Below are 72,089 nucleotides of genomic sequence, written 5' to 3'. Positions count from 1 at the left end.
CTCAGATTTCTATGAAAAGATTTGATACTTAAAATACTTAATAGCTTGCCTCATTACTTCCTAACTAAATCATATCTGAAGAAGGAAGTAGTCAAAGAAGTTTATCTATCATGACTCTGTATAATTACATATAATCCTTAATAATATGATTTATCTAAAGGTTTGAAAAAATAATAAATTAGTCATGTCAGGAGAAGGAATTTGATAAAGAGGCGTACAATCTTTCATGACGTTGTATCCAAACAAAACAAGTGGGAAATATCACAGTAAATTTATTGTTTAATTCCTCCAAGTCACAAGATAATATTTGCCTCAGTATATTTTGTTTTATACCTTACGGGGTTGTTAAGTTTCAAACATTTTGATTTAGAGTAAAATGCATTAGCAGTCCTTAAACATGTAGGGTTATATCATATAGGCCCCTAAACTCTCGAAATGCATATCCAGGTCCCAGAACTTGTCAAAGTTTATTATCTAGGTCCCAAATTGACACATCCCCTCTAGGATACTACGTGACGCTGATGTGGCAATGCCACATGGACGTGACGTATCCTTTTCTTTTTTTTCTTTTCTTTTTCTTTTTTGTTTTCTTCTCATTCTTCTGTTTTTTCCTTTTTTCTGCACGGATGATAGATGAAGGAGAAGAAAGGGGAAAAGAGAAGAAAAAAAGAAAAAGGGAAAATTTTAAATGGGTCCCATTTGTCAGTCAAAATAATGCCATGTCATGTACATGTGGCATGCCACGTCAACGCTGCGTAGGATCCTGAAGGGGTTGTAGCGATTTGTGACCTATATTACACACTATGACAAGTTCTGGTACTTGGATATGCATTTTGAGAGTTTAGCGACCTATATGACATACCCCTACAAGTTTAAGGACCGCCCGTACAATTTACTCTTTTGAATTATATAGTTGACCAATTGTTCGTAACAAAAATATATGAATCCATTCCTTCTAATCCTACCCAAAACAAATTTCCCCACATATAGTCAACTTAAAAATTTTAAAACAAATTTAAATTCTTTTCACTCATGGAGTCTTTCAACTACGACAAGAAATGCAAAACAAACATTGGAAGCAAAAAGATAAAGTAGTGCTGAAGATTAGTTCATCACCAATATCCTTTTTTGTCCATATATCATAAAAATAAGGAAAAAAGTTTGAAGAATTCTGGCAGTGGATTCATGCCAGTGGGGATTTTGGTAGTACCTTCTATGGTTAATCTGGATTAACCTTTTGCGATTTTCAATCAGGGCAGCAAAAGAGCTTCTATCAGGCTTGAAGGTTGAGCTTTGCTGGAAAATATGCGCGGTCAGTAAAAATGAGTCCTTAATAAGAGAAGTTGTTGAATATATATGTTCATATTGGGGAAAAGGATACCATTTACTGTGTAGCATGCAAACATAGCAGTGAAAATCTAAAATTAATGTACTTCTTAATTGGTCATAGTTATCTAAAAAGATTTGATATAAATAATTAATAGCTTGCCAGCTAATGCCCATGTGATTCATATCTCAAGAAGGAAGTACTTATCGTGAGGCTATATCCAGCCAAAACAGGAGGAAATAAATCTACAATAAATGTATTGTTTAATTACCCAGATTTCTATAAAAATATTTGATACAAATGAATTAGTAACATGCCATCTAAAGACAAACGTACAACTAATGTACTGCTTAAATACTTAGATTGCTATGAAAAGATTTGATACTTAAAATACTTAATAGCTTGCCTCGTTACATGCTAACTAAATCATATCTGAAGAAAGAAGTAATCAAAGAAGTTTATCTATCATGACTCTGTATAATTACTTATAATCCTTAGTTATATGATTTATCTAAAGGTTTGAAAAAATAATAAATTAGTCATATCAGGAGAAGGAATTTGATAAAGAGGCGTACAATCTTTCATGATGTTGTATCCAAACAAAACAAGTAGGAAATATCACAGTAATTTGTTTGATTCCTCCAAGTCACAAGAAAATATTTGCCACAATATATTTTTTTTATACCTTACGGGGTTGTAAAGTTTCAAACATTTTGATTTATATAGTTGACCAATTGTTTGTAACAAAAATATATGAATTCATTCCATCTGATCCTACCCAAAACAAATTCCCCCCCCCCCATTATAGTCAACTTACAAATTTTAAAACTCAAATTTAATTTTTTTTTTCACTCATGGAGTCAGTTAACGGCCAGAAGAAATGCGAAACAAACTTTGGAAGCAAAAAAGAGTAGTAGTGAATATTAGTTCATCACCTCCATCCTTTTTTGTCCATATATCATAAAAATAAGAACAAAAGTTTGATGAATTCTGGCAATGGATTCAAGCCGGAGGGGATTTGGTAGTACTTTCTGAGGTTAATCTGAGCGACCTTTTGCGATTTTCAATCAGGGCACCAGAAAAGCTTCTATCAGGATTGAAGGTTGAGCTTTGGTGCAAAATATGCGCGGTCAGTAAAAATGAGTCCTTAGTAAGAGGAGTTGTTGAATATATATGTTCATATCGGGGGAAAAGGATACCATTTACGATGTAGCATGCAAACATAGCAGTGAAAATCTAGAATTAATGTATTTCTTAATTGGTCATAGTTATCTAAAAATATTTGATATAAATGAATTAATAGCTTGCCAGCTAATGCCCATCTGATTCATATCTCAAGAAGGAAGTACTTATCGTGAGGCTATATCCAGCCAAAACAGGAGGAAATAAATCTATAATAAATGTACTGCTTAATTACCTAGATTTCTATGAATATATTTGTTACAAATGAATTAATAAAATGCCATCTAAAGAAAAAATATACTACTAATGTACTGCTTAAATTTTCAGATTGCTATGAAAAGATTTGATTCTTAAAATACATAATAGCTTGCCTTGTTACGTGCTAACTAAATCATATCTGAAGAAAGAAGTGGTTAAATAATTTTATCTACAATGACTCTGTATAATTACTTATAATACTTAATTATATGATTTGTCTAAAGATTTGGAAAAGTAATAAATTAGTCATGTCCAAAGAAAACAGGCGACAAATATCACTGTAAATTTGTTGTTTAATTCCTCCAAGTCACAAGAAAATATTTGCCTCAGCAGATTTTGTTTTATACCTTACGGGGTTGTCAAGTTTCAAACATTTTGATTTATATAGTTGACCAATTGTTTGTAATATATGAATTCATTCCCTCTGATCTTACCCGAAACAAATTTGCCCACATATAGTCTACTTGCAAATTTTAAAACTCAAATTTAAATTATTTTCACTCATGGAGTCTGTCAACTACGAGAAGAAATGCAAAACAAACATTGGAAGCAAAAAGAAAAAGTAGTGGTGAAGATTAGTTCATCACTTATATCCATTTTTGTCCATATATCATAAAAATAAGAACAAAAGTTTGATCAATTCTGGCAGTGGATTCATGCTAGAGGGGATTTTGGTAGTACCTTATGTGGTTAATCTAGAGCAACCTTTTGCGATTTTCAATCAGAGCAGCAGAAGAGCTTCCGTCAAGCTTGAAGGTTGCAAGCTTTGGTGGAAAATATGTGACCAGCAAAAAAAAGTCCTCAGCAAGAGAAGTTGTTGAATATATATGTTCGTATGCGGAAAAGGATACCATAATTATGTAGCATCCAAGTATTGCAGTGAAAATCTAGAATTAATGTACTTATTAATTGGTCAGATTTATGTAAAAAGATTAGATATGAATGAATTAATAACATGCCTGCTGATGGCCAAGTGATTCATGTCCCAAGATGGAAGTACTTAATGTTGTTTATTTATCATAAGGTTGTATCCAGCCAAAACAGAAGAAGAAAATATGTAATTGATTTACTTCCTAATTACTCGTATTTCTATGAAATATTTTATATAATGAATTGATAACATGCCAGCTAAAAACAATTATATAACTAACGTACTACATAATTACTCAGATTTCTAAGAAAAGATTTGATATTAAAAGATTTAATATCTAAAGAACAAAGTAGTTAAAGAGGTTTATCTGTCATGAGGCTTTATCCATCCAAAAAAGGAAAATCATTTTATAGTTAATGTAATTCTTAATTACTTAAATTTCTATCGAAAGAATTACAAAAAAAAATTATCGTAACAGGAGAAGGAATTTGATAAAGAGCAGCATAATTTTTCATGACATTTGTATCCAAAGAAAACAAGTGGGGAAATACCTTAATTAATTTATTGTTTAATTTCTCAAGTCGTTTGAAAATATTTGCCAGAGTGGATTTTGTTTTACCTTATGGGGTTGTCTACTTTTGAAATTTTTTATTTTCAAGAGTTGTTCATTTGTTTGTAACATAAACATATCAATTCATTCCATCCAATCCTACCCAAAACAATTCCCACATATTTTCCATCCGATACAAAGTTTAAAATTCAAATTTAAATTCATTTCACTCCCCTTTCCCCTCCAGAATTTTCCCAAATTCAAATGATTCAGCTAGAAAAAAATAAACCTGAACCCCCTTTGTTTTTCTCTCCTCAAACTCCTCCAAAAAATCTGGAAACTCAGACCTTGGCAAATATACATTTTTACAGCAATATTTGACACTATGAGCAACATGGTCATACCAATCGGAACATCTGACATTTGAAATGAAACATCGTGTGTTAAAAATACTCCCTCCGTCTCAAAATAAGCGCAGCCATGAGTTTCCGTGTCCAACTTTAATCGTCCGTCTTATTTGAATTTTCTTTGAAAAAACTTAAGTCTCGCATAAAGTATTATTCATGTTTATAATCTAATAAAAATAAAAATACTAATCATAAAAAATTTCAAATAAGACGAACGGTCGAAGTTGGACACGGAAACTCATGGCTGCGCTTATTTTGAGACGGAGGTAGTACTAGATTGGACCTTCTAGGTCATATGTTTTTGTTTGAAACGGAGAGTTCAAGACAAAAATCGAAATGTCTGATGTTCAATCGGAAACCAAAACTCGGGGCTAATTTATCTGTGGCAAACTGAGGACTCGACTTGTGGGAAAAATCAAAACTTCTGACAGACCGCACAAACCACACAAAAGACTCCCCATAAATTTAATTTTTCATTTTCAATTTCTCACCTGCCACTAATTTTTTAGTGATTTATCACTGCTAGCTCAGTTTCTCATGTTGTGTAGGTGTCCAACGTGAAGAAGTGGAGTTACCCCATGCCATCTTATCAAGGGTGAGTTCCTCCTTTTGTCTTACGCCTTCCGTGCATGGGACATAGGTTGCAGCAAACCTCGACGCAAAATAGAACAACGCGGTCCAAAACATCTACAACCAGTGTGATCCTTGGTTTGAAGGAGGTAGGTGTCCTTGTCGAGGTGATATGGGATAACTTGTTTCACTATGCTGAAAGCCCACGCAGCACGAGGAATTGAGTGAATGGCAATAACAGCAGGGGCAAAGCCAGGATAAATGATCGCCGGGGTCTACTAACTAATGATACTAACAATAGACTATAGCTTGTAATAATCTAAGGTCCCGCTCTTTTCTCCAAGAAAAGTTGGATGAAGATTAAGATTTTCGTGGCACACTTTTCAAACTGCTGAACGGTGTGTTTCGTGTGAAAACTTTCTGTATGAAAGTTGCTCTAAAATACCATACTAATCTATTTTTCAAGTTTGTAATAATTAAAACTCAATCAATCATATGTTAATACCACCTTGTTTTGCGTAAAAAACTTAATCTTCGTCTCATCTTCAGGAGAAAAGAACACAAGACTATACATAAGATGGTACAAAATCAACTATGGCACATTTTTTGTTAAAAAAAAAAGTCTTGGTTCGGTAGCGGTTACTTACAAAATCTTGTCTACGCCTCCAAATTCATCACAATGGAGGAATACTGGAATATGACATCAACGCAGGGGAATTTGTGGAGACGGCTGCCAGCCTTGTGGGCTCACATCCAAACGTTGTCTCATTATGTGGGCTGGGCTGGCATATAATGCATACGAGCTAGCTTAGCTATTTTCTGTTTTGTTGTGTCATTCTTTGTTGTTAATCACAATTGCCTTTAACTAATCAATCTATCGGGGTCTAATGGTATTCTATACCGGGGTTATGGCTGGTAAGATAAACGGGGTATACGATGGTTGTGGAAAATCGTCGGGGTCTACTGACCCCGACGCTTTGCTGTAGCTTCACCCCTGGATATCAGTGACTCATATTCTGCGAGATGGAAGGGACACAGATTTTTTGAGAGGAAATTGGCTTCCAAAAGGAGGTAGTGTTGCTACTACCAAGCCGCTTCCACTGGTGGAGAAACCATCTTTCGTCGGTCGGCCGATTTCCACAATAGTCCCGGATGCAATAAAAACCGGGGCTAAAGATGATCTTTAGTCCCGGTTCAAAAGGGTAACGGGCATATTTGATCTTTAGTCCCGGTTTGTGTTACCAACCGGGACTAAAGATCATCTTTAGTCCCGGTTCGAATGCTGTCAGGGCCTGTCAGGCCCCCCCGGGATCTTTAGTCCCGGTTGATAACACCAACCGGGACTAAAGATCGTAACCAACCGGGACTAAAGATCCCGGTGATCTTTAGCCCCAGTTGGTGCTACCAACCGGGACTAAAGTCCCACCCCTATATATATGTCTTCTTCCTCCTCCAGCTGCCCGAGCAAGCTTCAAAATTTCTTCCAAAAAGATGGGAGGTCATGCCAAAATTTCTATTGAATTTATTTTGGTGATTACATACAAATCGGAGGTGCCTAAAAGGTTTGCAACTTCATCCTCCAATGTTTTTTTTTGTCATACTACATTTGCACCTATGTTTTGCACACTTTTTTTGTCTCCAAAATTTAGTTGTAAGTTGATGAGAGAGAAAATGTGTGTGGGGAAGAAAGAATATATAGAAATTTAGTTCATTTGCTAAACAAGGTTTTATAAAATAGTTGAGAAGGAAAACTCTAGTGAAAGTTAATCTTAAATAATAGAAAACAAACTAAAATGAAAATTAAAAGAAGTAAAACACATTAAAATTAGTTTAAAACTTTACAAATAGTTTTTAAGAATTATTTGGTGTAATATTTTATGATTTTTGTATGAATAAAGATATCTTATAATTATTGTATGACTGTCATTATTGTAAGAATAATTATTTGTGTACGGTTTTTTTGACTCATGTAGATGGATCGGCAATGGATGTACGCTGACCGGCGGTCCAAAGAGTTTATTGACGGCGTGCACTATTTTTTGAGAGTGGCCGAAGCTAACAGGCAAAGGGGTTTTATTTGTTGTCCATGCAATAAGTGTAAGAATCAGAAGGAGTATTCTGCATCCAGGACTATTCATTTCCACTTGTTTGAGTCGGGGTTCATGCCAAGCTATAATTGTTGGACATCCCACGGAGAGCAAGGTGTTGAAATGGAAGAAGATGAAGTGGAAGACGACAATATTCCGGACTTTGCTCAGTATGTTGGATTTGAAGGAAATCAAACGGGCGAGGAGGAAATAGCTGCTGATGGTAACGACGTTGCGGATGATCTTGGTCAGATGTTGCAGGACGCCAGGGAGGACTGCGAAAGTGAAAAGGAGGCCCATAAATTGGACAAGATGTTGGAGGACCACAGAACTTCGTTGTACCCAGGTTGCGAGCAGGGGCACAAAAAGTTGGATACCACTCTGGAGTTGTTGCAATGGAAGGCAAAAAATGGGGTTAGTGACAAGGCATTTGGCGATTTATTGAAACTCGTCAAGAACATTCTTCCGGGGGGAAACAAATTGCCCGAGACAACGTACGAGGCTAAGAAGATAGTCTGCCCGTTAGGACTGGAAGTTCATAAGATTCACGCATGTCCGAACGATTGTATCCTATATCGCGGTGAGGAGTATGAGAACCTAGAAGCATGCCCTGTTTGCAAAGCACTACGATACAAGATTAGACGGGACGATCCAGGAGAAGTTGACGGGCAGCTAACAAAGAAGAGAATTCCTGCTAAGGTGATGTGGTATTTCCCTATAATACCACGGCTAAGGCGTTTGTTCAGGAACAAGGGGAATGCTAGAATGTTGCGATGGCACGCTGAAGAGCGTCAACAGGACGGGATGCTGAGACACCCCGCCGATGGTTCGCAATGGCGAAACATCGACAGAAAATTTAAAGAATTTGGAAAGGACGCACGAAACATACGGTTTGGTTTGAGTACGGATGGCATGAATCCTTTTGGAGAGATGAGCAGCGGCCATAGCACTTGGCCCGTTACGATGTGTATCTACAACCTCCCCCCTGGCTATGCATGAAGAGGAAGTACATAATGATGCCGATTATTATTCAAGGCCCCAAGCAACCTGGTAACGACATCGACGTGTACCTAAGACCACTGGTAGAAGATCTTAAACAGTTGTGGAAGAAGGAAGGTGTCCCCGTGTGGGACGAGGACAAACAGGAGGAGTTTAACCTACGAGCGCTGCTATTCGTAACCATCAACGATTGGCCTGCACTTAGCAACCTATCCGGACAGTCCAACAAGGGGTACAAGGCTTGCACTCACTGTATGGATGAAACAGAAAGTACGTATCTTAAGCACTGTAGGAAGGTTGTATACATGGGTCATCGTCGATTCCTTGCAGCAAACCACCTGGTACGGAAGAAAGGCAAGCACTTCGAACATAAGGCCGACCACCGTACGAAGCCTAAACATCGCAGCGGGAAAACAGTGTTTGCTATGGTTAAAGATCTTAAAGTAGTGTTCGGAAAGGGGCCTGGAAGCCAGCATATAGAGAGCGAAGATGGTCACGCGGCGATGTGGAAAAAGAACTCTATATTTTGGGAGTTACCATATTGGGAATTCTTGGATGTACGCCACGCAATCGACGTGATGCACCTCACTAAGAACCTTTGCGTTAACCTTCTTGGCTTCCTAGGTGTATACGGAAAGTCGAAAGATACACTGGAAGCACGTAATGATCTGAAGCATATGGAACAACGCGGCGACCTTCACCCGGAACCAAAGGAGAAAGGAAGCCATTACTTGAGTCCAGCCAGCTACACTCTTAGCAAGGCAGAGAAGGAAAGTATGTTTGAATGCTTGGAGAGCATAAAGGTACCGTCTGGATACTCCACGAATATCAAGCGAATAATAAGCACGAAGGAGAAGAAGTTCACAAACCTAAAGTCTCATGACTGTCACGTGTTGATGACACAACTGCTACCAGTTGTAATAAGGGGTATCCTTCCAGACAATGTCCGGGCAACAATAACAAAGCTATGTGCATTCATGAACGCAATTTCGCAGAAGGTCATCGATCCGGATAGATTAGAAGCCCTTCAGAATGAAGTGGTGCAATGTCTCGTCAGTTTTGAGTTGATATTTCCACCTTCATTTTTCAATATAATGACGCATCTGCTTTGTCACCTTGTGAAAGAGATCCGTATTCTCGGGCCTATGTACCTACACAACATGTTTCCTTTCGAGAGGTACATGGGCGTTCTGAAGAAGTATGTTCGTAACCGTGCTCGTCCAGAGGCAAGCATCGCCAAGGGTTATGGAACAGAGGAGGTCATCGAATTTTGCGTAGAATTTATCGAAGACCTTCGCCCAATCGGGGTACCTGAATCACGCCATGAAGGGAGACTACGGGGAAAGGGAACTCTCGGAAGGAAAGCAATAATGACGGTAGACAACAATTTATTCCATAAAGCCCATTTCACTGTTCTGCAACACTCTTCATTGGTAGCTCCTTACATCGAGGAGCACTTGGCTCTAGTTCGCGCCAGGAACATCGGTAAGTCCGATGCATGGATTACACGACATCACATTGATACTTTCCCCGCGTGGCTACGACAACATCTCATGGGTAACGAGTCGATCAACCAACAACTTGCCTTCCTGGCGAGGGGACCGTCTGGGTCGATCACGACATTCCAGGGATATGAGATCAATGGGTACACATTCTACACGAGAGCCCAAGACATGAAGAGCATGAACCAAAACAGCGCTGTTCGTGTCGATGCCATGGGACACGATGGAACAACTGCCACGTATTACGGTGCCATCGAGGACATATAGGAACTTGACTATGGTCCTCTCAAGGTTCCTCTGTTCCGGTGCCAATGGGTTAGGTTGACTGGTGGAGGCGTAATGATTGATGACAGTGGGATGACAACTGTTGACCTTAACAAGTTTGGATACTCGGACGAACCTTTTGTCCTTGCCAATGATGTAACGCAAGTCTTTTTCGTGAAGGACATGTCTAGCAAAGGAAAGAAGGGCAGAGGGCCTGATGAGCCTAAGCGTCAAGTGGTTCTCCCAGGCAAAAGAAAAATCGTCGGAGTTGAGGACAAGACTGACGAGGATTACGATCAGTTGGATGGGCAACCCCCTTTCACGGTGACGATTGACCCTAGCATCCTCCTATCAAATGAAGACACCCCTTACTCACGCAGCGATCACAAGGAGGGAACAATAGTGAGGAGAAAGTACGTGCGGTCAACCGTCACCGCCGATGTAATGCCGTAATTATTGTGTACACGATGTAAACTATTTTGGATATATTGATTATCCATATAAATCAATTGATGTATGGCATATGTTAATTACGCACGATTATTAGAGGTTTCAACAAGTTTAAATCATGTATATGCTAGTTATATGTGATACTTACAATTTTTAAAAGTTTTAAATCACACAGGTGGCAATTTCATATGTATGTTAATTAGAGTTTTTAACATTTATTTTACTAGCATTCATATGCTAATTATAATTGACTAGAGGATTTTTAAAAGTTTTAAATCACGCACGTGGCAATTTCATATGTTAATTAGAGTTTTTAACATTTAATTTACTATCATTCATATGCAAATTATAATTGACTGGAGAATTTTTAAAAGTATTAAATTTAATATATTTTTAAAACTATCATTCATATATTAGAGTTTTTCACAATTTAATTTACTATCTTTCATATGCTACTTATATATGACTATTCGAATTTTTAAAAGGTTTAAATCATGCATGTGGCATTTACATATGTTAATTAGAGTTTTTAGCATTTAATTTAATATAATTCCTACGCTAAGTATATATGATGATTACAATTTTTATTAATTTTAAATCATGCAGTATGTACATACATATCTTAATTAGAGTTTTTACCAATATAATAATATCATTCATATATATGCTAAGTATATATATATATTGGAATTTTTATTAATTATAAGTCATATATTTGCTTATTACGATTTATCCACTTAATTTATTACAGACAAAAATAATTTTTCGAAGTAATTGTCATTAATCTTTGTACTTTAAATAATGTTAATGCATTAACTTCTATTTTATAAACACATATGTAAGCGAAAATCATATGCAGTGCTATAATCTTTAGTCCCGGTTCTTAACCCTAACCGGGTTTAAAAAGAATTTCGAAATAGCGGGAAAAGATATTTACTCCCGGTTGTTCTCAACAACCGGGAGTAAAGATCATCTTTAGTCCCGGTTGTTCTCAACAACCGGGAGTAAAGATCCGGGGGTATATATATTCCCGGTGCGCCCTCGTCTTCTTCACCAACACTTAGACGTTTTCGGCCGATCGATCTCTCTCGGCCTCTCTCCTTCGCCGCCACTGCCTAGGGCAAATCCCCGTGCCGACGCCGCCGTATCTCGCCGTCGTCTCGAGCTCGTCGTCCTCGCCGCCGCCTCCGCCTCCTCCGCTGCCGCCGCATCTCTGGGGTGAGAGCCGCCGCCGCCAGATCTCCCTTCATGCGCATCTCGATCTCTCCGATATCGATCTCTCTCCGTCGCGCCGCCTGCCACGAGACGCCGCGCCACGACGACGACGCGCCACGCCGCCGCCTTCGCCGCCGCTGCATGCCAACGCCACGCCGCCGCCGCCGTCGCCACGCCGCCGCCGCCTTCGCCGCCGCGCGCGCAATGCCGCCGCCGCCACGCCACGCCACGCCGCCGCCGCCACGCCACGCCGCCGCCGCCATGGCCCCGCAACGCCACGCCGCTGCCGCCGTCGCCACGCCGCCGCCGCGCCAACCACCGCCCCGATGCCACCACACCGCCGTTAACGAACGAGAACGAGAACGATCGAACGAACGAGAGCGAGAACGAACACGTCAACGTACGTTGCCGCGAGAACGTGAACGAGAACGAGAACGATCGAACGAACGAGAGCGAGAACGAGAACGATCGATCGAAGACAAGCGAGAACGAGGAAACGAACGTGAATGAGAACAAGCGAACGAACGTGAATGAGAACGAGCGAACGAACGAGGACGAACGTTAACGTGAAATGCAATATATATATATATATATATATATATATATATATATATATATATATATATATATATATATATATATATATATATATATATGTTACTTCGCATTTATCCTAATACATCTTTTTTATCTTGCAGAAAAGACGTGTTGTCGGAGTCGTCCGTCAAGCCTGAGTGGAAGAGCTAGCCCTAGAAGGAATTGGAGCAGGCAAGTGACGTAATAATATAAATGATTGTTATATTTGTAATGCAATTAATTAAGATTATTAGACCTGTAATTGGACTTATCATATAAGATTGTGTAGTGTTCTAATATTATTTGAGTTTTAATATAAGATTACTTTATTTATAATTAGACTTAGTATGTATAATTATTGACTACGGAATTGGTGCGACAAGTAGCAATTGACTATTGTAGTCTTAATTAGACTTAGCATATACGCACGAAACACTTAGCATATACATGACTATTTTAGTCTTAGCATGTAATATTATTTGAGTTTTAATATAAGATTACTTTATTTGTAATTAGACTTAGTATGTAATTATTGACTACGGAATTGGTGCGACAAGTAGCAATTGACTATTGTAGTCTTAATTAGACTTAGCATATACGCACGAAACACTTAGCATATACATGACTATTGTAGTCTTAGCATGTAATATTATTTGAGTTTTAATATAAGATTATTTTATTTGTAATTAGACTTAGTATATAATTATTTACTAGCTAGGGTTGTATAATATACGTCACCTAGACTTAGCTTATATCACGATTTGTAATTAGACTTAGCACGTAAGGTTGTGTAGGGTTCTAATGTACGACATTTACACTTAGCATACATGACTTAGATTGTTAAAACATAAATGTCTCGTGACTTAGCAGATGTTTCTTGTATCAACAGATGGCTGACCGCGATGAGGAACAGATATTGTACGATACAATCGCGGAGGGAAGCAGCCAGTACTGGAATGAAGAAGAGGGGAACGAGGATCCAAACCAGTACTTGAACGAGGAAGGAAACGTGGAGAGGGATGCGGAGGGGAACCAGGAGGAGGAGGCTAGTGGTAGTCAACCCTCCGTTGGACAGAAGAGGGCACGCGGGCAACGAGGTGCAGCGAAGAAGCTTGAGGGTCGGCACATCATAACGGAAGTGCAAGAAGATGGACGTCCTAGTGCCCCGGCCGAAGCCGCCAAGAACTATGTACGTCACAGCGGTTGGGTTGTGCGGGATAACGTGCCTGTCAGTACGGTGTACTGGCGAAGAACAAGGGCACGCGGAGATCATGAGAGCTTTGTCCCAGATTCGGAGAAAGAGATGCTGTGGACCACAATGCTCGAGACATTCACCCTTCCTGCGGGTACAGAGGACAAAGTGAAAAGGTGGACTCTGAAGAAAATGGCAGAACAGTTTCAGAGCTTCAAGGGAGATCTGTACCAGAAGTATATACTGAAGGGGCAGACACCGAACTTCGACACATTCCCAAAGCTAAGGGATCACTGGGACGAGTTCGTTGCATATAAGACAGGTGAACAAGGGCAGGCGATGATGGAAAGAAACAAAGAAAATGCCGCCAAGAAGAAGTACCATCACCACTTGGGGTCAGGAGGCTATAGCGTCGCGATGCCGAAGTGGGAGCAGATGGAGGCTAGCTTGATTGAGAGGGGTATCGAACCGGCAACAGCCAATTGGCCGGAACGATCGAAGTTCTGGTACTATGCTCACGGTGGAACGCTCAACCCAGCTGATGGCTCACTGGTCTTCGGCGATCAGATACGAGAGGCTGCGCGACGACTAACAGATGCAGTGGAAGCCTCCTCTCAGGGCACGTTCCGACCAGACAGAGATAGGGACGAGCTGACACTCGCCCTGCAGACTCCAGAGCATCCAGGACGAACACGAGAGAAAGGGGTGATTCCTTGGAAGATTGGTTTCAAGGAGGACATCCACACGTACAGGAGTCGGATGAGGAGCAAGAGAGATACCGAGGCGAAGATTGCAGACCTAGAGTTCCGGGTATCGAGCTACGAACTCAACATGCAAGAGGAGGTGGCAAGGAAGGTTGATGAACGCATGGCCGCACATCGGTCCCATGATCCCCAGCCGACCATTCCTCCTGCAATGGTGAGCCCGTCAGGAAACCGTAGCAGCTGCGCCTCAACGGGGCAGGTAGGATCACAGAGCATGGACGCCATGCAAACACAGGACGAATCGACCTGTCCCGTTGATGACATCACTCAGCGGACACCATGTGAGCTGCATATTCCTTTCAAGAACTTATCAATAAAGGTAAGATTTAGCCATTCCGCTAGTTGTTGCTTATATATGTTGATTACTAATAAATAATCTCTCACAACATGAAGGTGGCGTCGGGCATGGCCATCCCAACGGACCCTTCAGGTACTTACCACTGCAGGCCGATTCCAGCAGGATACTCGAAGGTCGAAGTTGAGTTGGTCGAAGGCGCGTACGAGGACCTCGAGCTGGATTACCCTGGAGGAGACGGTGAGACGCATCTACGAGACACAAGCCATGCCATTATTCTATGGCGCAGGTGGTACATCATCCTCCCTGGGCGACAAGCGGCGTCTCGTGCACCATCTCCTCCGGCTCCGCCATCTCCTCCTCAGGATCCTGCACCGTCTCCTCCTCATGCTCCGCCAGCACCGTCTCCACCTCAGGCTCCAGCATCGACTCCTCCTCAGGATCCTGCACCGACTCCTCCTCGTGCTCCTACACCTACTCCCCCGCAAGCTCCTCTTCCGGCACCTTCAAAGTCAAGGGCCCCCCCAGCTCCACCGCCTACCCACACAAGGGCAACGAAGAAGGCGAAAGTTGACGCTGCCAAGAACAAGGACCCGGGGTACGATTGCACGCAAGAGGAGCTTGACGCTTACGTTGCATCAGAAGTCAAGAGACAATTCAAGCCTCGAAGTCCAGAAAAGAAGATTCCTATAGACCCCAGTGTCAGGAACTTCTTCAGGGGTATGTCTGCATCTGTCAAGGAGGCCATCAAGCTATCGGACTATGAGCGAACGCTGAAGAAAGCATCTTCTGGAAAGTCCAAACCAGTCCCTCAGCTTGGAGAGCAACCAAACCAGGAGATCGAGCCGTTGGTGACCGGTAAAGAAATGACGATAGAACAATTTATTACTGACACCGGTCTAACTACGGATCAATTGCTAGGAGTCGCACCAATCGAAAAGGCGGAAGTGAAATACATGTACGAACTCGGTAAACCGCTTGTCAAGCCTGAGCTGCTGCAGTCCCTACCCACACAAATGTACAAGTTCCATCAGCTGTACATGGAGATGAGCGCCACCGGTAGAGAGATGATCGGAGCGAGGATCAGGGACACGGACTTCTTGCAAGGAGATGACATTCTCTGGATCAATTTCAGGGGAATCTACGAACTATACCAGCTGGACGCCCTCGACGTCTCTATTATGAGTTGCTGGATTTTGTAAGTATATCGTTCAGTTAGATTTCTTACTATACGTCTCCTTTAATTAATTAGGTCCTTGTATATAAGTAGACTATAGAAAATAATATACTCCCTTTTATCGTTGTAGAATGGAGATTCAAAGGGCCCGACGGCGGAGGGTTTTCGATACTGGATTCATCGACCCTCGAAAAGTAAACGTCGCAATGCTCGACCAATATCCACAAGAAACAGAGGACAATCTCGTCCATCTCCTGAAGGCGCAGCATTACAAGACGTTCATACTGTTGCCATACAACACAGAGTTAGTTTAATTTTACTGTCTTCCTACATACCAAATTTCATTCCCGTATGAACTTGCTAAGTGTTTCATATGTAATGCATCCCACGCACATTGCAGATTCCACTGGGTGCTTTTACTCTTCGACCTGGAGGCCTGCACCGTCAACGTATATGACTCAATGGATAAAAAAGAGTCTACGTTTGACAAGGTTTTCGAACTTATAGACAGGTACCGTCATAAGTTCCTTTGTTAATTAAGAAAATCTTGTTATGTTAATTGCTACTACGAATCATAGCTTTAAACTCCATGTAGGGCTTGGTATCGGTTCCCTCATTTGGTCCGCGGCAAATGGACAGAAAGACTTAGGCGGAAGTTCAAATTTCCTGTGAGTACACATGCTCTACATTTATATTTCTCCGATTCAAATACATACAAGTGTATATTAATTAGATCTCTCGTTGTTTGTCATTTATTTGTAGTGCGCAAAGCAAAAGCAGGGAACTAACTTGTGCGGCTATTACGTGTGCGAGTATTGCCACTGCCTTGCAGACCAAATCATCACCACAAGAGAGCTCGATGTACGTACAAATAAATTCAAAATTTCATTACGTAGCGATTTCTTGTTTAATTACTAATCAATTTCATACATTCATATAGTTTATTCGCATGAGGGATAACCTGACCACACACAAGGAATTTATCGCGGCGGTTCAAGAACAACTCATGGGATTCATCAACGAAGAAATCCTTAATCCCAAGGGTGAATTCTACTACGACGGAAACACAATTCACCGGTCCTTAGCTTCTGAGCTAGCAGCGAGTACTACTACGTCGAAATCGTAGCTAGCTAGGACATATAATGGATTGTAATTAATACATGACTACATATGTTTCTATATGCATGTGTACACATTTTCTATAATGTAAATATATTTTGGTCATATATATATCTATATACATATGCATTTGCATAACATATATATGTATAAATACATATATATTATGCATGTATATACATATAATATAATATAATATATATATATATATACATATATATATGTATGCATATATATGTATTGAAACATATATATGCATGGTTTATATATATATATATATATATATATATAAACCATGCAGCAACAGGGCCATGCAAAAAAAAAAAAAAAGGTCAGCTCGATCTTTAGTCCCGGTTGGTAACACCAACCGGGACTAAAGATGGCTCAGCCGGCCACGTGGCTGAGCCATCTTTACTCCCGGTTATTTCACCCGGGACTAAAGATAGCGATCTTTAGTCCCGGATTGGTACTCCCGGTTTGGAAACCGGGACTAAAGGGGGGTTACGAACCGGGACTACAAAGGGTTTCTCCACCAGTGTTCTCTTTAGTTATGTCGACGGAACTAGGTTGACTGTGGAACAAGGACTGATCAATCACAGATGGGTGAGGGACATTTGAGATGCACTATCTAACAGGGCGGTAGTGGAAAATTTCTCCCTTAGGGATGAGCTGCAGGGCATGCAAACTCAGTAAGGACTAAGGAGTGTGGAAGATGCAGTATTGTGGAAGCTCACAAACAGCGGCCCAGTTCTCAGTTTCGTCGGCATATAACCTCTTCTTTATGGCAACTGTGAAATGTCAGTATGGTGAGATGATCTGGAAGACCAGAGCTCCAGCTAGAATACGGTTTTTCATGTGGCTGGCTATTAAGTGTCGATGCTTAACGGTGCATAACCTGCTTAAGAGAGGATGGCCTCATGAACCGACCTGCTCGCTATATCATGCTGAATTTGAGGACTGCAACCATCTTTTTACCAAATGCTTCTACACCAATAGAGTGTGGTCCTTGCTACGGGACTGGATAAATTTGTTCTTTCATCCGCCAAACCATGATAACCTTTTGCTAGCGGAGTGGTGGCAGCATGCACGCGCCTTTTTCCGGGTGAGTTACCGGAAGGCGGTTGATACAGTCTTCTTATGGTTTGTTAGTTCATTTGGAAAGAACGGAATGGAAGAGTTTTTTTAGCACAAATTCAAAGTAGCAGAGTAGCTGGTTGGTGATGTGAAGGAAGAAATCTCCATTTGGAAGTCAGCAGGCATTTTTCAAGCGCGCGAGGAGTAGCCTCTCTCTCTTTGTTTAGTTCCTTGTATTGGTTTTTTTAGGGTGTTCAGCCACCCCAAACTCGACAATCTAATGTCGTGAATGAACCATGTAATAAACTCCCTAAATCTTAATAAAATTTGGTCGGCCAATCTTTCGGCCGACCCGGCAAAAAAAAAACTAGCGAAGATGGAAGAGAAATTGAAATTGTGGGGACCTTTTTCGCAACAGTGAGTTGAAGAGGGGAGTATAAAGGCCAGTTATTTGGATTTTCCCCAATTATCAAGGCTTACTATGCAAGTTGGTTTTTATTTCTCTGTTCCCTTTCCCACAGCCCAACTCCCCCCCCCCCCCCCCCCCCCGCCCCCCGCGCAAGATTCATAGTCCACCTCATAATCCTCTCGGGGCCACAAGCATGCTAGGTAGAGACCGATCGTTGAGTGGACCGGTTTTGCAAGTTGACATGTTATATCTAGTATTATGGTTGAGAGGCGTTATAAGACTCCATGTTAAGACGAGGGACCTAAATGAACTTATTCCTATTGGCATCGCTTTGCACTTGGGTCAGAGCGGAATCAGTTTTGGGCTGGACTGGTTACCTAAATGCAGCCCATCTAACACAAACAGATGTAAGTGCTAAGTTTAGTTTAAATTCGATGATCCATGATACAGTAACATGTAACAGCTTCTATAGTTGCATACCACCACAAATATCCGATGATAAACTTCGAACAATGCGGTGTATGTATCATAGGAAGATATATTTACATGTAAACTATAGAGGTTTTGACTTGCCATCTGGAACTTGACTGATAGCAGTGGACCTAGCTACAATGGCAAGCACTTAGAAGAATCAATAAGCCTAGCTAAAAACGCCTACAGCCAGAAGAATCAGAGCAAATATGTACAGTTGAGATTTACATCGTCCTAACGACTCAGCCCAGAGTACAGGCCATCCAACGCTGTGTACAGAAACTTGGCAGCATTTGGTCTCTGCATATCCCCCATGAGAATATCGCTGGTTGTCAGATACGGGTCGCCGTAAAACCGCAGATTTGCGTCCCTTCGGGTTGCAACGAAGTTCCCTTCCAACGAAACACCAATGAATGCACCTGCAGAGTCATCACGAATCAACCACACAAAGAATAGTTATAGCCACACATCCATGCATGGTCATTATGAAACATTAGGAACAAGAACACACAAAGATGCTGGGTTTCTGAAATGGTTCGTTGTATTTCGGAATATTTGAGAAAAAAAAAAGTGGGAAGCAAGGTTGCTTATAAAAAGTTCAGGGTTTTTTAAAATGATCATCAATAAGATGTTGGACTGGTAGAACTTTTGCTTTTATTCCTTCTCTTTAATAAGAGCCTAAGAGGGCCCACCTGCCCTTCTTCCGAAAAAAAAAGAACATCACTAAGATGTTAAGCGCTTGTTAAGATTACGAGTTAACAACACATCATCATTTACTGCATTATATATATAATCATCATTTACTGCATCAGAAAAAAGGTTTCTGCAATCAAGGGAACATAATTTCTTTTTGAAGCCATATCTTCAAAGTCCAGCATATTAATCTCTATATATACCGAAATTTCTGTTCCACCTTAAACTAAATTTCGAGGTTTTTACCTAAATGATTTCCATGGATCTAAATCAGCAAAGCTGTCATATAGAGGACTTCATATCCATGTATTTTCCTATGCATGTGACGCAACATATTTTCTTCCTACGAATTTATACACTCCAATAGAAACAGAGACTGACTTCAATGCAACTAGGGAGGCTTAAGAACTACGATCAGATGGAAAGATTACCTTTGCTGCAGCTATATGTATAACAAACACCTGAGCCTTTATCACCAGCTCTCAAGTCAGCCTCTAGCACTCTACCAACAGGCCCTGCTGCAGCACTTAAACCTGCCCCAACAGAAAAATGCATCTGGCTGCTAAAAGTCCTGACAGCTTCCAGACCACGAAGCACTATGATGAAATCCATTAGCTCAGCACCAACCTGTATGATCAAACATAAGAATACAACATACAAGAGTATAACATGTAAAAAGTAAATATTAGGAAACCTCCTGAATTATGGCTGAAATCATATTAACATATTTTTACTCATCAAGTAAACATAAAACATAATTTCGTTTGTTAATGCCAGTAATCACGTAACATTCACAACAAAAGGAAGCAGTTTCCTCCTGATGTTCATATCCAAAAAAAAACTATTTTTACCTAAAGGTAAATTGAGTGCCACAACAAGCACTTAAATATTACGAGCTCTTGTGCAGGCATGCACACTCTGTACTATTTTCCATCAGGAAATACAAAAAATGTCCATTACATTACTTTTTTACCCAAAGACAAATAATGGGCAATGCATGTGGATAATTTCTACACCACAAGGAAAGCTAGAGCAATTAAGCAAACTGTATTAAGTGTAACAACACAAAAAAAACGCATTTCATAAATTGATGGACAACAAATTGTCCATATCAAAGACAGAGATGAAATTAGCAATGTAGTTAATACCTGTGCTCCCCATCCTAACCCAACTGAAACGATTGCTGATGGTGGTGACCAAGATCCATCTGATCTTCGAGCAACTACTAGGCCAGTTCCAAGTTTGTATGTAAGAAGTGCACCAGCTTTTACAACTGTCAGGATAGCAAGCCCACTTGCTCCACTAAGGACTGCATGAGGAATAGACCTTTCGGGGTTTAGCCTTGCAATCTGCATTAAAATTTGTATGATTCATTAGTAGGGGTATATCCTAAATATTGCAATTAAACATGTATGAGAGTGGCGATTAAATATGTAAGGAGGCGATAAGAAATCAAAATCAGTAACCTCAAACCTGGCTATAGCTCCTCACAGAATTTGCGGCCTTGTAAATCTCATGTTCCATTGTTAATCCAATAGGCAAATTCAACCACCCCCTGGTACTAGTCCAATCCATAACATCATGCTTTGCAGTCTGTGTGGCATTGCTAATAGAATTAATGAATAAGTTCTGCAACGGATCAAGCCTATCATAACAAGCATCACAAACCCTTTGCGGATTCCGCTCACGGAACTTGGCTGGCAACAGACATCTGCCTTTTGAGCATGTCCTACAAAATATCCCTCCACAAAATCGACAATGATGCCTTCCACGAGTAACAACAGTAAAAGAAGCAGCGCATTGCATGCATGAGTTAGCATAACTATCAGGTAACCATTCTGGTGGTTCTGCTTCAATCACAACCCTATACACATTGTAATTCAGAGCTTCTTCGTCAAGCAATGGTGGAGCACTTGGCACATAGACTGAGGCGTGCAAGAATGTTTCTCCATCGCTACCTGACCCTAAGAATGCGACACTAGACTTAGTGTCCTTTGGCGGTTGAATTTCAGAATTTTTGCCGCCACGACTGATGATTGCAATTAAACCACCCAGCAGATTTCTAAGGTTTACCGGCTTATCTGCCTTCAAGGGTGCAGATCCCCAACCATCGTCCGCACAATCATAGCCATAAAAATTGGTTTTGCCACCAAAATCAAATTGCTTGTGCTCAGCCAATTTTGACTCAAAGGAATTGATGATGTTTCCAGCTGTTCCCAGTGCTCCTTCTACATGCTGTGGGAATGACTTTGGATCAAATGAGTTCATCACATCCCCTATCGTGCCCAAAACCTTGGATTGGATCTCATCCTTAAAACTGTTTTCCACTCCCGGTGTAGGCAAAGGGTGATACTTGAAAACCTCTCGCGAGGTCGCCATGGTCATAAATTACTACCACACAAAAGTTACTGAAAGAGTAAAACACGAAAAGAGAAAATAATCAAAATATGCTGGAATACAATTTATCTAAATAACAACCAAATGGTAATAACTACTCATATTCAGAACAAAACAATCTCAGCTGTACACAAAATTTCCACGTATTCTGCGAACAGGGTTGAACCTAACGTGGGCATGGGGATACCTCTGGTTGAACCCACAGTTTTTTTTTTATATATATATATACTTCTATATATTAAGAAAAAGAGAAAAACCTAGGTTCCAGATCTACATGTTATTACAGGCTAAGGCGAAATCGAAAGAAAGAGGATGCGCGTCGGCACGGGAGCTCACCGGAGACGTACGGCACCTACCGCTGCTCCCCTCCCCCCGAGGAAATCGGCGGAGGCGGGCGAAATTAGCGAGGAGGAGAGCGACCTCCTGGAGTTGGAGGCGGAGAAGAGATTGGAGTTGGGCGCAGGGAGGATGCGGGCGGGAGTAGCAGCAGGGACGCCTTGCGGTTGCGGGGCTCGCACCCAGCCGCCGGTGATCGGAGATCGGCGGCGCGCGCGCCGCGAAAATAGCGGCGACGTGGATGGGTGGGTCCCTCCGTCCGTCCACGGGGAGATCGATCGGCCAACGAAGGCGTGCGAAGGCTCGCTTGTTGTTTAAGCCCAACCGAGACTCCGTAACGTAACGCTAAATGATTTATTTATCAATTTAACTTAAACTGAGACAATTTTTAAGCGAACTGCGAGGAGAGGATAACCAATTTGTTAACATAGGATATCCGAATATAGTCTTTTGTTACACACGCTATCTGTGAAAATTACCCATTGCACGCTACACGCTCGTTTTTATGTAGTAATTACTAATATCTTTCCTAGCTACTGTATAATTATTATGGACTGAAATTATTAAAATTTATTACCAGTTAAATTAGAACTTCAACTCCGGACGGACCAAAGCTCTAGCACGTTAGCAGATCCAGGGTTCAAGATAGGGGTGAAAACAGAGCGGATTCGGACGGATAATAGCTATACCATATCCTAAACCATTTTTTTTAAACGGATGCGGATGACGTGCGGATACGGATGCGGAGCGGATTTTTTCGGACGTCGGATTCGGTGCGGACTCAGTTCAAAAACGGATAAAAAGTTGTCGGATGTCAAGTTTGTATTCAATCCATACAACAAGAGAGCGGCAATACAATTAGCCGCAATACGATGGCAAAACAACATATGAACATGATCTCAGTTCTCTAGAAAAAACCAACTAAAACATATCAATAATATAATTTTGCTTAATATAACACATCCATCAAAAATATAATATAAGTGTTCAGTTCAGCAGTTCACTGCATTGCTTAAAATTTAAAAATATAGTGTTCAGTGCAGTAGTTTAGTACTTCACACTCATCAGTACGACAAGCACAAGGCAATGAGGCATACCACAATGCAGGCATACAACACACAGCCACACAACACAGTAGCACACTGCATATAGTAAGCAACACACTAGTTCCATACATCACACTGCATACAGCATACAGCACACAACACATTGCCGGCGGACTGGAAGAAGGAGCGGCGGCGGCGCGGCACACCTATGGCGCCATGTAGCGGCGCGTGTGGGAGCAGGAGAAGGGGCCAAGAGAAGAGTCACGGAGAGAGAGAGAGAGAGAGAGATTTCGGGGAGGATTGGATTAGGTTACACTAGATGGGCTAGATGGGCCGCCCGATGTAAAATGTGCTAAATAGAGTTGTTGTGTGGTCTGAAAGTTGCGGATTATCCGCCAAATAGTATATCGAATAATCCGATTAAAATATCGGATAATCCGTATCCGTCGGATATCGTTGATACCATATCCGCATCCGCATCCGCATGACAAAATCCGCATCCGGTCGGATATCTAAAAATCCTTACCATATTCTCACATCGGACGGATTCGGAGCGGATCGGACCGGATAATATCCGCTCCGTTTTCACCCCTGGTTCAAGGGGAATTGCTTATTTCATCCTATTTTGAATGTTATCTACTAATTTGATCCTATATTTTTTTAGTTTGCTTATTTGATCATATTTTTCAAAATCGAAGATGAAAGCTAACTCTATTCTGTTAAGACAACTTAACAATGTTAACTAAGAGGTAAATGGTATATTTTGCCCTTGTTTATTTGACCCTGTTATATCAAGACGGCCATATGTTCAGATCTTTTGATATATTTGTAACGAACTTGACATATCTTTCACATTTGACACAAGTTTGATAGATTTAGCTTCAATCTGCTAAAATCAAATCAATTTGAAAATTTTGAAAGATTTTCGGCAAAACGAAATAAACAAAATTTGGCACCAAATTTGATATATTCGAATCAATTTGATAGAAATTTGACACAATAAAGTAAACTCTACCGGCTTCGAGCGGTGGTGCAAGATCCTACGGCTTCGCCACCGACGGCGTGAACCACGTCCGTGTTAGCTCCGAGGTGCAGCGGTAGGCGGCCATGGCGCCGCCGTCCCCTCCCTCCACATGTCAGCGTTGTCGCCACTGTCACCGCCGCAACTGCCTCACCTTCGTGCGCCTGAGCCACCGCCACCTCCCTCCCTTCGTGGCGCAACAGCAGGCGTAGGTGGCCATGCGCGCCACCGCCCCTCCTCCCTCCGCGCTGCCACATGCGCGGCTGGCACCTCCTCCCTCCGCGCCGGTGCCGTTGCTACCAGCCCCTCCTCCGCGCGTCAGTGCCGCTGCCGCTGCTGTTTCACCCTCTGCACGCCTGCGTCGCCGATCCATGCACCTGCGCCGCTGCTCGTGCTGAGCCACCGAGAGAGACGCAAGAGCGAGAGAGGGGGGAGAGAGATATAATGTCGGTTGTGAGGTAGGGAGATGGATAAGTTTAAAGGGAGGGTATTTTTGTCAGTTGAAATAATAAATAGATTTTTTCTTTTCCTAAATAAAACACTAATGGTGTATTGTAAATACGGTCAAACAGTTGGTTCAATTTTGAAAAGCAGGTTCAAATAAGCAAACTAGAAATAGCAAGATCAAATTAGTAGTTATCCTTCGAAACATGGTAAATAAGCAATTGCTCCTTAAACTTTCATGTCAGAATTTTGAAAATTTTGTCTATCGTACTCTCCGATATGAAATTATTTTGGCCAAATTTTTTTGATTTTTTTCATAACTTTTGTGAATTTGGAAATATTTATTCAAATATTTTGTTCCAAATTTCAAACTAGTTTAGACCGAAATAACTGAAATTTCAGTCATATTATACCCCCAATAAAAATGTAAAAAAAGATAATTTGGGCTTTTCTTTCAACTGACAAAGCAATAATAATTTATTTATTGCACAAAACACAAACATGCCTGCATTCACGGACGGTCTAACATACGCTGGAGGGGCGATATGGCGATACATGTTATCATCCAACGGTTGAAAATGTAAGTGCAATCACATTTTTTTTTAAACTTGGATGACATTAGGCAGACCTTTTTATATTCATCTCAAGAGAAAAAAAAAGGAGGTTTTACATTAAGATAAAAATTTCAGCCCGACCCACGTATGATGACTTTGGACCTGGAAAAGCCCATCCAGAAGACAAAAATGGCCTCAAGCCCAATGACCCAAAACCTGACAACGAGGATGATAGTTTAGAAAGACAAAAAGAAAAGCATGACTAATCATTATTTTTAACTTTTAAATTTAAATTAAAAATAAACCTTTCCAAAACTTATTTTTCAAAATTTCAACATTTTAACCCTATCATCCCGGCAAACGTGACAAAACAGTAAAACAATATTATAACATCACCCGCAGCGAGCGTGACAGTCCTGTCATGGCTTCAGGGCAGCGTAACAAAACAAAGCTTCTATACCATCCGGACCGTATAGCCAAATAACATTGTTTTATCACTTGACCTCAAAATGTTTAGCTCTTGAAAATAACTTTTTAAAATGTTTATTTTAAAATTAAAAAATCAAAAAGGTTTATAAAAAATAAAAATAAAAAAAATTCTTACGGTGGTAAAGGCCGATCAGCCCGCCGCAGGCGCAGGTGCCGCTTAAGCCGCTAATGGCGTTCCGCTTCCGCTCTCCATCCCAATTCCACCGACGGACGCGAAGCCCATCTCCTCTCCCCTCCTCTGCTCTGCTCGATCGCGGCCGTTTCGCTTCGATCGTCGTCGTCGATACCCTAGCAGGTAGCCGACCGACGATCAATCCAGTCCAGCTGCTTTTCTTCCATCCAGCGTACTGATGATCATGATCTGATCCAATATGTGCTCGTGCTGTCATTTTCTTTTCTCTTCTCTTGATCGTGGGGAGAGAGAATCTGGGCTGAGCTGGGCAGTGCGCTGCTTCTTGAATTCGAATGCCCTGAAGATCAAATTATTTTTCTGTTTCGTTCCATTTTTTCCTATTTGCTGGTTTTGATAGAATCACATATAGAGGAGATGTCGACGCAATTGTCTTTTGTTTATAAAACGGTAAAAAAGAAGGGGAAAAAACGAAGGAAGACGCATGTAGAAGATAACAAATGCGATCCATTCTCATCAATGGCCGATGGGGATTACGGGATTAGTTTGTGTAGGTTTATAAATGCACGGTTTTATCAGCATTGTGATTTGTCAGAACAATGCGAGGTACTCGATCGACAGAGCTTAGCGGCAGGATTCTAAGATTAAGGACAATGATTTCTCCGTATTATTTTTTATTTACTTGCATCCGTCATGCATCCATTTCGATTTGTGAAGCTCCATTGAGAAGGCTGGAATTTGACAATAACCTGCAGGAGCCGGAAACTGTTGATTTTCCAAACTCATTATCATTGGCCTCTCACGTTTCCATGGAAATATTTTGCTGGCTGCCATCTTAATTTATTAGTAGTCTCCTTGGATCAGGTGGAGCTTGCTTGTTTTGTTTACGTCCATCCTTGCTATACAAATTTAAGATGGGGGCACCTTGTGTATGCTTGAATTCACATGATCATAGATTTCGAAATAGTCGAATGTCCGGGCTGAACATCTGGTTCTGAGGGTTAATTACAACATTTCTTTGAGATCAGCTCAAATGGGTCGTTTCATACAACAGTATAGTAACTTCGTATATCTTTTGACCGCTTCCTGTTGTGATTATGTAATCTTGTATTCTTGTTGATGTTTTCATTTTACTGTGTATTTAATATTTTACCAATTACCATTGGTGCGCTTGTCAGTTTTGTCGTTCATATTTCACCTCTGAACATTTTCGACAGGAAATTGTTTGTGAAATCTGATATGTTAACTCTTCAATCTGTATCACAGCATGTCATCTTCGGATAGCCCAAAAGTGACCGAAAGGAAAGCTGACAAGGACCATGACGACAATAATGATGGAGAGGGGGGAGGTTTCTTCGACAAGGTAAAGGATTTCATTCAAGACATTGGTGAAAAGATTGAAGATGCAGTAAGCTTTGGAAAGCCTACTGCTGATGTTACCGGGATCCACATACCTCACATCAGCCTTGAGAAGGTAGAGCTGATTGCTGATGTTCTCATCACCAACCCAAACCCCGTGCCGATCCCTCTCGTCGACATCGAATACTTGATCGAAAGCGAAGAGAGAAAGCTCATGTCTGGGACAATCCCTGATTCTGGAACCATACATGCTCATGGTTCAGAGACAGTGAAAATCCCTCTGCTACTTATTTATGATGACATCAAGAGTACATATGGGGACATCAAGCCTGGGAGTATCATTCCATACAAGATCAGAGTTGTGCTTCATATAGATATCCCGGTCATCGGAAGGATTTCTATACCTCTGGAGAAAAATGGTGAGATCCCAGTGCCTTACAGACCAGACGTTAATGTGAGTAAGATCAAGTTTGAGCAGTTCTCCTTTGAGGAAGCAACCGCAACACTCCATTTGAATCTTGACAACAAAAATGACTTTGACCTGGGACTGAATTCTATGGATTATGAAGTGTGGCTCTCTAATGTGAGCATTGCTTCTGCTGAGATGAAAGAAACTACAAATATTAAGAAGCAGGAGGTAACAACCATGAATTTACCAATCAGCTTCAGGCCCAAGGATTTTGGCTCTGCTATGTGGGATATGATAAGGGGAAAGGGAACTGGTTACACCATAAAGGGGCACATTGATGTCAATACTCCTTTTGGACACATGAAAATACCTATATGCAAAGAGGGTGGAACTACCCGCCTTAAGAAGGGAGACGATGATGACGACGACGATGACCAGGTATTTGTTTCATAGTTTCCTTTGTTGTTCCTCTGCACAATAATATATCACTACTAGGATCGTGGTAAACATTGGTTGACCTAGGATTTTGTTGGGCAGATGACTCAAACCACATTGTCGTTAGCTCTATATTTTTATATAATGGAACTACAAGTTAGTTTTAATCTCTGCACCAGCTAAGAATGCTATGATTGAATGTTGATGTATAGAGTTTTTTTATACATGGCTCCACCACTGCACTAATGGTGCTTCCCCATGTAACTCTATATTCTTGCAATTTTATTCCACAGGAGTTTTTATAGAAGTTTTGTATACTAGAATTTGGTGGAACAATATGAAATTTGCTAGTATTTTTTAGTGAATCGATGATCCTACGTACACATATACGATGCTATTATGAAATTTACTATTAGTACAAAAAATATTATATACGATAACAGGATCTATATATATATTTGCACATATGTTACACAATCTAGAGGTATAACGTTTTTCAAAACCTTCTTGAAACCATACAAAGTGTGAAGTCCAACGGGGATTTATTACTTCTTTAGTTTACTATTACTCAGATTGGCCAGCATAATTCAATGGATGAATGTTTTGTGCAGGAGTAAAAGGTGATAGGGATAGAGAATTTTCTGGAGCAGAAATTCTTTCAAGAGTGAGCCCTTTGTATATGCTAGCCAAGTTATTATCTCTGCTTACACTATCTGATGAACATGCAAGCTTAAACCTTGTATTCCACCATCTTTTTTTTTTCTGTATTTCTGGTCTTGTAACTATGCTCTTGTTGGTAGTTCATTTGTCTGATGACAACATGGGCTGAAGAATATCCAAATTTTGTCAACAATGCAAACGTTATTCTGCATCGAGTTTTATCTGCTACTATCCAATGTATTTGTTTAGAGTCTCGTGCTATGTTTCACACATGTTCTGTGTCATAAAGAGAAGACTATCTATAATCTTGGTTATTTGCTAGCGGACACCGCACCTAACTATTTATTTAGTATTTTAGTGCTGACTAGGCGAGGGCGGGTCTACTTTTTGACACGTCATGACCAAATTGCCCCCATCTCTCATTCAATCTGATCCCCTCAACCAGCTCCTTCCTCCCCTCACCCACTGACCGGTGCCGTTCTCCTGCCCTTACCCCCCGTCGCCCCCCCCCCCCCCGCCCAAACTGCCAGCGCTTTTCTCCCCTTCCACCTTCTCTGCTCTAAGGTCAGGGCAGCGCCGCTTGAAGGCAGGTCTATGGAGGGGAGCAGCCGCACGCCACCACCTCCAACTCCATCGCCCGTGGCTCCGTGGTGGAGGTAGAGGCCCTCGGCATTGATGACGCGCGCACAATGCTTGCCGCCTCGCCCCTTAGCGCACGCCGGGTAGCCAAGCGAGGGAGCTGGGCCACGCCGCCGCACGCGCATGTTGAAGGGAGACGGGTCACGCCGCTGCAGTGGAGGTGGAGGAGAGGCGAGGTGGGAGGACCGTGGTGGTCGCCGGTGGCGAGCGGAGGTGCTATTGCGGCTGGAGTGTGAGAGGGAGTGAGATGTGGGGGAAGAATATGACAAGTCGACCCGGGGCATTTTTGACCTTTCATGTTGTTTATCTCTCCTATTCAATCGGAATTTAATATTTTAGTGTATGCGGTGCCCATCAACAAATAACCACATTTTGAGAGTGTCTTCCCCTAAAGATCGACTTTTGACGTGTCCTAGAGTTAAAACCACAAATTGTAGTGTCCTACAACAATAATTGTCTTTTCTTTTTGTAAAATTGGTTTCACGTCATTGAAAGTTTTCGAATGTTGGTTTGCACCATCGAAAGGTTCCGTTGCACTTTAATACTTGGAAACTTTCGATGCCGTGGAACCTATTTTACCTATTTTTTATTTATTGATTCCCAAAGCTATTCACATAACGACTCATGGAGACATGGAGTGTGCTAGGTAGCACATCACGTCGGGTCCCATCATGCAGTGGAGGCAAGAATCATGGCCTCCACAGCGGCGACCGCGCCGGTGGGATAGGGAGGGAGGCTGCGCCTTGCACGAGCTCGAGGATGGGAGGGGCCGGCTGAGAGAGATGCATGTGATGACAAGTACCACACAAGCTTGCGACTCTCCGGAGAGAAGGGTGGGGCGATGGAAGGATGTAACACCCTAAAAATTGGACCGACAAAAATCTAAACTCTAAAAATATGGGCCTTCAAAAACTTTTTGAATAAATTGCATCATGCCGATTTTGTTCGATTATTTTATTGGATTTGATTTCGGAGTTTATAAATCGCGAATAATGGATAATTGATTAGGAACAAACCCTAAAAGTAAATTGACAAAGTAAATAATTAAAGTGCAATATAAAATAAGATTTGGCGAGGATAGAAATGAGTAAAATATTATTACAACCATATTTGTATCAATTAAATTTAAAAGTAATGGAATAAGAATTAACTCTAATTAAATTCAAGAAAATTATATAAAAATAAAATATGGGTAAAATTAATCAAGGGTGGATCCATTAGTGGGAATAACACAAATATTAAGTGAACTTTATTTGTACAAAATTTAAGTTTATCGAACCAAGTTTAAATAAATAAATAGGCTTAAATCGGGTTAAATGGACAACGTCACTATTCATTGCCCCATAGGTGTTCGATTGCGGTCTAGCCCTAAAACCCCTCCCCCTGTCCCGCGCGTGGCCGCCCCGAGCCCCGTGCCACCGCTGCCACGCCGTCGCCGTCGCTGCCTCGCGCCCCGCGCCGTCGCGTCGCCGTCGGTCGTCCCGCGCCGCTGCCGTCTGCCGTGCCGCGCCGCGTGCCGTCACCGTCGCGGTCGCGTCGCCGTCGCCGTCGCTGTCGCGTTGCCTCGCGTCCCGCACCCGCCGCGCCGCCGTCGCGTCGTCGCCTCGCGTCCCACGCCGCGCCACCTCCGTCGCGTCGCCGCTGCCGCGCCGCGAGCCGTCGCCGTCGCGTCTTGTCGCCGCTGCCGCGCCGCTGCCGCGCCGTGGCCATCGCCGTCGTGTCGCGCCGTCGCGTCGACGCGCGCCGTCACCATCGCCGCTGCCGCGCCGTGCCGCCGTCGTTTCGAGCCCCGTGCGCCGCCGTCACATCATCATTAGGCCGGCCATTTGCCCCCAAAGTCCTATAAAAGCCCCCCCTTCATCTCCAAACCTCCCCACATCATTTCCCCAATTTTCCCCCCTCCTCCCCATCTCAACCGCGCCACCGTCGCCCTTTTAGGCCGTGCCGAGTTCCCCGCCGCCGTCGCAGCCGCCATGCGCTGCCGCCGTTGCCGTTGCCGCCGGTAAGCCGTGCCGCCGCCGCCTTTTTCCCTTTCCCCAGCCGGTCTCGGTAGGCAGAAAGAGGGAGAGAGGGAGAAGGAGCCGAGGGAGAAAGGGGCCGGGAGGGAAAGAAAAGAAAAAGAGGAAAAGAAAGAGAGGAGAGGAAAAGAAAAGAAAAGAAAAGAAAAGAAAAGAGAGAGAGAGAGAAAAGAAAAGAAAAGAAAAGAGAGAGGGAGAGAAAAGAAAGGAAAAATTAGGGGGAGATTTAAAATATTTAAAAATATTAGAATTTAATTATAGGATTAATGAAAATATAATTAGATGAATTCTTATAGATTGTTATAGATTAATTCTTAGTCATCTCCATAAGGAATCAATTTCGCGGTAGTAATTTAGATATAATTAAGAACTAAATAATTAGATGAAGTCTAGGACGTAATTTTAAACCACAAAATTTCTTAGGAAACGCAAAACATCTTAGGAGGAGGAAAAATTCCACTTCGCGAATAAAATAGCCGATATAGAATTCACCTCTCGCGCTCGTTTTTCAATTCGGTCATTATTTGGATTTTGTTTGAATTCTAATCGAATTCAAATTGTTCTTACGCACGTAACTATAGAGACCGAGCGAGCCGCGGATCCGGGTGAAGGCCAAGACCCGCAAGACCTTGAGCAAGGCAAGTCATCACTATTCTTTGACCACGTTGATCCCAATTGCGAAATTAATTCTTGTTTACAAATAAGATTACATGCAATGATGAACATCCTATTTGTGATTATGCCATGCCTTGTTTATTGTTCACCTTTAAATCCTTGTAACCATGATTACGTATGAATCCCTAGTCAATTATGACAATTGCTTAGAAATGCTACTTTAGCATCTTGCATACTCATATTTATCAAATATTATATGCTTGGGCAATTACCTTTGGGAAGGTAATTGAGATGCGGCATGTGGAGACATGAGCGCCACATTGCCATGATAATGATGACATGAAAGGAATTAAACATTTGTTTTAGACCGGGGCGGACGGTGGATTTGGGTGATATCCGGGAAAGGCTAGTACCGTCCCCGGTCAATTAAGGACCGAGCCATGAAGTTAAGCATGAAACGACCCCGTACGACCACACTTCTTGAATGGGGATAGACCTAGCGGAATAAATAGCCGAGCGGAGGCAATATCCATGCATAGTGGTTTCTCATGTGTAAGGCAGGGGCTCTACAATGGTGTCGCCATTGTTAGGACTGTCGTGTGTTGAGTGGAACCTAATTATAACTTAATTCATGGGTGTAAATCTTCCCTTCCCGGGTGCGCCAGAACTCCTCTCACTGCTAGAAACTGTGTACGCCTAGAGTGCATGAGGATGCAAAAGTTCATGGAGCGGGTACTGCCAATGCGAGGTTATCGAAAAGCTTTGCCGTGACGTGTCTCATGTGTTAAGACAAGGCTCATGTGTTGGGCAGTCACGGAGTGTGGGTAAAGTGTACATCCACTGCAGTGTGAGTAAACCAAATCTATTCGAATAGCCGTGCTCGCGGTTATTGAGCACCGGGACATGTATTACTCTTGGCTAGTCTCTAAATTCTTAACTTATGTGGGATGGGTTATTGCATGATGAATTTTTATGCTGTTGGAGCCACTTCCTGAGATGGGGGAAGGTGGGCATCCTCAGAAAACCATAACGACTCAACGGCGGAAAGCTATCCTTGGGATCACAATGGATGGTGGACAGAACCGTCGTTGTTTTAATACAAACACTGGTACTAAAGTTTGATCAGTCAATGCTAGGTCTTAGGCTTGTGAAAAGAATTACAAAATTTGCTTTGCGCAAAAAAAACCATAGCCATCCTTTGAAATACCCTATCATATGCATTGTTGATGTGGTGGCTTGCTGAGTACGGTTGGTACTCACCCTTGCAAATATAAAATTAATCAGAAGCGGGAGATGAAGCTCCGGAGGATCCCTATGCCTACTACCAGGAGGGAGATGAAGACGATGGTGCTCAGTAGGTCTTAGTACGGTCGTTGCCTGTGGCAATGGCATGCCGCTGCCTTAATTCCGCTGCCTTATCTATTTCTGCTTTTGGATGTATTCCGGACCACTCGGTCCGATAATTTAAGACAATGCCTGCGGGCTTATGATGTAATAATTAGCACTAGACTCTCATGTATGTGCATCTGGTATTTCAGCTATGAACTCGTGTGTACCAGACTACTTGATCCAGGGAAATGGTACTGTTTACACGAATGATTCCTGTTATAAAAACGGGGGTCCACAGAGCTGGTATCAGAGCCATACGACTGTAGGAAAGACCAAAAAGGCGCCCCACCCCTTTCCTAAGATGGCCAAGGGAGAAATTCCTATTTAGCAACACTTTCAAAAATAAAAATGCTATGTTTACAAAACTTTATACGATTTTACACCTTACTCTTAACTATTTTCTTCACAAAACCAGTTTTTACTCTCAACTGACTTTGGGTTTTTCTTAAACTTAGATGGCAGATCAGGATTCACCCGCTACCTGGGAGTTGGGCTTACCCCGCTCAGAGGGGTATGTCGTTGAGCTGCATTGAATGATGAGGCGTCTGCGGTACTCCGGATTTCCGACCTTCCGAGTGAGACAGTGTGGATCAGTTTGGGAGGCTTGGGTCGAGGTTCACTCACGAGTTTCTTCGGAGTTAGACTACAGCTTTCCGACACGTCACCGCCGAGACTTGCCAGAGACCGCGATGCAGGATGCAGCCCGGGAGGCCTTCCTCCGACTCAGCTCTATCCACCGAGCTGAGTTAGCGAGTACCGAGTTTAATCATCACCCGTTCCGGGAGGAGAGCAACTCAGTCTGCACAGTTCAGGACACACCCTGCTGCTACAACCCGATGGTGACTCGGCTGTCACGATGGGCTGAGGCAGTAGATGACTTCTACGAGGAGGCTCTGTTGGAGATTGACGACAACCAGAGGCGTATGGGAGAGTTGGAGACTGAGTTGACTGACCTCTCGGTGCAGCAGCTTCAGCTAGAGGAGGAGCATCAGACTTGGGGCAGTGAGATAGACTCACTGAAGGCATAGCTCCAGGTCCATGGCGACCAGTTCAAGCAGCTATCTGATCAGTACAACGATCGCCGCGGGATGATGGACTCACTTGAGGAGCAGCTGAGAGAGAGTCAGGAGCACGTCAGCCAGCTGGAGGAGCAGCTTCGAGCAGCCACGATCAGCACCCCAGGAGCTTCTACTTCCACAGCAGCAGGGCATAACTGCTACTTCTTCCTCACCCCGCCATACCCACCCGCGTTCCACGCCCTTCTGGGAGAGGTTGGCATGACATCTACTGAGTCAGCACCCTGCCTGGTGGACACTACAGTGACCCAGCCACCTGCACCGGAGATTGTACACACTCCCCTGGTCACTGTCCCGTCACCGCAGCTGGGTTACAGTATGGAGACTCCGATCCAGATTGACTCCGAGGCAGAGAGGACCGATACCAAGCCAGAGATCGAGCCAGACATCACTGATCCTTCGGAGGATGAGACACCCGTTCCCCGCATCACGTTCCTCGGAGGCCCCCGCACTCTCAGCACTGCCCGCAAGAGCACCCGACCCCCGAGCAAGAAGCCCAAGCCAGATCCAGAGGCCACTACTTCCGAGCCGTGGGGACTCAGGTTTGCCCGTGCCAGCGACTACCCTCTACCTGCCCCGGGATCCTGCGGATGGTTGGAGGACTAGACTGACGGACTCCTTGCAGTTTCGATCTCGCGACAGATGTTTTTTTTGGGATAGCATGCGAGATGCACCCCCCCTATCTAGATTGACGAGTAGATTGATGATTAGTTCGATGTATCTTTTGGATGAACCTTATTTGGACTGCGTATGTATGCAGTCGATTACATCATGATTTATGTACTATTTGTGAAACTCTGTGATGTTATTTATGATATTTATTGTTGTTGTGTTATAAATGAGTTTATTCCACCATGCTTGCAAAACAAAGTTCACATCAAAACAATTTCCCCTAATGGGATAAAGCCGTAAAAGGCGGTTAGAAAATTAGGATACTTAATCAATCAACCTACACAGATGGCAAGCCGACGTCGGGCATCAACTAGCAACGATGAAACACAGACACCCGACCTAACCACTCTGGCCGGAGTTATGGCCACCCAAACTCAACTTCTGCAAGCCATCGCAAACAACCAAGGCAACCGTGGAGGGTCAAGCTTTGGAGAGTTCATGAGGACCAAGCCACCCACGTTCGCTACGGCCGACGAGCCCATGGAAACAGAAGATTGGCTACGCATCATAGAAAAGAAACTGACTCTTGTCAGGGTACGCGAAGCCGACAAGGTGATCTTCGCAGTAAACCAACTAGAGGGTCCCGCTGGTGATTGGTGGGATACTTACAAGGAAGCTTGGGAAGACGATGCTGAAGAACCCACTTGGGAAGAGTTCACTGCAGCGTTTCGCGAGAACTTCGTACCTGCTGCAGTGATGCGCATGAAGAAGAACGAGTTTAGAAGGCTGCGACAAGGGAATACAACGGTGCAGGAATATCTGAACAAGTTCACTCAGTTGGCCCGCTATGCAATTGGAGACCTCGCAGATGAAGAGGAAAAGATCGACAAGTTCATAGAAGGGCTGAATGATGAATTGCGTGGACCTATGATTGGGCAAGACCATGAGAGCTTCCAGAGCCTGATCAACAAAGTCGTTAGGCTGGAGAACGATCAAAGGACGGTGGAACACAACCGCAAGAGGAGGCTTGCTATGAGTCGCCCACCTCAGACAGTGCCTCAGCGACTCAAGGGAGCCACTCCATCCGGATGGAAGCCCCCTATCGTGGCGACCAATCGTCCCGCTGCACCTAGCAACTTCAACAGGCCGGTTGCAATTCAGAACCGCACCCCTACACCAACTTTGGTTGCCCCTGGAGCCAAGAAGAATGTGGACTGCTTCAACTGCGGGGAATACGGGCACTACGCTAACAACTGCCCACATCCACGCAAAACTCCTGTCCGGACTGGCGCGAATGCAATGACTGTTCGTGGCACTGCTACCCCTGCTGCCGGGCGAGGTCTATTCAAGACTCCGCAATCTAACAGGACCGCTACTGGATTTGGGCACGGACAAGTGAACCATGTCCGAGCTGAAGAGGCCTAGGAAGATCATGGCGTACTAATGGGTATGTTCTCTATCAATTCTACCCCGGTTAAAGTTCTCTTCAATTCTGGTGCATCGCATTCATTTATATCTCTGAAGGCTAGTCAAAAGCACAACCTAACCCTAGTGGGACTTAGAAAGCCTATGATAGTACACTCACCTGGGGGCGAGATAACTGTGAATCATGCTTGCATAGACGTACCAATTCGTCTTAGGGATGTGGTGTTTCCCTCCAATCTTATGGTCTTAATACCTCAGACCCTGGATGTCATACTGGGTATGGATTGGTTAACAAAGAATAGAGGGGTAATCGACTGTAGGCGTAGAGAAGTGACCTTAACCACCCCCTGGGGATCAGATATGAGAACAACTATGGATCAAGATCCTAGACTGGCCGAATGTGCCGGAGGCATATTCACCATGCTACCCATGAAAGGAATGCCGGTAGAGCAACGATTTCCTGATGTGTTTCCGGAAGATTTACCTGGAACTGCTCCCATATCCAAGAGACCCTATCGGATGCCAGTCAACGAGTTGGAGGAACTTATGAAGCAAATCCGAGAGTTACAAGAAAAAGGGTTTGTATGCCCTAGTTCGTCACCATGGGGAGCCCCAGTGCTATTCGTTAAGAAGAAAGATGGTAGCATGAGAATGTGTGTAGACTACCGTTCATTGAACGAAGTAACTATCAAGAACAAGTATCCACTACCAAGGATTGTGTATCTCTTCGATCAACTTAAGGGAGCTAAGGTGTTTTCAAAGATCGACCTTCGATCAGGATACCACCAACTAAAAATTAGGACCGAGGATATACCCAAGACCGCGTTTTCAACACGCTATGGATTGTATGAGTTCACAGTGATGTCGTTTGGTTTAACCAATGCCCCAGCATACTTCATGAATCTTATGAACAAAGTGTTCATGGATTACTTGGACAAGTTTGTGGTGGTATTCATCGATGACATTCTGATCTACTCCAAAGATGAGGAAGAACATGTGGAGCACTTACGATTGGTACTCCAGAAACTTCGAAAGCACAAGTTATACGCAAAATTCAGCAAGTGTGAATTCTTGTTGAAGGAAGTCGCTTTTCTAGGTCGTAATCTTAGCCGGTGGAGTAGCAGTGGACCCTGCTAAAGTAGAGGCCGTTACGGGATGGAAAGCACCCAAGTCGGTGACCGAAATTCGGAGTTTTCTAGGCTTGGCCGGATACTACCGAAGGTTTATCGAGGGGTTCTCAAAGATAGCCCGGCCAATGACACAACTACTCAAAAAGGAAAAGTAGTTTGTATGGTCAGAACAGTGCCAGGAAAGCTTTGAGCAACTCAAAGAGAAGCTGACATCGGCACCTATTCTAGTTCTTTCCGACATCAGGAAAGACTTTGTTATATATTGTGATGCATCAAGGCAAGGACTAGGAGGAGTACTGATGCAGGACGGAAAGGTTGTGGCCTATGCGTCGCGACAATTGCGACCCCACGAGGAAAACTACCCTACCCATGACCTAGAGCTCGCAGCTGTGGTCCATGCGCTAAAGATTTGGAGACACTATCTGATTGGAAACCATTGCGATATCTACACTGACCACAAGAGTCTGAAATATATCTTCACCCAGTCAGATCTGAACTTGAGACAAAGGCGATGGCTGGAATTAATCAAGGACTACGATCTCGAGGTTCACTATCACCCCGGTAAGGCAAACGTCGTGGTCGATGCTTTGAGTCGTAAGAGCCATTGCAAACATCTGAGAATGGAAGGGATGGCTCCTGAGCTTAAAGAGGAATTGGCCCAGCTAAATCTACATATAGTGCCTCGTGGACAGATAAACACCCTGGACATTCAACCTCTTCTGAGGACCCAAATAGAGGAAGCTCAGAAAGACAACTAGGAAATCCGAGAAGTAAAGGGACGCCTAGCCGCAGGACGTGCAAAGGAATTTTCAACCGATGAAAAAGGTGTTCTATGGTACAAAAAGAGAATCTATGTACCCGAACAGGGAGGACTGAGAGGATTAATCCTAAAAGAGGCTCACGAATCGGCATATTCGTTGCACCCCGGAAGTACCAAGATGTACCAGGATCTGAAGGAGGGTTACTGGTGGCCCAACATGAAGAGAGATGTGGCCGAATACGTAGCACTCTGCGACGTAGGCCAGAAGGTGAAGGCTGAGCACCAGAGGCCGGCAAGTTTGTTGCAACCTCTCAGGATTCCCGAATGGAAATGGGATGAGATAGGTATGGATTTCATAGTTGGATTGCCCAAGACCGCAACAGGGTACGATTCTATCTGGGTGATTGTGGATCGACTCACCAAGACGGCAAGATTTATTCCCGTCAAGACAAACTATAACAGTGCTAAGCTCGCCGAGTTGTATATGACCAGGATAGTGTGCCTTCATGGAGTGCCTAAGAGGATTATATCTGATCGAGGCACACAGTTTACCTCGCACTTCTAGGAGAAAGTACATGAAGCCCTAGGAAGTTATCTTGCTTTTTGCACGGCTCATCATCCACAGACGGATGGTCAAACGGAGAGGACAAACCAGGTCCTGGAAGACATGCTGAGAGCCTGTGCATTGGATTTTAGTAAAGACTGGGAGAGGTGTTTGCCCTACGCCGAATTCTCCCACAACAACAGCTTTCAAGCAAGCCTGAAGATGTCCCCCAATGAAGCATTGTTTGGTCGACGATGCCGGACTCCGCTGATGTGGTCGAAGACAGGTGAACGGGCGGTATTTGGACCTGACATTATCAACGAGGCCGAAGAGAAGGTTCGCCTGATTCGGGACCGTCTAAAAGTGGCATAATCACGGCAGAAGTGTTACGCCGACACTCGAAGAAGGAATCTGGAATTTAAAGAAGGAGATTACGTATATCTCAAAATTTATCCGATGAGGGGACCGAAAAGGTTTAAGGTTAAAGGAAAACTAGCACCAAGATATGTGGGACCCTTTCAAATCACGGCTAGAAGAGGAGAAGTTGCATATCAGCTGCAGCTACCAGAAAATATCGCTGATGTGCACCCAGTCTTCCATGTATCTCAACTAAAGAAATGCTTACGAGTGCCGGAAGAACAAGCTCTGTTGGAAGAAATTCACCTTAGCAATGACCTCACGTATCCAGAGCATCCGGTCCGGATATTGGATAGAGCCGAGAAGAGGACTAGGAGCAAAGTGTGGCATATGTACAAGGTACAATGGAGTAATCACACCGAGGATGAAGCAACCTGGGAAAGTGAAGAGTTCTTAAAGACGGAATACCCACATTTATTCGAAAACTGGTAAGAAATCTCGGGACGAGATTTATTTCAGGGGGATAGGTTTGTAACACCCTAAAAATTGGACCGACAAAAATCTAAACTCCAAAAATATGGGCCTTCAAAAACTTTTTGAATAAATTGCATCATGCCGATTTTGTTCCATTATTTTATTGGATTTGATTTCGGAGTTTATAAATCGCGAATAATGGATAATTGATTAGGAACAAACCCTAAAAGTAAATTGACAAAGTAAATAATTAAAGTGCAATTTAAAATAAGATTTGGTGAGGATAGAAATGAGTAAAATATTATTACAACCATATTTGTATCAATTAAATTTAAAAGTAATGGAATAAGAATTAACTCTAATTAAATTCAAGAAAATTATATAAAAATAAAATATGGGTAAAATTAATCAAGGGTGGATCCATTAGTGGGAATAACACAAATATTAAGTGAACTTTATTTGTACAAAATTTAAGTTTATCGAACCAAGTTTAAATAAATAAATAGGCTTAAATCGGGTTAAATGGAAAACGTCACTGTTCATTGCCCCATAGGTGTTCAATTGCGGTCTAGCCCTAAAACCCCTCCTCCTGTCCCGCGCGTGGCCGTCCCGAGCCCCGTGCCGCCACTGCCACGCCGTCGCCGTCGCTGCCTCGCGCCCCGCGCCGCGCCGCGCGCCGTCGCGTCGCCACTGTCGAGCCGTCGCCGTCGCTGCCTCGCGCCCCGCGCCGCGCCGCGCGCCGTCGCGTCGCCGCTGCAGAGCCGTCGCCGTCGCTGTCGCGTCGCCTCGCGTCCCGCACCAGCGCGCCGCGCAGCCGTCGCGTCGTCGCCTTGCGTCCCACGCCGCGCCGCCTCCGTCGCGTCGCCGCTGCCGCGCCGCGAACCGTCGCCGTCGCGTCTTGTCGCCGCTGCCGCGCCGTAGCCGTCGCCGTCGTGTCGCGCCATCGCGTTGCCGCGCGCCGTCAACATCGCCGCTGCCGCGCCGCGCCGCCGTCGCGTTGCCTCGCGCCGCGCGCGTCGCCGTCGTTCCGAGCCCGTGCACCGCCGTCACATCATCATTAGGCCGGCCATTTGCCCCCAAAGTCCTATAAAAGCCCCCCTTCATCTCCAAACCTCCCCACACCATTTCCCCAATTTTCCCCCCCCCCTCCCCATCTCAACCGCGCCACCGTCACCCTTTTAGGCCGTGCCGCGTTCCCCGCCGCCGTCGCAGCCGCCGTGCGCCGCCGCCGTTGCCGTTGCCGCCGGTAAACCGTGCCGCCGCCGCCTTTTTCCCTTTCCCCAGCCGGTCTCGGTAGGCAGAAAAAGGGAGAGAGGGAGAAGGAGCCGAGGGAGAAAGGGGCTGGGAGGGAAAGAAAAGAAAAAGAGGAAAAGAAAGAAAGGAGAGGAAAAGAAAAGAAAAGAAAAGAGAGAGGGAGAGAAAAGAAAGGAAAAATTAGGGGGAGATTTAAAATATTTAAAAATATTAGAATTTAATTATAGGATTAATGAAAATATAATTAGATGAATTCTTATAGATTGTTATAGATTAATTCTTAGTCATCTCCATAAGGAATCAATTTCCCGGTAGTAATTTAGATATAATTAAGAACTAAATAATTAGATGAAGTCTAGGACATAATTTTAAATCACAAAATTTCTTAGGAAACGCAAAACATCTTAGGAGGAGGAAAAATTCCACTTCGCGAATAAAATAGCCGATATAGAATTCACCTCTCGCGCTCGTTTTTCAATTCGGTCATTATTTGGATTTTGTTTGAATTCTAATCGAATTCAAATTGTTCTTACGCACGTAACTATAGAGACCGAGGGAGCCGCGGATCCAGGTGAAGGCCAAGACCCGCAAGACCTTGAGCAAGGCAAATCATCACTATTCTTTGACCACGTTGATCCCTATTGTGAAATTAATTCTTGTTTACAAATAAGATTGCATGCAATGATGAACATCCTATTTGTGATTATGCCATGCCTTGTTTATTGTTCACCTTTAAATCCTTGTAACCATGATTACGTATGAGTCCCTAGTCAATTATGACAATTGCTTAGAAATGCTACTTTAGAATCTTGCATACTCATATTTATCAAATATTATATGCTTGGGCAATTACCTTTGGGAAGGTAATTGAGATGCGGCATGTGGAGACATGAGCGCCACATTGCCATGATAATGATGACATGAAAGGAATTAAACATTTGTTTTAGACCGGGGCAGACGGTGGATTTGGGTGGTATCCGGGAAAGGCTAGTACCGTCCCCGGTCAATTAAGGACCGAGCCATGAAGTTAAGCATGAAACGACCCCGTACGACCACACTTCTCGAATGGGGATAGACCTAGCGGAGTAAATAGCCGAGCGGAGGCAGTATCCATGCATAGTGGTTTCTCATGTGTAAGGCAGGGGCTCTACAATGGTGTCGCCATTGTTAGGACTGTCGTGTGTTGAGTGGAACCTAATTATAACTTAATTCATGAGTGTAAATCTTCCCTTCCCGTGTGCACCAGAACTCCTCTCACTGCTAGAAACTGTGTACGCCTAGAGTGCATGAGGATGCAAAAGTTCATGGAGCGGGTACTGCCAATGCGAGGTTATCGAAAAGCTTTGCCGTGACGTGTCTCATGTGTTGAGACAAGGCTCATGTGTTGGGCAGTCACGGAGTGTGGGTAAAGTGTACATCCACTGCAGTGTGAGTAAACCAAATCTATTCGAATAGCCGTGCTCGCGGTTATTGAGCACCGGGACATGTATTACTCTTGGTTAGTCTTTAAATTCTTAATTTGTGTGGGATGGGTTATTGCATGATGAATTTTTATGTTGTTGGAGCCACTTCCTGAGAAGGGGGAAGGTGGGCGTCCTCAGAAAACCATAACGACTCAATGGCAGGAAGCTATCCTTGGGATCACATTGGATGGTGGACAGAACCGTCGTTGTTTTAATACAAACACTGGTACTAAAATTTGATCAGTCAATGCTAGGTCTTAGGCTTGTGAAAAGAATTACAAAATTTGCTTTGCGCAAAAGAACCATAGCCATCCTTTGAAATACCCTATCATATGCATTGTTGATGTGGTGGCTTGCTGAGTACGGTTGGTACTCACCCTTGCAAATATAAAATTAATCAGAAGCGGGAGATGAACCTCCGGAGGATCTCTATGCCTACTACCAGGAGGGAGATGAAGACGATGGCGCTCAGTAGGTCTTAGTACGGTCGTTGCCTGTGGCAATGGCATGCCGCTGCCTTAATTCCGCTGCCTTATCTATTTCTGCTTTTGGATGTATTCCGGACCGCTCGGTCCGATAATTTAAGACAATGCCTGCGGGTTTATGATGTAATAATTAGCACTAGATTCTCGTGTATGTGCATCTGGTATTTCAGCTATGAACTCGTGTGTACCAGACTACTTGATCCAGGGAAATGGTACTGTTTACACGAATGATTCTTGTTATAAAAACGGGGGTCCACATAGGAGACGCAGAGGAGAGGGCTACGCAAGCTCAAGGCAAGAAGAGAGGAGCCTGACTACCATGGTTTTCATGTGTGGTTTCTGGAGGAGTTTACTTTCTTTCTGGTGTAATGGGCCTTTTTCAGCTGGAACTTTTTTTCGAGAAACGGTCCATCTAGGTGCCATTTACAGTCTAGATGGACAAGAAATACAGGCTAGTATTTTACACTAGTTTTCGATCTGAAATTGGGCTTCTAAGCAGGTCCGAAGAGATATTTGCTTGTCAAAGGAGGGAGTGGGGGGAGAGCGAAATTTTGAAGCGAAATTATAATCCCTACTTTTGCGTACGAGGGTCTGCTCCTCAAAAGAGTGGGCTAATGTAAATGAATATAGTGCAACCCTAGTCAACTACATGCTCCAGCAGTACACGGGGACGCACAACACGGCTTGTATTAGCGCGGTGAGGCGTAAGGAAGGAGAAACAGAAGTATATTTAGTTGATTTTAAATTGGACTTGTGTTCTTTTTGAAGGGGTTGGGAACCCTCACCTCCGCACGGAAAACGGAGCGATAGATTATCACATGATTAATTAGGTATTAGCTATAAAAAAACTTGAAAAATTGATTAATATGATATTTTTAAGCAACTTACATGTATAAACTTTTTACAAAAGATGCACCGTTTTGTAGTTTGAAAAGCGCGCACGCGGAAAACAAATGAGAGGAGTTGGGAACATATGGGACAGAACACGGCCTTAATGGTTCTTGAATTTTTGGGCGAGAATTTTAGATAGGCGGGGATTGAGATCTTCTTGGCACAAGATTGGAATCGCTAACAAGAGCCACATTTGAAATCAAAATTTGCATTAGAAAATAGTTTTTAAATAGGGGAAAAAAATCCAGGGTGTTAACATCTGGTATTTATTTTTTCATATTTATATGTTGCTTGCAGCTTAGATGCTTCCGTGTGTAAACACTTGCTGACCATTGAAGCAAGCATCCATTTGTCGCACCAAAAGTTAAAAAAAGACAAGCTTGAGGTTCACTACATTTTGATCTGATCTAAAAATGAGCTTAGCAAAGCAACATTCCATTCTGTTCGAACTTGCATCACCCCACAACCTGACTGAAATGAGACCTGTGAGAAATGGTGAGGGAATCGGCAATATGCGCAATCTTAAGGAGAAACAAAGGTAATTAACATGCTATGCCACTTTTTGGTTTCGTTTTTGTGTGGATAAATGCTGCCTAGCAACATATTATATTACAGCGTTCTAATTAGCGTATTAAGTATAGTGTTCATTAAATGGCAATTCAAAACTGGCATATGCAATATATATATACCTTTCCTGTATATATTTATGTATGTATTGATATTTTCGGCTGAAAGCATGCATTTTTTTGGTTAATTATAGGCACTTCATTGACCACTCTCATTCGTAGTTGGATTTCGGCTTCGTTCATTTGGATTATTCCTTTTGATCTGCCAATTATGTGAAGAGCAAGCAACTTTTAATGATCAAGGCATTTATCATTAACTCGTGTTCATCCTTTTCCTTTGTCATTGAATAAAAGAAATGGAACAAATCAAAATACTAGTGAATTTCATGTCTCCTGCTGCTATCTCCTAATTACTGCAAAACACACTCATCCGTTGTTGTTATCTTCATTCAGTTGGACTCCAAGAAAGAACAATATTTTTGTATCGAACATTGTTTCTACTTGGAGTCCAAGTACAACTGAATGTTTTAATCATCATTCAGTTGATGATTTAATCCATCTGTATACGATGAAATATCAAGTATTTACAACTGAACATTGTATTGCACCTTCCAACTGTACTGCAGAACAGTTTACAATACATACATAATCACTAACGTTGTAATAATCACCATCCAGCTCGACTTCTCTTGATTATTGTGTGATTTTCTGATCTTTCGTTCTTTTGGAATTAAAGAGGGTCGATCTCTAATTAGTATTGAGAAACAAATTCATAGAGTGGCATGAATAAATGATTTATTGTTGTTGTTCTTGGGAGGATTGATTCTCACTTACCTACAATGTAGTTTTGGGCATCATGTGAAGGAGCTGTGGGACGAGTGGGAGATCCAGTGCCTGATCCTTGTGAGCTTCTTCCTTCAAGTCTTCCTCTTCCTCGCAGCGAGCATGCGGACACGCAGCGCGTCAAGGATCCTACGCTTCCTTCTATGGCTGGCATACTTGTCAGCTGACTCCATGTTGCGCCCAGAAGTTCTTTTCCCTAACAAAAATTCAATTAATAAATAGTTGGAAGAAATTATTTGTTTAAAGGCAAGAGAGAAACCCTAAATTAATAAATGCAAATAATAATCAGAATCGGCATGTGGAATTTTTCTTGGATTCTACATGTCAAAATACGCTAACAGGATTTTTAGCGGAATTTTCAGAGCATTGTAAATAATTTTAACCAATTAAAATTAGCAATGTGCAATATATTAATCCTAGGAAAAATCTTTTTCCTTTTTTCCTCTTTTCTTTCTCCTTTTTCTTTGTTGGGCCGTCTGCCCAACCTCTCTCCCGCGCCACCCTCCTTGTCGGGCCGGCCCGTTCCTTCTCCCCTCCCCCGAAGTCCTACCTCCCTCCCTCCTCTCTCTGGGTCATCGACAGGTAGGGCCCACCTGTCAGCCCCTTCTTCCACCTCCAACCGACGGCAGTGCCACCACCCACGCCGCCGGTTTCCCCGCTTCCCGCGCCCACTCCGCCCGTGCCGCACGCCCACATCGCCGCCCACGTCCCGCCGTTTCCCGCCCTCGCGCGCGCCCGAGAATGGTCGGATTCATTTTGAATCCCTCCTCTCTCTCTCTCTCCACCCCCACGTCGCCGGCCAAATCGGCCACCCCCCCGGCCGTTTCCTCCCCTCCCTCGCCCATAAAACGCTCCCCCGAACCTCCTCTCGCGCTTCCCTCCTTTGTCGCGCCCTCCTGTGCTTCCTATCGCCGCCGCGCTGTCGCACCGAGCTCCGCCGCCTGCCGCCGCCCTCCGGTCGCGCGCCACCGCTGCTAGAGCCGCCGCCGCGCGAAGCCGTCGCCACCGCTAGCTTCACCGTCGCGGGGGCTATTCCGGCCGCCCCTCGCTTGCCGCGCGCCACCGCCGCACCGCTCTTCCCACGCGCCGCCGCCTACCGCCGCCTCCAACCGCCGCTAGCCGTCGCTAGTGCCGTCGCCGCGCCGCTCCGTTGCCGCCGTTGGCCTCGCGAGATCGAGGCCCATCTCGTCCATCCCGCGCGCCCCACCATCCGCCGCTTGCCGCCGCCGGCCGCCGTCGTCTTCACCCACGCCGGCCGAATCCCCGGTGAGAACTCCCTCCCCTTCTCTTCCTCTCGCGCGCGCCGCCGCTCCTCGTGTGCGCGTCGCCATGATGCGTCGTCGCTCGCATCGCCGGCCGCCGTCGTCTTCTCGCCGGCCGCCGCCGTCGGTGGCCGCTTGCGCCGCCGCATCACCTAACCGGCCGGCCGGTTTGAAGCCGAGCCGGGCCGACCGGGCGCCTCGCCGCTTCCCACCCCCTTGTGACGCTGCCCGGTGGGGCCCACCCGCCGTTGCCACCTCCTCCCCCCTGAGCCGCCGCCCGGGGGGCCCCGCCTGCCAGCCACCCCCTTCTCCCTCTCTTAGTGCCGCTGACCAGTGGGGCCCGCATGTCGGCGCCGCCCCACCCCTTGCTGACGTCAGCCCTGGGAGGAATTATTGCGCAATAAATTGATTAAGAGTTTTTCTTTTATAGTAAAAACACAGAGAATCTTCTAAAAATCATAACTAATTCATCCGAGCTCCGTTTAAGTCCATTCAAGTCTTAGTAAATTCATAAAAATGTATAGAATCCATTAAAAATGGTTTTGTTCTCTGTTTCAGTAGTCTTATAGCATGTTTTGCTTGTGTGCTTTGTTTGTCGCGTAGATTTCGGCCGTTTCGTCGATTCGCGGTTTCTCGAAGACGTTGCTGTGGTTCCATCAGTGCGAGAGCAAGGCAAGTCATACATTACAATTGATCATATTGTACCCAATTTACAAATGTCCCGCATTTCTATTAAATATTGCATTGTTTTACAATATCATGTGGGATGGGTCCTATTACTCAGCTATATGTTGTTTCCCTTACGCCATTGATAACTTGGGTATTAAAATGACTAGATGTTGGTTTAGGAGATGCTTAGCCCTGCTTAGTTCAACTAGTGCACAAAGGGGGATCACATTAAAGCATAGACTTGATTATCGGCATAGCTTTGGTTTAGTGCCACCGTAATGGTGTTGGTTAATTAAAATACACGTCATGGTGGGCTGTGGGTGCATGGTTTTGCTAGTCGTGCCCATGGCAGTTAAGGACCGGTTCGCGGGATGCCCCGGAAGAACTTATCGTACTTACCACAAGCCAGCGTGGGCAACGGCTAGGCTTGTAGTGTAACTTTTCTCTAGCCGACGTACCCAAGCGAGGGTGGGCGTGATGGAGTTGGGTCGGCCGGGGTGTCCGGTTGATCGGCTTCCGGATTCACCGCGGCACGAAAGGGAGGCTGCCCGTTGCCTGCTGGGGACGGGGGCGAACCCTAAGGTGTGGTGCGATCGGTTAGAGGGGGTTATGTGAAGGGTCCTGTCACGGCCTCTTTCTGGTATGTCGTGGTGGCATGTCGGCGCACGGGAACGTGTCGTGGGGCTGTGTCTTGTGGGTACAGTTGTACACCTCTGATCAGAGTAAAGCTATTCGAATAGCCGTGCCCGCGGTTATGGGCGGTCGACCAGATTCACCGTGATTAGTTTCACCCCTAGTTAGCTTTTGGAACTGGTTAGTTCAGGTGGTGGTTTGGGCCGGTCTCAACGTGGTGTAGCGTTGAGCAGTGATTGGTTAATATTGATTAATTACTACAATTGTTTTACTGCTTTCAACTACTGCTTTGAAATGCCGGCTTTATGCAAAAGAACCTTTAGCCTCCCTTGGATATATCTTGCATCATACCTCCTCTTCCGGTATGACTTGCTGAGTACAGTGGGTAGTACTCAGTCTTGCTCTCTTTTCCCCCTCACCAGAGTTGAAGTTCTTCTCAGCTGGAGATGTCTCGAAGAGGTTGGTTTCGTCGCTGCTGTCAAGGATTGCCTGTGGAATGGAATCGCTCGCTGCAGGAGTCAAGTCTTCAGGCTTAGCTCGCTTTTATCTTTTCCGCTGCATTTGTAATCTTTTATATTTTTGTAAGACGTGGATCTGTATGTCAACAATTGTCGTTTGTGTACCCTGGCTGGTCCTGGACAGGGGTTTAATGCACATTCAGCTTAGAAATTCTGGTTCGTGAATTTCTGGGCGTGACACTCCATTGCTGTTTTCGTACTTGGCCACCTCGCGGTTCATGTGAACGGACCGCAGCACCAACTCATACTCTTCTGGGCGCCATTTCTGCTCGTCCATCTTGGTGGGCAGGAAAACCTCACTACCTTCTCCAAGGAGGACAATGACTTGTGGAAGCGGCACCTACTCAACTTGGTCATCCAAGTAGTTGTGGCTGGCTACGTCATCTCCACATCATCTTGGACAGACCGCCGGCTGCAGGCTGCTGTGGTGCTTATGTTCCTCTGTGGGTGTTTAAGGTACACTGGGCGTACCTTCTGCCTTATCCTTGCCAGACCAAGGAGTCTCAGGGCTGCATCCCTGCACTATTTGAAATTTGTGCTACAGGAAGTTGAGAAAGGCAGAGTAGAAGAAGAAGCCAAAAAATATGTCAAAGAAAGATTTGAGTCAACATTGGATGGGAAGTCAAGCTCAAAAATTATACATACCGAAGCAGAAAACATCGGATATACTGAAAGTGAAGTTATTTCAGTGGACACTCCACGCGATGATGTGAAGTGCATTTTAGCAGCAAAGGATATACCATCCATGCTCAAAGAGTTTTATGACAATCCAAACCGCCGCAGGGCATATGAAATCGTGGGTACACAAAAAAAATATCCTACGTCGAGCCTTCTACTTGACTATTGTGCCCTGCCACATATCATTTCGTTCCCTCCTTATTACCTTGCTGGTCATTGTCCAGTGTATGTTCACCCCCATAGCCCTAGTGCTCTTCATGTGCGCCGATCGAAAAGGGCGGCCAACTACATAATAGAGCCGATATCATCATCTCCTACATATTACTTGTAGGTGCAATAGTTCTAGATGTCTTCGCTGCCACCATGTATGTTTGTCCCTACTTGATCTCCAAACTTCCTTCTGAAAGAACTACAAGCATAATCTTGTGGGCAGTCAATTCCATTCGGCCACTACGAGGCAGGAAACAATGGTCCCAAGAGGTAGCACAGTACAACATGATCACGAAGTACACCATGCAAGGTACCGTAGGTTTGTTGTCATCCGTGCAGAAATGGATCAGTGAGTGTTCCAATACTTGTGGTGTTGAGTTGCTTGATTCGACTTTAACACACATATCCATTACTGAAGACTTGAAGGAGCTGGTGCTCGATAAATTGTTAGAATTCGGAAAAGTTAAAGAGGACTGGAACTTCGCCAGTTCCCGTGGTCAGCTAACACTTCAGAAGCGGATCGACAGATGCAAATCAGAAGATTTGGAACAGACAAGTATGACGAAGTTGCAGGATAGCATTGGCAGAGATGTCGATTTCCCCACGGCTGTGCTCATCTGGCACATTGCGACAGATATATGCTACTACTCCGAGGATAGCACCACCGAAGTAAACAAGAAGAAGAAGGTGAGCCGAGAGCTATCAAACTATATCATGTACCTTGTCTTCAAGTGTGGCGTGATGCTTACAGTCAACTCCCAGCTTGTACATGACAGAGCTCTTGGTGAAATTGGGGAAAAAATTTATCGCCAACAGGATCAACAGGCTAAAACAAGTGAGAAGGAAGCTGTCAAGAAGTTTTTTGAAGCCAATGAACAGGAACAAGGAGCCTCGATGGCAAATGAAGAACTGAAAGATTTGGACCTCTGGCAAAGTATTGCGGAAGCTCTTAACTATCCAGTGTTGCATGCCACAGGCATGCCAAGTGGCCGCCGAGCTTTTCAGCATCGGCAATGAAGCTGAACGATGGAAACTCATATCTGAGATTTGGCTAGAGATGCTTTACTATGTTGCACCGCGTTGCGGGGGTGCTTTCCACTATGAGCATCTCAGCACCGGTGGGGAGTTCATCACGCATGTTCTCCTTCTCATGCGTTTTCTAGGACCTTTTCTACCAATTCCTACTGCTTCAGCTCCATAAGTTATGCCAATATCAAGCAATGGGTAGCGGGAAGGGCCATCCTTTTAACTAGTGGATACCCCACGCGCTGCTGTGGGTATCTCAGAATTAATTACAAGAAAGCTCAAATAAAACAATTTAGAAATAATGTTAAAAGGATGGCCCACAGTTTAGGCAATTTAGGTAGAATTTCAGTTATACATGACGCATGTATGGTTATAATCAAGCGTGAGAGAAATGTAATGGGCATTATTTTTCTAAGTTGATGTGGCTCATTAATGTTAAGCTTTATGATAATAATTACACTAAGTAGGTTGTAAATGAATATGATATATGGATGATGGTTATGATGAAAGCGCTATAAGGATTCAAAGGATATTATTTTCTAGTGGCTTAATGTATGTTTAGTGTTTGGTTCCAACTATATAGGATGTATAGATAAGTTGTGTATCTATTAATAATCTCTGCAATTAAATATACATTGCTGGGATGGAATTGGATCAGAACTGTTGTCTTTCTCATGTGATTTTACTACATTTGTGTATCTTCTAATAAGTCATGTTTGGATTGCTTGGATAGTCTGCTTATGGTGGATTCAAAATTACGCACTCCGTTTTTTTAATAGATAACAATATTGGTTTTTTACATGATCTTTTGACCATTCGTCATATTAAAAAATTGTATATAAATATCATTTATTTGTTGACATTTTTTAGATAATATTTAATTTTGTTGACATATTTTACCAGAAAGAAACTTTGAGTATGATTTATATTTTAGTATATTTACACTAGTTTTTTCATAAGACGAATAGTCAAACGTTATTTCAAAAGTCAACAACATCAACAACATCATCTATTAAAGAGAGAAGGTAGGTGGTATTTGGAATTCTCCAAAAATATGAATATTCACATTCACCGAAATGATCAAATCCCTGCCCCAAAAACATCCATTAAATCCCTAAAATGGATTCAAATGTCAATTTTTGACTTCAGATTTCCTTAAAATCTTTCTCTTTTGCCCAATTTGATTTCCAAGAAAACTTATCCAAATTTTCAATTCTTCTCTCTTACCCCCATTGGGCATGCAAGGGCAAATAATATACTGGCAGCAGTCTGCAGGAATTCGAGCAGAGCACGATGAAGCTAACCGCCTTCAAAACCGCCGAGAGACCTCGTTTGCCCGGTTTTCGTAAGTTGAGGGACGGGTCGTACCCGGTTTTGCGGTCAATGGACGAAAATCGGACTGGGCGACAAATAGAGGGACCCAAAGTGAACTTATTCCTTCCACAGTTCAAGGGTTCAAAACTGGGTCAGGGCTGAGTGAAATGCATAAGGAGCAAGCAGTATTGATATGGGCCTAGAGTTCATCTAGTTGGGGCCGCGGTGGGCTTTGTGCTGGGCCTAAGGCCAACACCAGGTTTTATTTTTACCCTAGTCGATCGATCTTCTTCCGCCGCCTGCGTACGCCCATCTCCTCCACCCCACGCGCGAGCAGCGGCGCCGGCGTCCTCCTGCTGAGGCCGGCTTCCACCGCCGGTGAGGTGATCACCCGCAACCGCACCTAGCAGGCAAAGAGGAAGGCATCCAAGGATGAGCGACGACGTGATATGGCACTGCATCCGGCACAACCACTGCAGCTTCATGGCCAAGTATATATGCGAGCAGAGCAGCAATCATCTTCTTTCTTTCGTTCGCTGTGGTGGTGTTCTTTGATTTCTGACGATAAATGGTTTTGGTTTTGCGGCAGGATCACGACGGGGATATTCTGCCGGAACCCGTACAACGCCACCGGAATATGCAACCGGAGCTCCTGCCCTCTTGCCAACAGCCGCTACGCCACCATCCGCGACCATGACGGTGAATATATACAGAGAGAATCCCTTATATGCTACTGAAAATTAGTCTGATCCCTTATATGCCATTGAAAATTGGCTCTTTCCTTATATGCCATTGATCCAAATTTGCACACCCTCTCATGCCACTCCCGTCAGTTGACCGTGTGTTGACCGTTAATTCTCAAGGAAAAAAGACGTATTTACCCTTCTGAGTATAGGGCATGCCTAATAACTCAGAGAGGGCAAATATGTCTTTTTTACTTAAAAGTTAACGGTCAACACACGATCAACTGACCGTAGTGGCATGAGAGAGTGCGCAAATTTGGACCAATGGCATATAAGGGAAGAGCCAATTTTCAGTGGTATATAAGGGATCAGACCAATTTTCAGTGGCATATAAGGGATTATCTCCCCCTTGTTGACTGACATTCGCAGTTGCAATTAGGAGATGCGTTGCTTTTGATTTGAAGGAAATCATTTAATTGTGACTGATAATTGTTATTAATTCCCTTATAAGATCGATGATATTTTGATTTGTGAGTAGATTGGATATATAAAACCTCAAAGTTAAACACAACAAATGACTGTTTTTTTTTAGTTTGGTCTAGCCAGCATGGAAGCTTATTAATTAGTTAATGTTTTTTTTGCCTAAAAGTCCATTCATTTAGTTAATTTTAAAGTGAATATACTCCATAGTACTGCAGAAAGTGTTTTTTTTTCTTTCCATGAGTGAATTGCTTATAGGCTTTCAGAATCCTTTAGTCCAAGAGCAATTCTACTGTCCTTGAGGAGGTATCATGAGATACCAAAATTTTAGTGTAAATTTTGGTACCTCATAGTACCTAGGTACAATGAGGTACCAATTTAATAATAGAAAAAATAGGACTTTATGGTACCTTCTCAAGGACCGTAAAATTGCTCTTCGTCTAACTGTCCAAGGATGCAGATATATTGCAGTCTAATCTTCAATTGAATCATGCATACTTGTGATATATGCTCCCAATTCTTTCCCATATAGAAATTATGCCTATCATCTGATCTTTTTTGTTACATTATTCTGTTTGTATTTTGTATTTATCCTTTTTTTTTTCTGGCCTTGCAGGTATTTTCTACCTATACATGAAAACAGCTGAAAGAGCTCATCATCCAAATAAATTATGGGAGAGGGTCAAACTACCAAGGAATTATGAGAAAGCAATTGAAGTCATCAACAGGCATCTTGTATGCACTTCGAGCGTACATATTTTGTCATTCCCCATCTGGATGTCAACTTTACTTAGTCTCATAGCTTGTCTTTCACTCTTTCCTTCATTGTGTAGGAATTTTGGCCCAAGTTACTTGTGCACAAGATTAAGCAGCGCCTGACAAAAATGACTCAGTATCGGATAAGAATGAGGAAGCTTCGACTGAAAGTGAGGTAGGCTAGCTCTTCAGTTTATTTTCCATAGTGTTTTCATTATGAGTTTTCTGCTTATATTGTTTTGATCATATTACACCATATCGTTGTTGAAAGAGAAAATAGTAATTATTTATGTACACTTCTATGTGGTGTCATATCGTTATAGGAACTTCTTTTAATACTAATGGAGAAATAATATGGGTAGCAGTAGACCGCAACTTTCAACTTCGATGGTATTACATATATAGTACAGCAGTTTCATTATAATCTGATTTGTGTTGTTGATGTATATTCTTTTTGTGGACTTTCTTTTGTTGACTTCTCTTATTTTATGAAAATTATAATCATCTTCCTATCTCGCCCTGTCAGAGAGAAGCTGATGACAATGCCCCGGAAGCAGACTCAGCGAGATCTCAGGAGAATGGCGAAAGCTGAACATGCCGCTCAAATATAAAAGGTTTTTATTTCTGATGTTATTCATGTGTTTCATAGTTTGCCTTATTATTTCTGATATACCTGTTGGCATGCAGGCTATCCAAAGGGAATTGAAGGAACGTCTTTGCGGAGGGAATTGAAGGAACGTCTTTGCGGCGATGACGGCATGATCTATAGTTATCCCTTCAAAGTTCTTGACATGGAAAAAGGTGATGTAGATCCTGAGGAAGATGAAGAAGTAAGCATCGATCGTTAATTGGCGCAGACATGCTCATCTCACATTTCGTGAACTAATCCATGTATCGTGAATTCAATTGTCAATACAGGAAGAGGTGGAAGAGTATGTTGAAGGAGACTATATGGATGACATGGAAGATATGGAAGACTTTGAAGGCCTCCCTGGTGGTGATTATGGTAATGTGACTTCCGCTAGTATTGATTTAATTTGAACATAATTTTCAGCGTACCGTGTGATGATGTGAAGGGAATTTTAATATGCATTGGCCAGCTAATACGTTACAGATGTTGGATTTTTTTTAGGTGATTTGGAACCATGCCATTATAATTTTGCAAAGTTTGAGATATGTCATCAGTAGGGTCAGGATGGCATATCTCAAATTTTGCAAAATTATAATGGCATGGTTCTAATTTTTCCTTTCTTTTATCAGATAAAAGGTTAATAGCATGTGATTTCCATTTTCCAATGTGACCTTCGCTAAGAAAAAAAAGGATCTAAATTGATGGCAGGTGAGATGAATGAAGATGATCTTTCGGATGAACGGATAGCAAAGAAACCCAAAGTTCTAGGTTCTGATTTGAGATCAAATATAGGGAAAAAATCCAAGAAGCCAACTGAGGTAAATCAACCATCACAATATATCATTCTTTCTCTGAGGGCATCATACATTTTGTCACCTCCATTACACCTACCTTTCTTATTAATAATAACCTGATCAGCCCTTGAAATTTTGTTATTCATCCATGATAGTATGATAAAAACTAGCTAGTTGCTAGTGGAAAGTGGGCATATACCACTTGCTTTATCTACACTGATCTTTCTTGTTATACAGAACATGAATTTGGTACATATAGAATTACCTTTCTTTTCTCTCTGGAATAATTTATGTTCTCTTGTAGGTTATAATTAGGAGATGCACAATTAATTTCTTGGTTACTATAGTTTATTTCTATATGGAACAGGTGGAACTTGATGAGGACATTATATATGGGTATCAGGCGAAGGACGTAAATGTGAGTTGTGCAAAGCACTGGCTTTAATTACATGCCATATAGGTGCTATCATTTTTGGTTGAACATGAGATCCACACGGACTTAGTTGCTGAGAAATCAAGATGGGTTGTGACATTGAACATTATTATATTTATATATATGTCGTACGTTAAACTATTAGATTTAGTCTTGTAATTGCGCGAGAAATGTCTACATATTATGCACCAAACTGGGTTAGGCAAGCAGTCAAACAGCCTAACCCTGGTTGATATATATATATATATATATATATATATATATATATATATATATATATATATATATATATATATATATATATATATATATATATATATATATATATATATATATATATCTTACCAGTTTGTCCATCTTTCTAACTTTGCAAATTAACTAACACAGATAATGAGGGCAAACCCACATATATAAGGTGATAAAATATTATTGGTCAAATATTTAGGAGTAAAATTTTAAAAATGTGTGCGCGTCTTGAATTAGATGAAAGGAGTAGATCAAGTCGTAGTTAACCGCTTCCTCGTATGGATGGCATACCTGCCAACCGACGTAGCTGTGTTTGTGCTTGGCCAGCTAGCGCTTTGAGCACGGTCCACGTACGTGACTGAGCCGTGTACGTCACAAGCTGATGCTCTTGTGGCAGGGATTGCGATTTCCAAAATTCCGGTAATTTCGGACCCCACTTACACATCGGTAAGCACATATCTCATTTACATATTCGTTTTGTAGGGAATTGAAGAAGATGGGGGGAATTGAAGGGGAATAATTACACATCATAATAGATATGAAATCAATTCCCTCCAAATCTCCCTCAATCCATTTGTGGGAGGGATTAACCAAATAAGACATGAATGATGTGTGCTGCCTTACAGCAGGTACAATAGCAGGCTATAAGCCAGTTGTAAATATATTTTAAGAAGATAAACGAGGAGAGAGAAGGGCAGCGGGCTACAGATTTGTAGCCAGCTGTAGCACGGACTCCAAGACACAGTGTGTGAATGACAGGTGGGACCAGGTATTAATAGTGTAGTATGTAACTATTGTATGAATGAGCTATTAGATTGGCTATAGATGAATTGGAGCTAGTAGTTGGCTATACTATTGTACTTGCTCTTATAGCTGTAGACTAATTTGTTAGTACCAACAGTTTCACAATGTAAGTCATTATATCATTTCCCACATTCATATTGATGCTAATGAATCTAGACATATATATATCTATCTAGATTCATTGACGTCAACATGAATGTGGAAAATGCTAGAATGACATATATTGTGAAACGGAGAAAGTAACTCATAAGAATATGTTAATTCCAAATTCCCAATAGGCGATAGCCCTAATGCTCTTCATGGCGGCCAAAAGGGGAGCCAACTCCATACTCCCATCCCACCAATCCCGAAATAAAGTTTGGTTAGTTATTTAGAAATGAACTGAAAACTAGAAGGGCTCTTTCTCCTTATATATTTTTCCTTGCTCCACCAGACATCCTGCCGGCACAATTAGAAAGGCAATAATCTTGCAGGCAGTGAGAAGAAAACATTGGTCCGAACTCCGAAAAGCTAGTAGAATGTAGCTTCATCAATCACTTTGTTGAGATTATGGGCATATAATGATTTAATTTATTCTATAAATAAATCATGACATTACAGATGAAAACTAGCATGAACGCATCATTAGATCTACACATGTAAACTACGCAGAATAACATGAACATATCAAATATGCGCAACATATTGAACACGTACCGAGGTGACGAAAAGACCGGCTGCTTGGTCGAAACTTTTCGCAGGTGTCTACGAAGGCACGAAACACGCGAGCGAAGAGGAAGGCGAGCCGTCGCGAACGAACAGGGAGCAGTCGCGCGAAGCGCTTCCCAAAAACCTTATTGCCGCCTTCTCCCGGTGCAGGACGTCAAAGGCAGAGGTTCCGGAGACCTGCTCTCCCGATCGCTGGTGCACGCCGGCGAGTGGGATGGAGTAGTCTACGAGCGACGGCGCAGTACAGAGTAGGAGGCAAACCCTAGATTGATTTTCGCATATATTGCGTGAAGACGGCGGGTCGGTTTATATAGAGAAGGGTCGCTTGATCAGGGCGCCCGCACGATCTCTACTGCGCGTAACCGAACCGGATAAGTCGCGCGTAACTTATCCGGACTCCACGCCGTTTGCACGTACCGGATTTTTCGGAACGTTTCCAAAACAAAAACGAATCCGAATTTGCAGCAAAACAAAACTGCAAAAGGAGGCTGCATCTGCGCAAGGGTGAGGAGCCAATTTTTCGGACCATTCGACGCGTACGTCGTGCACGCGCGCCGCCTGCCCTGCCCTGCCAGGCCAGGCCAGGCGAGGCGAGCGAGAGCGCGCGTGTGTTTCCCCTCTTCTCTCCACCACACATGCTTCTAGTGGCTAGGAGGGCATCCTCCCTTTTAAGGAGGTCCCCCTCTCCTAGAATAAGCAAGGTGGTACTAAACTCCACATGCATGCCATCCCATGAGGTGGGCTTTTGTGATTTTCCAAAGAATTAATCTTCGAGTGGGCTAAGGCCCATTCATTAATTCCAACAATCCCCCACCAAATCTCAAAATCCCACTGAGATTTGCCTTTTCCAATGTACTGTTTATATACCAGCGGTTCGATGGAGACCAATTAAGGTTGAACATCCACCTAGAACTCCAAGCTACACTTACTCACAACTTGAACAATGGACTACGCCTTGAATTGCAAGTCTTGTGCAAGCAAGTTTCACTCAAAGTCTTATCTGGTACTAGACCGTCTGTAGACTACCCCTCGGGTGGAGCGTATAAGTCATACTCCTAGGTCTTTAGTAAGCTTCCTAGAAGATTCACCCAAAATCTTCATAGACTGCGACCAACAGTCAAGCTCACAAAGGTGAGTTCCTTCAAGAATGCTCTGCAGGACAACATCTTTGCTAATTAAAGCCAACAGAACTCATTAAGGCATAGCTAACCTGCCTTGCAGCTCACGAGAGTATATGCATCTTCACTTGGATAGGGTATATATATTGGTACTCTCCTCTAGTTTATTAATGGTTTGTTCTTCCCAGGATCTAATTCACGGGATCTCCGATCACATAGACTGGGTTACCACCATAGTATAACTCACATGGGTCTCAAACCCATCTCCTTCGATGCATTGTCTATCACATTTCGTGATAGTCCCTTCGTGAAGGGATCTGCCAGGTTTCTCGCTGTTTGGATGTAATCCAACGTTATAACTCCGGAGTTTCTTAATTTCCTGACAGACTTCAATCGTCTTTTCACATGTCTAGACGATTTCATATTATCCTTAGAACTATTCACTTTGACAATTACCGTTTGATTGTCACAGTTCATAAGGATAGCCGGCACCGGTTTTTCAACAACAGGCAGATCCATTAATAGATCACGCAGCCATTCTGCCTCAACAATAGCAGTATCCAGTGCCGTTAGCTCTGCTTCCATGGTTGACCTCGTCAAAATTGTCTGTTTGCAAGACCTCCATGAAACAGCACCACCACCCAGTGTGAAAACATATCCACTAGTGGCTTTGATCTCATCCACATCAGAGATCCAGTTAGAATCACTATAACCCTCCAGTACCGCAGGATACCCAGTATAGTGAAGCCCCAATTCCACAGTACCTTTCAGATAGCGCATTACTCGCTCAAGCGCACGCCAGTGATCATCTCCCGGATTAGAAGTAAATCGGCTCAACTTGCTCACAGCAAAGGAGATATCAGGCCTAGTTGCACTAGCCAGGTACATCAACGAGCCAATGATTTGGGAGTATTCCAGTTGATTCCTAGCAATTCTCTTGTTCTTGCGAAGCAACAAGCTAGGATCATAAGGTGTTGGAGAAGGCTTACTATCAATGTAGCCAAAGCGATTCAAGATCTTCTCCACATAATGGGACTGCAAGAGAGTAATCCCATTCTCACCTCTAATTAGCTTAATGTTTAAGATAACATCAGCTACTCCCAAATCTTTCATATCAAAATTTTGAGACAAGAATGATTTAACCTCATTTATCACCTCAAGGTTTGTCCCAAATATCAGTATGTCGTCAACATATAAGCACAAAATAACTCCCTCACCCCCACCATGGCGATAGTACACACATTTATCTGCCTCATTGACTGCAAAGCCTGCAGATGTCAATGTTTTGTCAAATTTCTCATGCCATTGCTTAGGAGCTTGTTTCAGACCATACAAAGACTTCAACAATTTGCACACTTTGCCTTCTTGACCTTCAACTACAAACCCATCAGGTTGATCCATATAGATCTCCTCATCCAGCTCTCCATTAAGAAAAGCTGTCTTAACGTCCATTTGATGAACGAGAAGACCATGTGAGGCTGCTAGGGAAAGTAGCACACGAATTGTGGTCAATCTAGCAACAGGTGAGTAAGTGTCAAAGAAATCTTCGCCTTCTTTCTGAGTATAGCCCTTAGCAACAAGCCGAGCCTTGTACTTTTCAATAGTACCGTCAGGCCTAAGCTTCTTCTTGAACACCCACTTGCACCCCACAGGTTTACACCCATAGGGTCGCTCTGTCACCTCCCAAGTCCCGTTAGCGATAATGGAATCCATTTCACTACGGACAGCCTCCTTCCAGTAGTCTGCATCAGGAGATGCATATGCTTCTGAAATTGACTTAGGAGTGTCATCCACGAGGTACACAGTGAAGTCATCACCAAAAGACTTAGCCGTCCTTTGTCTCTTACTCCTTCGAGGAGCTTCACTGACATCCTCCTCAGAGACAAGTTCATGTGTATGTTCAGTTTGTTCTGGTGGTGTGATTGAACTGGGAATTATTTCAGAGGGTTGGTTCGAACCACTATGTGTATCCTTCATTGGGAAAAAGCTCTCAAAGAAGGTAGCATCACGAGACTCCATAATTGTACCAACATGCATGTCCGGTACCTCGGATTTAACTATTAAAAATCTATAGGCAATGCTATGATGAGCATATCCCAGAAAAACACAGTCCACAGTCTTAGGTCCAAGTTTGCGCTTCTTCGTTATTGGTACATTGACTTTCGCCAAGCACCCCCATGTGCGCAAATAAGAAAGTGATGGTTTTCTACCAATCCATATCTCATATGGTGTTTTGTCCTTATTTCTGTTAGGAACTCTGTTTAACACATGATTTGAGGTCAACAATGCCTCCCCCCACCATGCCTTAGGCAGTCCCGCGGTGTCCAACATGGCATTCACCAAGTCAGTCAGTGTGCGGTTCTTCCTTTCAGCAATCCCATTAGACTCGGGAGAATAGGGAGGTGTCCTCTCATGTATGATGCCATGTTCCTCACAGAATAAGTCAAACTCGTTCGAGAAAAACTCTCCACCACGATCAGACCTAAGCCTTTTTATCTTTCTGTCAAGTTGATTTTCAACTTCTGCCTTATAAATTTTAAAATAGTCTAGAGCCTCGTCTTTCGTTTTCAACAAGTACACATAGCAAAATCTAGTAGCATCATCAATCAATGTCATGAAATATCGTTTTCCACCCTTCGTCAACACCCCATTCATTTCACAAAGATCTGAATGTAGGAGTTCTAGTGGTGCCAAGTTTCTCTCCTCGGCAGCCTTGTGAGGCTTGCGAGGTTGCTTCGATTGCACACAACTATGGCACTTAGAACCTTTGACAATGGAAAACTTAGGAATTAAACACATGCTGGAAAGCCGAGACATCAAGCCAAAATTAATATGACATAAACGTGAATGCCAAACATTAGCCTCATCATCCACAATGCCACAAATATGGTTCACAGACTTATTGCAGAAATCAGAAAGGGAAAAGCGGAACAGGCCTCCGCACTCATAACCTTTACCAATAAAATATCCATGTTTAGACACGACTACTTTATTAGACTCAAAAACCAACTTAAATCCGTCTCTAGTCAGACGGGAGCCACTAACAAGATTCCTGTCGATAGAAGGGACATGCTGCACGTTCTTCAGCTGCACGATCTTTCCCGAAGTAAACTTCAGATCTACCGTGCCAACACCATGAACAGAAGCATGTGACCCATTCCCCATTAGGACGGTGGAACCCCGTGCGACCTGATAAGAAGAAAACAATGAGATGTCAGCACAAACATGTACATTGGCCCCAGTATCAACCCACCAATTAGTAGATTGATTAACTGAAAAAACAGTAGGTAAATTACCATACCCGCTTCCATCTCCAGTGTTGCCAATGGTCACATTAGCAGACTTAGAAGTCTGCCCTGCAGGTGCCTTCATCCCCTTGCGTTGTGGACACTTCCTAGCCAGATGACCAACTTGGCCACACACAAAGCAAGTCCTCTCATCCTGATTAGGATTGTTGTTGTTCTTCTTCTGCTTCTTGAAGTTGGTGGTCTGCTGAGCTTTGTATTTCCCCTTGCTCTTGTTCTGGGCCTTGTGCACAACATTGGCACTGGACTGCCCACCATCGCCCTTAGACGCGGCATCTTTTTCCCGAGCTTTCTCCTCAACATCAAGAGACGCAATCAACCCCTCAACGGAGTATTCCTGTCTCTTGTGTTTGAGTGCAGTACCGAAACTCCTCCAAGATGGAGGTAGTTTTGCAATAATGCACCCGGCCACAAATTTGTCGGGTAAGACACACTTAAGGAGTTCGAGTTCCTTATCCATGGTTTGTATCTCATGAGCCTGTTCGACTACAGAACGGTTGTCAGCCATTTTGTAGTCATGAAACTGCTCCATGATATACAGATCATTGCTAGCATCAGTAGCACCGAATTTAGTATTCAGTGCATCCCACAACTCCTTAGCGTCGGTCATATGCATATACACCTCGACCAGACGATCGCCAAGAACGCTAACAATGCATCCCACAAAGAGAGTAGTGGCTTCCTCGAATTGCTTCTGCTGTTCAGCAGTAAGAACTCCTTCAGGTTTGCCAGTACTCACCCAGAAGCATTTCATAGCTGTCAGCCACAGAGTGACCCTGATCTGCCATCTCTTAAAATGCACACCGGTGAATTTATCCGGCCTCAGTGCATCGGCAAAACCAGCCATAGTAAAATCACAGTGCCTATAATAAGGTTTTTGGATTGTTGAGATTATGGGCATATAATGATTTAATTTATTCCATAAATAAATCATGACATTACAGATGAAAACTAGCATGAACGCATCATTAGATCTACACATGTAAACTACGCAGAATAACATGAACATATCAAATATGCGCAACATATTGAACACGTACCGAGGTGATGAAAAGACCGGCTGCTTGGTCGAAACTTTTCGCAGGTGTCTACGAAGGCACGAAACACGCGAGCGAAGAGGAAGGCGAGCCGTCGCGAACGAACAGGGAGCAGTCGCGCGAAGCGCTTCCCAAAAACCTTATTGCCGCCTTCTCCCGGTGCAGGACGTCAAAGGCAGAGGTTCCGGAGACCTGCTCTCCCGATCGCTGGTGCACGCCGGCGAGCGGGATGGAGTAGTCTACGAGCGACGGCGCAGTACAGAGTAGGAGGCAAACCCTAGATTGATTTTCGCATATATTGCGTGAAGACGGCGGGTCGGTTTATATAGAGAAGGGTCGCTTGATCAGGGCGCCCGCACGATCTCTACTGCGCGTAACCGAACCGGATAAGTCGCGCGTAACTTATCCGGACTCCACGCCGTTTGCACGTACCGTATTTTTCGGAACGTTTCCAAAACAAAAACGAATCCGAATTTGCAGCAAAACAAAACTGCAAAAGGAGGCTGCATCTGCGCAAGGGTGCTGCATCTGCGCAAGGGTGAGGAGCCAATTTTTCGGACCATTCGACGCGTACGTCGTGCACGCGCGCCGCCTGCCCTGCCCTGCCAGGCCAGGCGAGCGAGCGCGCGCGTGTGTTTCCCCTCTTCTCTCCACCACACATGCTTCAAGTGGCTAGGAGAGCATCCTCCCTTTTAAGGAGGTCCCCCTCTCCTAGAATAAGCAAGGTGGTACTAAACTCCACATGCATGCCATCTCATGAGGTGGGCTTTTGTGATTTTCCAAAGAATTAATCTTCGAGTGGGCTAAGGCCCATTCATTAATTCCAACACACTTCCCAGAGTCTTTCCACCGTGCATCTTCGGAGACGTCCTAGCGACAGCTGCAAAAACAAAGGTTTGATCCTCTTTTCCCTCAACGGTTCAAACGAAATAACAACTCCCAGTGGGCATAGTCGACGGTGAACATGGAAGATAGACGCGATATCAATGCATTCCGAGTGATGAGAAGGAACTAAAGGTACCCTTTCTAAACCAACACCTTTGATGTTCCACATATCCAAAAAGTCGAGAAGCCCCCCATCACCCTTGAGATCGGTCAACAACAAAAAACACAGAATCAACATTCAAGAACAAAATCAACATCCACATATCAAAAATAAAATCCAAGAACACAGAGGGGAGGACACCGAAGGAGAGAAGGCCACTGCCACTACTGCTCATTGTGGGTGAAGTCCACTCTTGAGCGCCGCATGATGGGAGGGCAGCACCATTCGTTGAGGGAGTCGCCGTGCCAGGGACAATTGAGGGAGCCGCTGCCGGCATCAAGTGGTCCGTCCCTGAGCTCACAGCGATGGATCCAACCGCCCCCGTGCTCGTGGCGGCAGATTTGGCCACCCCCTTGCTCACAACAACAAACCCAGCGGAGAGGAGGAGGGACGGCGTTTGTGGCAGAGATGAGGGGCGGTGGTGGCAACGTAGATAGGAGTGGTGGCAGTAACCAAGAGAGAGACGGAGAGGCTCAGAGAGAGTGGCGAGAGAGAGAGAGAGAGGGAGAGAGAGGCTGGACTCTAGAGACAGAGTCATCCATATATAAAAATCCAGGTCGGCTCGATTGTCGGCTTGACTACCTGAGGAGTGTTGGTTTTCTAAAAGATTACCCGGTTGAAGCATTAGCTTGCTTTAGATGGTATACGGGCGGCAATGGAATGGGTTCACATGCCCATTATAGCGGATACCAGATTACCGGTAATATAATCCAGATGTGGCAGTTAGCCTTGTGAAGGACTGCTCCGGCCAGATATATTCACAGGCAACGGTGATTACTGAAGTAATTAATAAGCACAATGCAGTGTTAAATTTTACTAAATAAAGAGCGAACCAAATAGAGTTGGCGGATCCAGCATGGGGGCGGCGGGGTCTCGAGCCCTCCATTACTGGCGTGAAGACTATGAGAGACCCCACAAAGACCCCACTAAAATTTTTTACCATGGGAGGGGGACTGTAACTCTATCTAGTTTGCTTAGACCCCACTACTATTTATTTCTAGATCCGCCACTCTTCATATTTTTGCTCAGCAATGTGCACGGCAACATATATGGAATGGCGTTTCTGTGCTCCCGAAGGAACCCCATTCTCTTCCAAACTGTTCAGATTCTTACCCAGAAGATAAATTTTGCTACGGAACACCTCAAATTTTAGATAATTTGCTGATAGATATGGTAAAAACGTGTTATGGCTGAAAGACACCATAAAAAACTGATAATTTGCTAGAGAATACTTTCGATTCAATTGAAGAGAGAATTCTTTTCAAAGACGAGAATGCCCCTAGGGCCAAAAGCTTCTGAGTTGAGGCTGGAGTGAAAATGGAATATGATGTACGCTTGCGATGTACTTAAGGTGATCACAAATTTAAAGTTGCATAATTTCTAAACTTTCACTCTAACATCATGTGTTAAAGCATGTGGTCCTAAGGGTATTCTTGTTTTTCTTAAGAATTTATCTCCAGCAAAGTGTTCTACAAGAATTTATGTGCAGCAAATTGTTCTCCAACAAATTACTATTTTTTGGGTTTTTTTTTCAGCTATCACATATTTTTGTGATGTCTACAAGCATATTATAGAAATTTCGGGCATCATGTAACAAAATTTGCCTACCCAAAATATAAGAAAAGGAAATATCCTGGGGAAATGAGCTATGTGTTGAAAACTCATGAAAACCATACTTTAATATTTTGTAAATTCATGAAAAAATATTAGAGATAGGTGTAAATAAGAAATAAATTCTCACTAAATGTTAAGTCCAAACTCAACTTCATTTGAGAGAAAGAAATGACAAACTTCATATGAATATAACTCACAAAATAAATTAGAAGCTAGAAATTAAGAAACCTAACTTCCCCAAACTTTATATGAGTAGAACTCACAAAATAAACTAGAAGCTAGAAATTAAGAAACCTAACTTCCCCAGATTTTTATGAGCTGTTTATCATAATCGCAACTTCTCAAACAAGATCTTAAGCTCAACTAAGATAGATTTTTTAAGAGTGAATTCAGAAAACTATTGATACATCGACCAAACTATATATCATGAAACTATAGTTTTAAGAGGTATATCACAAAACTATAGATTTAATAATCAATTTGTTACAAATTTACAATTTATTTTAAGGTGATGTTCTAAGGTAGATTTATGTGCTATAATATCGGTGCAGAAAAACTGAAAACGAGGAGAGAGCGAGAGAAGAGCTGGGGGCAGCTATAAAAAAAATGTATATTTAACTTGTACTCATATATAACTATTCAAAAAAATGTGCACGACATAGTTGGCTAGCGCCACGAGCGAGACTGCAATCAATAGGTTGCGAGGCTGATTCTTTCTTTAGCTAGTGCATGTGTTAGACAATTTCTTTTACCAACCCCGGACGAATGTCAATGCAATCCGACTGTTAGAAGGGAAATTCACTGTTTAATTTCTAGCGATTCCAGAAGAGTTTGGTGCTGCAAAATTCGCAGCTTTTCTGATCTTCTTTCTCCTTTATTTATTGATCTCCTCAAGTGGGAGTTTGTTACATACTACAAACTTTTCTTCTTTTTCTTTTTTGTTTCATATTACACACAAACATGACCGATTAAAACGCACGATGCAACAAACGCGCTATCCCACGTCGTGGCACATCCGACTTCGGTCAGAAAACGAGCTGAAGAAACGCTTAATTCTTGGCTTCACTGAATATAATTCCGGTAACCCCGGATTATATCCAATTAACCACTACATGAAACAAAATTAATTAACTTAATTCACATGAGAGGTGGCGTGCAACAGCATCGCATCAACGGTCATCCCCGGGCCGAACGCCATCATCACTCCCAACTCCGGCCATTCACCCGCCGCCGCCGCCTCCTTGCGCTGCCGGCGCAGCTCGTCCAGCGCGAAGATCACCGTAGCGCCAGACATGTTCCCGTAGTCGCTGAGCACACGGCGGCTCGCCGCCAGCTTGCCGGGCTCGAGGCCGAGCGCCGCGTCGACCTGGTCCATGATCGTCGACGAGCCCGGGTGCACCGCCCAGAACAGGTCGTTCCACCCGCCGCCGCCGTCGCCGCCGAGAAGTGGGCCGAACATGTCCAGGAGGCACCGCTCGACGTTGTCCCCGATGAGCCCCGGGACCTGCCGCCCGAGGACGCCGTCCAAGCGGCGCTCCGTGAACCGCATGTTCAGGGCGTGGTCCGACTCCGGGATGATCGTCTGCGCCGCCGACACTATCTCGAACAGCGGGCGCTCGACGTCGTCGGCGTCGGCGCCGACAATGACGGCGGCCGCGCCGTCGCCGAACAGGCCCTGGACGAGGAGCGTCCTGAAGCAGCCCTCGTCGGGCCCGGTGAAGTACATGAGGGTGAGCTCGGCGGCGACGACGAGGACGCGCGCGCCGCGGCTGTTCTCGGCGAGGTCCTTGGCGAGGCGGAGCGCGGCGCAGCCGGCGAAGCAGCCGTTGAGGTGGAGCATGGTGCGGCGCACGGAGGGGCGGAGGCCGAGGAGCGGGACGAGGCGGAAGTCGACACCCGGGACGTGGGCGCCGGAGTTGGTGGTGACGACGAGGTGGGTGATGTCGGCGGCCGGGCGGCCCCACTCGGCGATCGCCTTCTTGGCGGCCTCCGCCGCCAGCTCCGGCACGGCGTCCGCGGCGATGTCCAGCCGCGCGTCGAGCGACGGCGCGTCGCGGTCCACGAACTCCGGGTGTGCGGACAGCATCTCCTCCGTGTGGTGCAGGTACCGCCTCTGCACGCCCATTTCCTGACCTGCGACCGACCATGGACAGCATGCTCTCGCATTGTCACTACTCACTAAACTTGCAAAAACATATACTACATCCGCCCTAATACTTTGAATTTTAATTTGTAGATTTTTTTTTATAATTTGTAGTTTGTAAGAGTTCTAATTTGTATATATTTTTTATAATTTGTAATTTGTAAAAGTTGAATTTTAACATGTATATTTATCGACTGATACATCACATGCTAATACATCTTTTTTTTTGCAAATTTATTTTGTAACCATTTGGGTGATATATGTAAACAACGAGTGGACGTGTGAACGTTTTCTCGAGGGTTTAAAATCCATTCTCGGTGGAGGTTGTATATGCAAAATTAATATATCGACTGAGAAGAGTTGGATAGTAGAAGGAGAGAGGCTGTCGTGTGTTTACACGTACAGATACGCTTGAACTTGTCCTTGAGGGCAGTGAGGTGGTCGCTGTTGGTGACGCGGAAGTAGAAGTCGGGGAACTCCTCCTGGGTAACGCAGTTGGGAGGGTTGGCGGTGCCGATGGCGAGCACGGCGGCGAGCCCGTCGGCGCGCTGCGACCGCCGCATTTCGCCGAGCGGGTATAAGGCGCTTCCCATGGTCGTCGTCGGTGCCATGCAAACAATTAAATCACTGCAACTAATTCTTCGATCTCGATCGATCTCCGCCCGCCTTGCTTGGCACGTCTCGCACTTTTGTTTTGCAGACCACCTCACACACTTATGGTGTTTATATAGCAGTGCGCTGGATATATGACCCACTGCTTGTTTGTCAGTTGCCAGATTTTTCAAAACATCTACGTGTGCTGTTTTGTGTATCTATCTATTATCTATATATCTATCTATCTATAAGATATATCTTAAGGCTGCGTTCGGCAGCTGCCGATTAAGAGAAGACTTATCTCTTCACTTTCCGAGTAATTAAACGGTGTGTTTAATTTTCTTCAAAAATTTTCAATAAGAGTTGCTTTAACAAATCATATCAATCTATTTTTAAATTTTAAAATAGTTAATACTCAATTGATCATATGTTAATGGCTCACCTCATTTTGTATATCTCAATCTTCTCTTTTCATCTCCTTTCAAACACATTAAAGTCCATTAAACATCCTATAAACGCTCCACGTGACACTTCTACAAACGCTTTCAGACCATCATGTGACGCTCTAATAAATTAGAGAAAATCATATATATTCTGAGAAAAAAATCTATCCATTTAGTTCCACTCAAATTAGTGGATCCGTTATTTTGAACCACTAGATTACGTCTATTAAAAATTAATTCCGTCCTAATTGATTTCCCGTGTAAGTAAGAGATAAAATACCTACGCATAGCTTCACATGAAAATAAACCTAAAACACATTACCCCTTGAACTTCTTAGTATTAAAAATCAACCAAATCTAAATAGATAGCCACATATAATGTCAAATTACCCGTAGCAAAGCATGTGCATTCAACTAGTTTACATTTACATTTATATGCTCCTAATTGTCTTATAATTAAGTGCCTTATATATGTCGCCTTCCACTTTGGCGTGCAGTGTAAAGTTTAGTTCTGACTTGATTAATTAGGCAATTTCAATATTACCAATCAATAATTGTATGTTATACTTGCATTGGTTTAAAACCGCATAAATTTTAGTGAAATTCAAAGTTCATCTTGGAGTCCTCGTTTAGTTTTTTTATTTAATAACTCAAATTCAAAATTAACGATTCTAGCTAGATGTACACTAGATGTAGATTGAATTGTTATGATTCGATTAGGGCACATTATTTTTCTAGTTACGTTGTTTAAATTATCAAATGTTTCTCTTTTAGAACATTAGTATCAAATAACTACGACATGTTCTTTCTTAGCAGATAATGGATAATCCGGCTTTGACTTAAGAACAAGCTACCCCCACTTCCTATGAAGTTTTCAACTGAATCAACAGTAAATATGCATACTAATGAAAAAGATGACAAGAAGGAGAAACATTATTAGGAGGCTTCCTATTGGTGAATCTTCATCCAATGTTAGTGAAGATTTGCATGACCATTTTCTCCAAACTCTGGCGTACAATACATATATGAGTTCCTTGTTTTTATCACACTTTTATAGTTGGGCCCAAAACTGCAGCCAATAAATATAAAAGTACTTGCATATAAGATTTAAAAGTAGCTCTGTCAAACACCATATCACTCATGGTAAACCAAAGAACCTAACATAAAATATATGGATCTACTAAAATAAGCTTTATGGTTCTTACGTCAACGGCACTAAGCTAACTCCCCCAAAATGTGAAACATTATTTGGTGGATTCAAGCCAAAATAAATACGGACCAATCTCCAAAGAAATTTAGCAAAGTGACAATCAAAGAATATATGTTGGACAGTTTCAATATGCATACAAAAGCAACATTTTTTTAGTACTAGCCCAATTTAGTCTTGCTAAATTATCCCTGTTTAAGATATCCCCTTTAATTAAGCAAATATCACATAAATATTTTTATTTTAAGAGGAATCCCATTTTGTTCTTCTCAATATATATAACCATTGTTGATTGCAGCTAAGTACATAGGATGGATAGAGAACATACCATTTTGATGAAGATTCCATCAAAATATATCTTTATCCTCATTTAGATTAATATCCCAAATCATTGGTTCATTGATGTACTTGGCTAGTGCAACGAGGCCTGATATCTCATTTGCTGTAAGTAAGCTGAGCCGGTTTGTCTCAAATTCGGGAGATGATCATTGGCAGGCTCTGGAAAGAGTAATGCGCTATTTAAAGGGCACTATGAGCTATGGAATTCACTATACCGGGTACTCAAAAATACTGGAAGGGTATAGTGACTCAAACTGGATATCTGATGCTGATGAGATAAAGGCCACAAGTGGATATATGTTCACACTTGGAGGTGGCGCTGTTTGCTAGAAATCTTGCAAGCAGACCATCTTAACGAGGTCAACAATGGAAGTAGAACTTACAACACTAGATACTACGACAATTCAGGCCGAGTAGCTTCGTAAACTCCTGATGGATTTGCCGGTGGTTGAAAAACCAGTGCCAGCTATCCTAATGAACTGTGATAATCAAACAATAGTTATTAAAGTGAACAGTTTAAATGACAACATGAAGTCATCTAGGCATATCAAAAGAAGACTGAAATCTGTCAGAAAGCAGAAAAACTCCGGAGTGATAGCATTGGACTATGTCCAAACGGCTAAAAATCTGGCAGATCAGTTTACCAAGGGGCTACCATGTAATGTGATAGACAGTGCATTGAGGGAAATGGGCTTGATACCCACCTAAGGTCACACAATAGTGGAAACCTGTCCATTGTGATCGGAAATCCCGTGAATTTGGATGGCGAAACAAACTATTGTGTGGCTGAGAGAAGAGACCCTTAAAAATGGCTCATTTTCATGATGTACTTCTCTTCTATTCTGCATGGTAGGATGGCTTATGCCTTAATGTGGTCCAAGTGGCTTTTCTAAGCAGAGATGTTGACCTGCAGAACATCTCAAAAGGAACACACCTATATGAGTTCGACTGCTAGCCACAGTCTATGAGATTTGGGCGATCTCTAGATACTCATGAAAGGGCCTTGAGTTTGACTTATATGCTCCAAAAAGAGGGGATGCAAACGGCAACCCAGTACCAATCAAGGGTTTGAGTGAAACCTGATCACACAAGACTAACAATTCAAGGCATAGTCCATTGTTTAGTTGTGGTCTGATGTAGCTCATTTTCTAGGTGGAAGTTCAACTTAACAGTCTCTACCAAAACATTGGTATATCAAACAGGTTCAACTTTGAGAACATTTCTTATGAGCCATGAAATTTGGTGGGGATTATTAGAATAAATGGGCTAGGCCCTAATTTTCTATTAAATCTCAAGGCCCCATAATAAATGTTAAGGATAATAATACCACCCTGAGAATTAAAAGAGGAGTATCTCAACTTAAATAGGGAGTTATTGGAGGCTCGCTGTTGACCGGTTGAGGTGGGGATTAGAAAGCCACACGCGCACGCGCGCGCGCCGAGCCAAGCCGAGCCAGCCGGGGCGAGGCTGTGGGCGAGGCGTGGCGTGGCATGCGTTGCGTCTCTCTCTCTCTCCTTTTTGCAACGGACCGGAATCCAATCCCGCGAGATTGCCTCTGTAATGGATAGTTGATTCAATGCGATTGATTGCATCGTTACTGCGGCAACGGGCGGATTCCTCTCCTGCGCTATTAGGAAATAGAGCACCCCGATCAGATCTCAAGGCTTAGTTTCCAAACGCTGGTTCTTCCTCCTCGCGCCTGTGCTGCTTCTGTTTTTCCCGGTTCTGATCGCTTGCGCACACGAGAGATCGGGACGAGGAGGGCCTCTAAAACCACACATTCGCCTAAGATCTGCACCGGGTAGGCGGGTGATCAGGTTTGCACGACTGCTCTTCTTCTGTTCGTCGTCTGTTCATCTGCATCACCATGTCTGGAGTTGTCGCACCTAGAGATGGCACACCTGGAGCGGGAGCCGGAGCTGGCGCCCCGATCGACAATACCAACGGAGGCAGTTCTGCCACATAATCCAGCGGAGGGACTTTCACAGTGTATAACTCTCTACCGCTATTTCTGTTTTTGTTACTTCTGTTAGTCGCAATGCTATTGCGTTCTCTACATGATGATGATGCTTATTCTATCTTAAGCACGCTCCTGGTTATGTTTAATTTTATCACTAGATCACCTC

General features: G+C 43.5%; 3 protein-coding genes, 2 long non-coding RNA genes and 1 pseudogene across 6 annotated transcripts; 3 read left to right on the top strand and 3 right to left on the bottom strand.

Moving 5' to 3' along the window:
• Positions 1 to 18,696: 18,696 nt before the first annotated feature.
• On the bottom strand, positions 18,697 to 22,472 carry LOC4342899 (uncharacterized). Its single transcript, XM_015789258.2, has 5 exons — positions 22,186 to 22,472; positions 20,926 to 21,860; positions 20,601 to 20,801; positions 19,884 to 20,079; positions 18,697 to 19,178 (listed from the first exon to the last, which is right to left on the bottom strand). The coding sequence occupies exons 2-5, from the start codon at positions 21,835 to 21,837 to the stop codon at positions 18,994 to 18,996; spliced, it is 1,494 nt and encodes a 497-aa protein (XP_015644744.1). The 5' UTR covers positions 21,838 to 21,860; positions 22,186 to 22,472; the 3' UTR covers positions 18,697 to 18,993.
• Positions 22,473 to 25,909: 3,437 nt separating this feature from the next.
• LOC4342898 (desiccation-related protein At2g46140) lies at positions 25,910 to 28,986 on the top strand. 2 transcript variants are annotated; one of them, XM_015790852.3, is made up of 3 exons: positions 25,910 to 26,034; positions 27,136 to 28,075; positions 28,684 to 28,986. In XM_015790852.3, exons 2-3 carry the CDS (start codon positions 27,137 to 27,139, stop codon positions 28,687 to 28,689), a joined length of 945 nt encoding a protein of 314 aa, XP_015646338.1. In that variant the 5' UTR covers positions 25,910 to 26,034; position 27,136; the 3' UTR covers positions 28,690 to 28,986. The 2 variants fall into 2 exon arrangements, with proteins under 2 accessions (XP_015646338.1, XP_015646337.1); XM_015790851.3 differs by lacking the exon at positions 28,684 to 28,986 and having other exon boundaries at positions 25,932 to 26,034; positions 27,136 to 28,090.
• A 15,320-nt stretch (positions 28,987 to 44,306) lies between these two features.
• LOC136357518 (uncharacterized) lies at positions 44,307 to 47,207 on the top strand. The gene is made up of 3 exons (XR_010742846.1): positions 44,307 to 44,402; positions 45,276 to 45,333; positions 47,139 to 47,207. It is a non-coding gene; the product is annotated as an uncharacterized lncRNA (long non-coding RNA).
• A 4,773-nt stretch (positions 47,208 to 51,980) lies between these two features.
• On the top strand, positions 51,981 to 55,611 carry LOC4342897 (uncharacterized; annotated as a pseudogene).
• Positions 55,612 to 61,052: 5,441 nt separating this feature from the next.
• Positions 61,053 to 61,681, bottom strand: LOC136357352 (uncharacterized). Its single transcript, XR_010742658.1, has 2 exons — positions 61,538 to 61,681; positions 61,053 to 61,425 (listed from the first exon to the last, which is right to left on the bottom strand). It is a non-coding gene; the product is annotated as an uncharacterized lncRNA (long non-coding RNA).
• A 4,389-nt stretch (positions 61,682 to 66,070) lies between these two features.
• LOC4342896 (bisdemethoxycurcumin synthase-like) lies at positions 66,071 to 68,078 on the bottom strand. The gene is made up of 2 exons (NM_001422099.1): positions 67,784 to 68,078; positions 66,071 to 67,370 (listed from the first exon to the last, which is right to left on the bottom strand). The coding sequence occupies exons 1-2, from the start codon at positions 67,989 to 67,991 to the stop codon at positions 66,370 to 66,372; spliced, it is 1,209 nt and encodes a 402-aa protein (NP_001409028.1). The 5' UTR covers positions 67,992 to 68,078; the 3' UTR covers positions 66,071 to 66,369.
• Positions 68,079 to 72,089: the final 4,011 nt, after the last annotated feature.

This window comes from Oryza sativa, chromosome 7, assembly GCF_034140825.1.
Source record: "Oryza sativa Japonica Group chromosome 7, ASM3414082v1".
Taxonomy (NCBI): Eukaryota; Viridiplantae; Streptophyta; class Magnoliopsida; order Poales; family Poaceae; genus Oryza; species Oryza sativa.
This window is presented reverse-complemented; position numbering and strand designations above follow the sequence as displayed.

What these genes read in the sequence shown, in the direction of transcription:
- LOC4342899 (XM_015789258.2), bottom strand. Translation starts at nt 21,837, where the DNA reads ATGACCATGGCGACCTCGCGAGAGGTTTTCAAGTATCACCCTTTGCCT. An exon ending in GGTTAGGATGGGGAGCACAG is followed by an intron (nt 20,080 to 20,600) that starts GTATTAACTACA and finishes TTGATCATACAG; the next exon opens with GTTGGTGCTGAGCTAATGGA. An exon ending in TACATATAGCTGCAGCAAAG is followed by an intron (nt 19,179 to 19,883) that starts GTAATCTTTCCA and finishes ATGACTCTGCAG; the next exon opens with GTGCATTCATTGGTGTTTCG.
- LOC4342898 (XM_015790851.3), top strand. Translation starts at nt 27,137, where the DNA reads ATGTCATCTTCGGATAGCCCAAAAGTGACCGAAAGGAAAGCTGACAAG.
- LOC4342896 (NM_001422099.1), bottom strand. Translation starts at nt 67,991, where the DNA reads ATGGCACCGACGACGACCATGGGAAGCGCCTTATACCCGCTCGGCGAA. An exon ending in GGACAAGTTCAAGCGTATCT is followed by an intron (nt 67,371 to 67,783) that starts GTACGTGTAAAC and finishes GGTCGGTCGCAG; the next exon opens with GTCAGGAAATGGGCGTGCAG.